The sequence below is a fragment of the Mercurialis annua genome, linkage group LG4 (assembly GCF_937616625.2).
Source record: "Mercurialis annua linkage group LG4, ddMerAnnu1.2, whole genome shotgun sequence".
Lineage (NCBI taxonomy): Eukaryota > Viridiplantae > Streptophyta > Magnoliopsida > Malpighiales > Euphorbiaceae > Mercurialis > Mercurialis annua.
Genome location: NC_065573.1, coordinates 18,807,690 through 18,879,778, shown reverse-complemented (window position 1 = coordinate 18,879,778; position 72,089 = coordinate 18,807,690). Strand labels below are relative to the sequence as shown.

At 32.6% G+C, this 72,089-nt stretch overlaps 4 protein-coding genes across 5 annotated transcripts; 1 reads left to right on the top strand and 3 right to left on the bottom strand.

The window, feature by feature from the left end:
* Window positions 1-33,552: 33,552 nt before the first annotated feature.
* Window positions 33,553-45,734, bottom strand: LOC126679075 (MADS-box transcription factor 23-like). The gene is made up of 8 exons (XM_050374011.2): window positions 45,395-45,734; window positions 43,457-43,535; window positions 41,227-41,291; window positions 40,544-40,643; window positions 34,759-34,800; window positions 34,597-34,638; window positions 34,339-34,508; window positions 33,553-33,799 (listed from the first exon to the last, which is right to left on the bottom strand). The coding sequence occupies exons 1-8, from the start codon at window positions 45,595-45,597 to the stop codon at window positions 33,712-33,714; spliced, it is 789 nt and encodes a 262-aa protein (XP_050229968.1). The 5' UTR covers window positions 45,598-45,734; the 3' UTR covers window positions 33,553-33,711.
* A 9,175-nt stretch (window positions 45,735-54,909) lies between these two features.
* On the top strand, window positions 54,910-62,300 carry LOC126676397 (kinesin-like protein KIN-14L). Its single transcript, XM_050370587.2, has 19 exons — window positions 54,910-55,088; window positions 55,196-55,270; window positions 55,429-55,586; window positions 55,858-56,013; window positions 56,110-56,356; window positions 56,875-56,966; window positions 57,035-57,106; window positions 57,240-57,347; window positions 57,437-57,511; window positions 57,997-58,078; window positions 58,193-58,288; window positions 58,395-58,568; window positions 58,781-58,887; window positions 59,197-59,540; window positions 59,864-60,114; window positions 60,217-60,380; window positions 60,641-61,329; window positions 61,665-61,840; window positions 61,947-62,300. Exons 1-19 carry the CDS (start codon window positions 55,043-55,045, stop codon window positions 62,021-62,023), a joined length of 3,189 nt encoding a protein of 1,062 aa, XP_050226544.1. The 5' UTR covers window positions 54,910-55,042; the 3' UTR covers window positions 62,024-62,300.
* Window positions 62,301-62,658: 358 nt separating this feature from the next.
* Window positions 62,659-66,100, bottom strand: LOC126676398 (pentatricopeptide repeat-containing protein At5g39350-like). Of its 2 annotated transcripts, none has more exons than XM_050370589.2 (2): window positions 63,659-66,100; window positions 62,659-63,559 (listed from the first exon to the last, which is right to left on the bottom strand). In XM_050370589.2, exon 1 carries the CDS (start codon window positions 65,877-65,879, stop codon window positions 64,014-64,016), a length of 1,866 nt encoding a protein of 621 aa, XP_050226546.1. In that variant the 5' UTR covers window positions 65,880-66,100; the 3' UTR covers window positions 62,659-63,559; window positions 63,659-64,013. The 2 variants fall into 2 exon arrangements, with proteins under 2 accessions (XP_050226546.1, XP_050226545.1); XM_050370588.2 differs by having other exon boundaries at window positions 62,659-63,485.
* Window positions 66,101-66,235: 135 nt separating this feature from the next.
* LOC126676399 (xylan glycosyltransferase MUCI21-like) lies at window positions 66,236-69,054 on the bottom strand. The gene is made up of 3 exons (XM_050370590.1): window positions 68,459-69,054; window positions 68,287-68,364; window positions 66,236-67,743 (listed from the first exon to the last, which is right to left on the bottom strand). The coding sequence occupies exons 1-3, from the start codon at window positions 68,670-68,672 to the stop codon at window positions 66,440-66,442; spliced, it is 1,596 nt and encodes a 531-aa protein (XP_050226547.1). The 5' UTR covers window positions 68,673-69,054; the 3' UTR covers window positions 66,236-66,439.
* Window positions 69,055-72,089: the final 3,035 nt, after the last annotated feature.

Below are 72,089 nucleotides of genomic sequence, written 5' to 3'. Positions count from 1 at the left end.
ATTTTATTACTTTAATGTATGCATGTAATAATGCAAACTCACAGACTGTCGTTCCACAATTATTTACGCACGCTAATCCACATTTAGCTCCTCGGCAATTATTCAATCATTGCCCCGTGAATGCCTCGCATTCCGAGATTGACCTTTCGTCAATTCTCTAAACGTTTGTTAATCAAAACGTTTCCCACTAATCATCACGATCGACATCGTGGCCCGTACATACACCACGTATCGGGTTCAATCTTAGGAATCCAATTAAATTCATAATTTGGTCCATTTCTAAACCTTAGGTAAATTTTACCATTTTATCCTTTCGGAAAAATTCCCATATTTTAGAAAATATTATTCGGTCCTTATTAATTTTCCATATTCCAAAATACCCTTATTTCAAAATCCTCTTTTATAAAATACAATATACATATATACATCCTTTAATTAAAATTTCCCAATTTTAATTAAATAAAACATTAATTAGTTTATATCTATCTAATTAATTCTAACCCATTAAAATATAAATCTTTTGGGTCCAAGCCCAAATTAAAATTTTAAAACTTGAAAACTTTTAATTTAATAAATCCAAGGTTCCACTTACCTTTCAAGTCCACCAAAAATCCATTTAGGACATATTAGTCCTTATATTTTCAAATCTTACCTTTTAGTCCCTTTTAACCAATTTTTAAATTATTACTTACCTTTTTAACTTTTTAACTTTGGATCCAAGTTATTTAGGTCAAGTCTAAATAAAAGTCCAAAGTTCTAAGTCCGGGATCTAATTACGGTTTCGGCCCCACTTGGCCCCGGTCCATTTTGGTTCGGTTTCAACCCGACCAAATCTTGGCTCGGTTAAACAGAGACACCGTGCTCCGTTTACCGGCCGGTAGTGGTTCGCCCACCACCACCCCACTCTCTAAACCACCTATACCAAAATTAGTCAATCAATTTCAAATTGAATGAATTTTAATTCTACTAAAATATTTAATCACACTTGATTAAATATTACTATACTAACCACATTCATAAACAATTAAACAATCACACACCATATAGCCATCTATTCGGCCAACATACCAAAACTACCATATATCACAATTTCTAACAATTAAACATTTTCATGGCATGATTATTTACTCAACATTAAATTAAGAAATTTAAAAGTACCATTTATTTTAAATCATAGGTTCATTCGGCTTCAAGCCAAAATTAAGCATTTGAACATTTTAAATCCACATAACCATTTAAACACAATCTCAATCTCATTTAATCACCAAATATCATGCCATCTAAACAATAAAAATCATTTATTTGCATTTTCCATTTATTCGGCCAACTACAATATATATCATTCAAATACATTTTTCAAATATTTGCATCCTAGGCATATACCTACCCCATTTCATGCAATTTACAACCAACACAATTTATCTAACAATTTCCATAATATCAACATGTAAATCACAATACATCATTTAAAATTTCTCAATAATTTTTCTATCATATTCGGCCATAATAAAATTAAATCAATACATGTTACAAATTTCTATCATTAATTTCATTTCAACATAGCATGCAACACAACTTAACATGTATATTTATTACATACAAAAATTACCTAAAATATGCCACAACAATCATAGAAAAATTTCATACATATTTCGGCATTTCAACAAAATATTCACTAACACATTTTACAAATTTCTATCATGCCTCACATTTAAGTTTCTCATCTAAAACAACACATATAACATGAAGATTTCTATAAACCATATAACAATAATCATCAAAGATCACATATATATATTTCGGCAACATCAATAAAATATCAAACAATTTCAATTTAAAACTTTCAATTATTTTTCACATATTTCTAACCCATACATTTCGGTATCTCCTTTTAAATTCTCAAAATTTAATCATTTCATAACTAAACTTGTTTTATTTTCATTTTGATATTTTCGGTTTCTATAAAATTTAAAATACCCAAATTTTACAACATAACCTTAAGAAAAGCTTTATAATTTCCGAAAATATCAACTACCTTTTATTCATTTTAATTTTTAGCTTAAAGAAGCAAAATTTATTATAATCAAACCATACCCATAATTTTGATCATTTTAAAACACATTTCTAAAAGAATCAAACTTTTCAATCATACATAAAATTTTAAATAAGAGAAATATACAAACTTTTCAAGTTCAAAGCTTAGCAATAGCCACCAAAAATATTCGGCCTAGCTTAAATGGATTTTGATCTTGAATTTATTCTTAAGCATGAAAAATACTTTGATTTTTCTTTGAACAACTCTTACCCAAGTTTTTTATCATCTTAGTTAGCTCAAATGTACCATTGCATGTAGGTTTTGATCTTTAAAAATCATATCTTTAGCCAAACCGAAAATTATCTAGGAAAAATAACCACAACCCATTTTAAAATCATGCTAGGTAATTCTTTTTTTTGTAAGAAATTATTCAAGTAGAAAATGGTTTAAAATATTCACACATATAACACCAAGAACACAAGCTACACCATTTAAACTTAAAAAGAGTGTTTAAATACCTTTTTGAATATATAAGGGTTTATACTTGAAGAAGAAAAGAAAATGGAGACTCCTATTTTTGCTAGGGTTCGGCAGAAATGGGAGGAAGAAGAGAGTGATTTTTGCTAACTTTTTCTTTTGAGAGAAGAATTGGAAAGGTTTCCTCTTTTGGGGTTTATTTGATATATTTGGCTTTTAGCTTGGAGGTCAAGACTCTAACTCATTGCATGTGTGACACTTGTACACCCATGTGTCTTTTTCTCTTAATTTTAATTGTCTAGTACAAGACAATAAATCATATAATATCTATTTGCAATCATTAGGCGGTTTTCGAGAAAGATACTAAATCTTTTTCGGAATCCGTTTCCGGTAAATTTTAAGTTCTCGGAAAATCAAATCTCGAACAATTGTATTTGTAATCTATTTTTTTTTTAACGTTTTAATAATTTTAAATCGGTTTTATCATTTAAGACCGAAAATTACAAAAATGCCACCCATGCACTATAAACCGATTTACGTAGCCATGCACACGTAAACATTTAAATAATTAATCACACATCGCAAATAAATCAATCACATGCATTTTAAACACCGAAAATTAATTTCTAAGCCGGTACTCTACCGCCGCTAATTTCCAATTCACCGCATTTTCAAAAATTCCATATTTTGAAAATTAGGGATATTACAATACGGGAACTTCCAGACTACACCGTAGCCGAGTTCACTCTCGTATCGAATTCATATCATATCATATGTATCAAATCATTTCTCAGATGCAAACACACTAGACTGACTCAGTACTGGTGATCACACAACCTATTGACACCCAATAGGTAGCTAGTTTCCTCGGATCGCATACTAGTTCTCGTATATAGAAATTAATAAAACATATAACAATTCAATCAATTATATATAATGCGATGCGTGTAAACAGTATATATATATCTATATAAAATAACTTTAATATATAATACGTGAAAGTAAAATACAACTCACAGTGACCGCTATCCACTTTATAATGAAGTCGATATGATGATATGCTCGTACTAATCCACTTCTACTGACCCCACTGCTCGGTGACGTGTCTTTTTTGATGCTTGTAAAGGATAGAGGCTTGAATTCCGAAGAGATCGACGCAAAAATCGTCCGAAACTGACGCCGAACGGCGAAACGGCGAGCGAACGACGATATCGATCGAAATGAAATGTTAGCTTCTGGATCCTTCTCTGATTCATCATTCATAATCATCTTCTTATATATATTTGGTTAAATCATACCTTCAATCCTTATTTTCTTTATTTGTTACAAATTAACCTTTGAACTTTTCTTTGGTTCGATTTAGTCCATAACTAAATCAATTAACTCTTTAATCATAACTTATACGTATTATTTATATCCGATAAACAATACGAATTCCAATATTAATATTTTCCCGTCAAAACTTATAAATTTCCATTTTTGAGACGTAGTGGCTAAATTACCACTTTAGTCCCTGAACTTCATTTTGTGACTTTTCTTGACATTTTTCCTTTTGATTCCAATTTCAACTTTCCAGCTAGGATATAATATTAAATACTTCATCGTTAACTTCTCGAAACCGACCTACTTAGATTTGTGTTCACTTTAATTTCTCGAAATCCTTTCGATATCGTCACTCCGGCCACCCAGAACTGGACACGTGGTCCAATTAGATAATTAAAATATTTTGGGGTATTACATTCTTCCCCCCTTATAAAAATTCGTCCTCGAATTTTCATAAAATTTGTTGGGACCTTGCAATTGTTCTTATACCTTCCTTGACGTTCATTACTACGCGTCAGTCATAGTTTCTTTCTTTTACTTTAAACCTTAGCTCCCACTTATAGTTGTGACTTCGTATTTGTTGCTAATCGATTATCTATCTTGCTCATAGTAGTTTCTTGTCGTAGCATAGCTGAAAATCTTCTCATTATTACTCTCGTCTCGTCTGTTGCCTTTCTAAAATAGTGTGGCTTTAGGCGTATCGTTGATATTGTAATCTTTTCGTCATCTGCAACTGGTCGTGATCTTCCTTCCGACCACCATTAGCGTCAATTGATCCTCACTTAACACTTTATTAGTTTATTCTACTTGGTAATCCTCATATTGTTATCTATCTCGTTTATCCTCGAATAGTTATCGACGTGTTATTCATATCCTTACTGTCGTATTCATCTTTTTCATACCTTCAATGAGAATTCATCTTATAACGATGAATCTACGATTTTAATCTTGCTGGCATCCCTTCTTGCTACGCTCTACCCTAGGCAAAAATCTTTAATTCCTATTCCTCTTTTCGACCATTCGCCACCTAGTTCCTTTCAGACTACATTTCATCTATCTTAATCGTTGTGTCTTAGCGAAGTTGAATCTGATACATCTTCTACTATTTTCACTTTAATTTTTCCTTTGCTCCTTAAAGCTATCGTGAACTTCACGTCGTTCTGTTGGTCGTAATCCCTCATCCTTTACCATTACCTTAAACGTTCCGCTTCATATTACTTTCGATCGTGTAGCTTGTAAAGTTGCTTTTATTTGCTGATATTACTCGTATTCTTATCCTCGTCACTTTCCTCTAATTGCTACTTCAGAGGTCGTCTCAAGTTTCTTATTGACTTATCGGTCAAAGTTGTCTTTGTTTTACGTCATTATTCCTTATTCACGTTGACCTCATACGTTTCTTATCATTTAACTTTCTTAAAAATCCCTTTTACTGACTAATCTTCGCTTAACTTTATCTTTATCTTTTATCTTTAACTGATTCAGTAGATCCTTAATAACTTATTTACTTCCTTTATCGTCATTCCTTCTTTCTGTATAATCAATTTCCTCTTTTATCTTACACTTCTGTTTCTTACTCTTAATTAGCTTCACGACTTTAGTTTCACTCTTTAAGATACTATCTTAGTACTGATTGTAATAGTTCCTTAGCTTATCCTTATTCTGTCTCTCATCTTCTTCTTGAAGGGTTTTCCGATTGTCCTTAACATTTAGATTGTACTTAACTTTGTGACTCCCAAAATTAGGGAATAATTCCAATTCATTGTCGTCCGATACGCCTTATGCCTCCTTAGTACCTATAACATTGTTCTATTTGTCTTTAAGGACTTGGCTTTTTAGATGTAATTCATTCTTATATGTCCAATAGCAATGAAGTATCGTTTTATCTTTACTTATTGTATCCATTACGTCCTTCTTCCTTTTATAGCAGTTCTATTGCTGCTGTTCTTTTCTGACAATCTTTTTGATATATTTCTAGAATCTTCCACTTCTCTAATCATCTTACTAAATTTCGAGGATACATACGTTTCCTATCACATTTCCTTTCATGTTTTTCACCATCCTTACATTTACCGATATGTATGTCTATACGTGTAGCCTTTCTCTTTATACTAAATTTCTACCACTTAACTTTTCTCCTTTATGTTAACGTAACTGATAGCTCTTAATGCTGATATTGGTAACTTCACTTAATATCAATCATATAACATCATTTATCTTTGATCTCTCTAACTACGAATCTTCACATCTTGCAAAAATCATCTTTTTCATCGTCCGTATCCTTTCTCTTTCTATTTCTGTATCTTCAAACGCTGATATTTTTAAAGTTATATATCTTTTAAATATCACTTGACGTTCATCATTCATATTATCGTCTTCTCGTCCCATATACTTCCAATTTTTTTTCTCTATTATGTTTCTCGTTCGCTATGTTATTTATTTCCGCATAAGGATAACCATTATATTCTTCGTCCTTGCGTATTCTTTACGTTTCTTTCGTCCAACATGACTCTCTGTCATTTTATTCTTGTTCTAACATGAAGATAGGTATTATACCCTTAGACATTGTCGACGCATCGCATCTTAACTGCGTATGCTCTCCGACGATAACCCCTTATTCACATTCTCCTTTAGCTTCATTAGCCTTGTTGCAATTAATTATTAACATGGCTTTATTCTGCTATTGGGGTTTATTTTACAATTTTATTCTTATTTATTAAGAATATTTTATTATCCGTCGCAGAGTTTCATATCTGAGTTCACTTACTAAACAAAAGATTTCAAAATATTCTTTGGCTGGCCATCTCTTTTAAATCACTTTTCATAAATCGTTTGAAATCATTGGTACAATTGTAGCTCAGAGTGATGACACCTCTCATCACCAAAGAGTTGCTCGAAATCGCATTTTTCTTCATCATTGTAAAGATATGATGCATGATCTAATGTTTGAAAATCACTCTTTTATGCATTTCTATCATGATTATGCAATGTCATATGCGATGTCTGAGCACAATTGTACTTTGAAAAATCTTAAAACAACTTCATACTTGTCGCAAAACGTGAGTTTACTTCAGATTATACACTCTGCGACTATTACAAATTTCTTTGTTTTTATTGGGTACATTATAAATTTTTGTATTGCTGTCACTTTTTGTCATTTTACTGACTGTTTCTCTGTCACATCACTTCTTTCTCCATACCTCGAATAACTCAATCCAATTTAAAATTTTCTATTGCTGTAATCACCACATCCACTTCTTCGACACACTGTATTATGTCATATACCAATGCAGGTACTGATGTTTCGCATCAATTCCCTTTTCATTAGTATAACTTTTCCTTTACAGCTTCTAGAACGTAATATAGGAATTACGTTTAGACAAATGTATTATGTGTAGCTCATTATGTTATCATTCTTGTAAATTATGTTTATATTTTCTTTTATTCGGCACATGTTTGTCAATGTCGCTTCCTATAGGCTCTAGCTATCTGAGGTATCGCTCTATAGGCATAATCTAATACTAATATTCCATCATGCAATGCAGCAATTATACACAGTAATGCAGACATCTTAGCACAGATACACAAAACATATAAATCACTAATACCTGGGGGTGCCTGAGGTGGATCGTTAGGTTCCCTAATGACTACACCTGAGTGTCGGCCCCTCACTTGTCTACCAGAGCTGCTTCCACCTCTAAACACAAAGTGGGGGTTGGTCCTGATCCTAGTGGATGTGCTAACGTAATCTGGATGGAACTCACGCCTAAAATAGAAGGGTCGTACTGGATCGCCCGCCCATTCATGCTCAGTTTCGATCCTACGGGCCATCGTAGTGAGCGTGCCAAAATGTTCACCTACGTGTTCATATAACTCACTAAACTCAGGTCCTAAGCCTCTAACGTGCCTACGGTTGATGGTTTTATTACCTTCATCCAGATCAGGAAATCCCTCAACCATTCGTAGAAAATTAGTAGAATACATTCCTACTGTTAACATTCCTCGAGAGAAGGAGCGCATCTGTCTCCTAACTTGGTCTAGAGCTATCTGTGCCTGACCATTTGCTATACCTGCATCTTCTCTCAAGTCGCGGTATCTTTGTACCCTAGACCAGAAATGCTCACTTCTATACTGTTCAACGTCTGACTCTTCTAACAGTTCTTCTTCTTCATACTCTTCCTCTTGAGGATCTTCTTCTTCTGCCTCTTCTTCTAATTCCTCTTCTGGATCCTCCTCAGGATCCTCCTCCGGATCTTCCTCAGGATCCTCTTCCAGATCTTCCTCCGGTTCCTCCTTATCTTCTTCACTATATTCTATTTCTGGCGAGTGTACTCTACCTCTATTGCCAGAAGAACTGCCAATTTTTGACACAGACATAAAGCCATTCTGATAAATTTCTGGCGATCTCCTATTATCTGCGTGGAATCCGTTCTGATGGACCCCAGATGGTTCGCCTATTTCATTGTGAAAACCATTCTGAAATATAGGAGGCACTTCCTCCCGTTCTTCCTCAGCATGTGACTGAGCTCCGTTCTGCCCAGACATGATGAAAAGAACAATTTCAAACATAAACAACCATCTGAGCCAATCTCCCAACGCAATTCCCTTATCAACTTATAATATGCTATAAATACTTGGCATTTAATCCAACTGCACGTAATTCGCAAGCAGATAATCATTTACTATCTCTTAACGTAAGCAATAAATATTTAGTTGCCTCAGCCGTCGTATATACATATACTAATCACTTACTAGCTTAGTAGCACTTATTCGCGTGCGTTCTATAACGTATCACTGATGCACATATCACATAATGCAGACAACTAAGGTCCGACTCTCTGCTGCAGTAGTTCCTAGGTTTACTTACTTGACAGAGTAACCCAAATCAAATAGACACTCTGGCATAACTGGCAGTGGTAGCTGGACCAACTGCTCTCAAACAAGCACCGAAACAAACTTGCAGTGGTAACTGGACCAACTGCTCTGATACCAACATTGTCACGACCCAAATTATTGAGCCGCAACCGGCGCTAGGGAACGGGAGTGGTAGCTCCAGAACCCGTAGCAAGCCTCAAATCACTAATAATTTTTCGCAAATAATAAACAATTAATATTAAACAACGGAAGCAATACATTTATATATAACATATAATCATATATGTACACAAACTATTCAAAACCTCGCGGGCTCTTGTTACCGTACCCTGTACGAACTGGCCTCGCGGTGCTATATACATCAGTTAGTGTCTCACAACATCTCACCGGCATCTAGAGCCGTGGATCACATATAAAATACGTAGCCTATCAAAAATATAAACAAGACAGCACGTAATATATACAACCAAAATGAACTGCTGTCTAGGCTACTATTTGTCGATACAGGACTACTACTGCAGCATTCACAGAAGTCAGAAACTATACATACACAGCTGACTTCTGGACTTCAAAATTGGCCTCTAGCTAGGTCCACAAACTAAGCACCTGAAAGACATCAAAGGTGAGGGGTCAGTATTTGGGAAAATACTGAGTGAGTTGACATTTACTAACAGTATTAATGTAGAAACATAGCATCGCATCTCAAGAAAACAATAATATAAAACATATAAACATGTATTTGATCCGTACGAAACTAATATCCTAGCATGCGACACATTTCTCGAATAATCATATATCATTCAACCCAATCGTAAATCTCAAGCTGTGAGTCCAACTCACTGGTGGGCCCAGCCCACTAGATACGGGAACTTCCAGACTACACCGTAGCCGAGTTCACTCTCGTATCGAATTCATATCATATCATATGTATCCAATCATTTCTCAGATGCAAACACACTAGACTGACTCAGTACTGGTGATCACACAACCTATTGACACCCAATAGGTAGCTAGTTTCCTCGGATCGCATACTAGTTCTCGTATATAGAAATTAATAAAACATATAACAATTCAATCAATTATATATAATGCGATGCGTGTAAACAGTATATATATATCTATATAAAATAACTTTAATATATAATACGTGAAAGTAAAATACAACTCACAGTGACCGCTATCCACTTTATAATGAAGTCGATATGATGATATGCTCGTACTAATCCACTTCTACTGACCCCACTGCTCGGTGACGTGTCTTTTTTGATGCTTGTAAGGGATAGAGGCTTGAATTCCGAAGAGATCGACGCAAAAATCGTCCGAAACTGACGCCGAACGGCGAAACGGCGAGCGAACGACGATATCGATCGAAATGAAATGTTAGCTTCTGGATCCTTCTCTGATTCATCATTCATAATCATCTTCTTATATATATTTTGTTAAATCATACCTTCAATCCTTATTTTCTTTATTTGTTACAAATTAACCTTTGAACTTTTCTTTTGTTCGATTTAGTCCATAAGTAAATCAATTAACTCTTTAATCATAACTTATACGTACTATTTATATCCGATAAACAATACGAATTCCAATATTAATATTTTCCCGTCAAAACTTATAAATTTCCATTTTTGAGACGTAGTGACTAAATTACCACTTTAGTCCCTGAACTTCATTTTGTGACTTTTCTTGACATTTTTCCTTTTGATTCCAATTTCAACTTTCCAGCTAGGATATAATATTAAATACTTCATCGTTAACTTCTCGAAACCGACCTACTTAGATTTGCGTTCACTTTAATTTCTCGAAATCCTTTCGATATCGTCACTCCGGCCAGCCAGAACTGGACACGTGGTCCAATTATATAATTAAAATATTTTGGGCTATTACATTTTAGATGTACGCATCTCTCTAAGAATAGGTCGCTAAACCACCATCAAAAGGCACATGCGAACCCCAAAAGCTATCCTATGATAAACAAAAAGTCTAAAGAATTCACAGTCAACTATCCAACTGACAAGTGAAATGTATGAGTGGTATCCATTCGCCGCTCCATTAGCGCGCGCAACGAAGCATTGTCACACACCCTCGTCATGGTAAATAAAGCATGAGCAAGATGATCAAAGCATGTGGCATCTACCCGAGACTGAGCAACATAGAGCAAATAACTGTATTAGGTACGCATAAATTATATTATTAGTAAAATATTACAATCCCGATAAATTATATTATCCAAATTATATTTTAATTAAATTTTCTGACATTTTACATTTTTCGGAGAATTTCTGAAATCTCCTTAAATAATCAAACTGTTGTCTTTTTTATTTTAATATCGCAATTCCAATAAATTTTCTATGTCCAGTTTAATATTAAATTTAAGTTTTCAGGTTAAAAATATATCATATGTGACAAAAATGACTTTTTAAAATTTTAGGGTTTTACAATTCGTCTAAGACGGACCCATACAATAGGTTTTCCTGAGGCAAACCCGAATGTGTTTGGGTTCGTTTGAGGCGAACCTATCTGATGGATTTTCCAGAGAAAAATCCAGACGCGTCTGGGTTCGTCTCAGGCGAACCCATACACATTTGGGTTCACTTCAAACCAGTGTTTTAAAAACCGGACCGGACTGGCCGGTTCGACCGGTTAAACCGGGAACCGGCCACCAGTCCGGTTTTGTACATCCCCAGAATCGGAAATCCGGTCCAACCGTTTTGGACCGGACAAAACCGGTTGAACCGGACAAAACCGGCTGAACCGGACAAAATCATTGAGCCGGAACCGGATAAAACCGGCCGGTTCAACTATCAATATAATTATTTGTTTCTTTATTTAATGTTTCCATACTAAAATCAATAAAATCAATTAAATAATCTATTACTTATTTGAATCATTCCACATTTGGTAAAAACAAAATATGATTGATGATTTTAATTATTAATTGAATTAAAAATGGAAATTTTTCAATAATTAAACCAAATCAATTGTTTGTTTCCATGTTAATTAGATTCATATTTAAGTCATATATAAATTGGAGTAATGTAATTTTGGAAATAAGTTGACTATAATTATATTCAATTCATAATTTCATATATGATAGATTGAGCAATATAATTTTAGAAAGATAATTATATTTGGTAATTTTTCATTAATTAATAGTAACAAGTTGCCTTTTATGATTTAAATTTACAATTAATGGCCAATATATTTATTTATTAAGGAAGTCATATATTCCATTTACTAATTTAGCCAATCAAATTAAGAATACTTTTAAAATACAACAATATTAGATTCATTGGAAATAAAATATAACATGGTGTTTTTTTAATAATTTAATAAATTAAAATATCAAATATTTTTTAGTAGTCATAATTAAATCATAATAAATAATATTAATTACTAATTGAGATTAAAGGAGTAAGTTTTCAATATCTATATATAATAGGTTGTGTGTTTCCATGTTTGTTAGAATCAAATAATTAAATTTTATTTAAGGAATGACAATATATGAGGATTTTGAAATGGTAAGTTAAAAACTTGAATAGCATATCTAAATAAAATTTTACTAATTAAATAATTCTAACACAATACTTTTTTTATATAATTTAGTATTATTTTTAAATAAATATTAATTTTTATACAAAATTATGTTTACCGGTTCGACCGGCGATTGAACCGGTCGAACCGGTTGAACCGTTAACCGATGGCTGCACCGGTTCGGTTTTTAAAACACTTCTTCAAGCGTGTGGATTCGCCTAAACAAGTTATGGGTTAGCCTTAGGAAACATCCGATGACCGGAGCTTAGTCTTTTTTTATAAAACGACGTCATTTTAGATAAGGCGTATTTTTGTCTTTTTGGAAATGAAATTGGCTAATAATCACCCATGGAGCCTAACTCTAGACCTTCCTTACAGTAAACCCACTAAATTTTAAAAACAATCAATAAACCCCCTAAGCTATGTGGCGCGCTCACCATGGTCCTTTCATCCAAAAAATCTGTTAACTCTCTAAAAAGGGATGCGCTTTCACAAAAAACAATTAATGGCGGCGCCACCTTCGCTAAAACCTCATCAAAAACCCAAAATACCCTAAAATTCAATCAATAAAATCAAACTCAACCAAACTCAACCTAATCAAACCTAATCACTCAATTGCTAACCACTATCCACTGTTTTTCGGCCGCCTCCACTCACCTTCACCACCGTTTTCGGACTGATGCATGTATTTTATATATCATTTGTTTTAGGTGTAAATTGTGTCATTGTTTTGTTTGAAGATTTAACGCTTGCAAAGGTATTTGTTTTGTAGGATATTACATTTGGAGGAAAGTAGACATTTAAAGATAAAAAACGAGGAGTTCGGACCGGGTAGATTGCAGCGTTTAGGAGAAGTAACAATTTCTTGCCGGGGAAACCATTCCTGCCGGTCGGAAGGAAGCTGTTGCCCGGAAGGAAGAGCTGATGTAGCAACTTCCTGCCGGGCAAGGCACATTCCTACCGGGCGGCATGACCTCTCTCCCCGGCAGGAATTTCTGACGAATTGGTTTTATTCCAAATTCTAATTCTAAACAGATTCTTACCTCAACTTGAATTCCGATTGTAATAGACTATTAGGACTTCTCTTATATATAGAATCAACTCAAGACTACGTAATCATCTAGGTTTTCATTGTTTTTCTAGTTTACAAACAATTTAAGTTTATAGTTAATTTCTTCTAGTTCTTAAGAATTATCTTTGAAAATTTAAAACTTTAAAGCTTTGATTCGAAGACGTGTATTCAAAATATTTTCAGGTTTTATTTCAAGTACACATGATGAAAGTCATATAACAAGAACAACTATATAATCTTTCAAAATTTAAATTAATAAACAATAAGCAACAACCCAATACAAGCAATAAAAATTAACCAAAAATAAAAAAATCTAGACATAAATCTCACAAAATTAACTTAACGATGAACGTTGGATGTGGTACTTCGATATATTTTTTTTCGGTTTGACATACGATCCGCTAGATCCATTGAAATCTAGTGTTTTTTGATCTTCAATAAGATTTTTAAAAAGTTAGATCTACAACCTCCCAATTTCTTAGATCTACAAAACATTGAACCTAAAATCTGAACAAGTACTAACGAGTTTTTAGAGATCTATAAAATCGAATTAAAAAAAAGTATAAAAGACCATAATTTTATTCAAACAAGATGAAAATCAAACTGAAAAAAACTTTTTTAAAAAAAAATTATTGAAATAAATAGTAGATCTATAATAAAGGAAACTATGGGTAGAGAGAAGAATATAAAGATAAAGAAAAGAAGAGTTTTTTCTAAAAAAAAAGGGAGAGAATTTTTAAGAGAGATAGGGAGTTGTGATTGAGACTTAAATAAGTTGCAATAAGATCAATCTTTGATTGAGACTTGAATAATATTGTATTTATTTATGTTTGTGTGGATTTGTGATGAAGGCAATGCAGCATCATGTTAATGGAAGGCCATTTTGTCCCCATTTATTTGGAAAGGTTAATGACTTTCATAAAACTACTTTTTCTATTATTTTTATTTTTCAACGAAGATATTGATATTTCATTGTCAAGGTTTACTAAATTTTTAATTTAACATTATAATTTATATACTCCCTCTCTCCCAATAGAATTGTCCACTTTGAGAAATTTTTTTGTCCCAAAACTCTTGTCCACTTTTAAAAAGTAACTAACTTGTACATTTAATTTTCCTATATTACCTCTATTTAAAATTCACTAATGGATAAAGTGAAAATAAATTGCATGTGGACCCTATATTAAATAGGAATATTATAAAAAAAGTAAGTAAAATTTTATAAAACTTACACACAATAATTGTTTTTCTTAAACTGTGTGATAAAGCAAAGTGGACAACTCTATTGAGACGGAAGGAATAGCATTTTGTAATCTAGAAATAAACTTGTGAATTATAATGTATTAATATTAAAAAAATTAAATATTTGTTATTTTATTAATTTTGACAAAAAAATATTTTATTAATAAAAATAAATTTTAAATTTATAAATTTAATTATAATTGCATCAAATAAATTAATTACTATCATGTGACAGTCATTATTTTATGTTTGTTCTTTTTCTTAATTAGATGAATTTTTACTTTACTAAGGTACTGATGGATACCGAATTCTACCTTAATTATAATGGAGTCGAGTTATAGAAGATTCAGTCTCGGGTGATACCGGACTCCCATCAGAAAAACAATACATATAAGGAAGACAGCCGAATCCATAGGATTCGCCAGTATATCATTCAACAATACGAAGACCGAATTCCTTAGGACTCGGCCAATGTGCGTCGATCCTAGGATTCGGATAGATCACCAGATCTACTACATAATCTCGAAGTACCTTTCTATTTGGATACAAACTCCAACTTAGGAAGATGAGCTCTAACTTAGGAAGACAAGACTATTTAGGAAGACGTTTGTAAATAGGACTCATGTCTGAATAAGGTAAATCACGCTAAATCATGGCTAATCCTACAAAGTAGGATTCACTTTCCTACTACAACACTGCTAGGTATGCAATCATCTACTATAAAAGGAGCATGAGGTATGCCTAAAAACCCAATTACATTCATATACTCAAAACACTGCTTAAACCTCTAAACTGACTTTAGCATCGGAGAGTTAATCGGACAACCACCGTCCGGTTAGCTTCTATCCTGTTTTGCAGGTACATTCACCTATTCTGAAGGGAGACTCCATCAGGTACTATTTTATGTCTTTCATCAAGAGTAAAATTATGGAGTATTTAATTTAATTTATCAATAAAAATGGTAAATATCGATTTTTAAAAAAAGTAATTAGACCAAAATTTATCCACTCATATATAATTATGAAATCATTTAATATTTGGACGGTTCCAAATCCAAACCTTCCAAGTTCTGACTCATTGGTAACCATAACAAAAAATATACTCCTATGCATTTTCTTTCCCTTTCATTCAATGTACATTATGTCAGCTTCATTTTTATTAAAAGTATTTCTCGATACATTATATTGACGAACAAATCGAACAAATGGTATGATTGAAAATGAAAATAATGAAAAATTCTAAAATACTGAAAATGAAATAATATAAACAAACAGAAATAAAAAAAAAAATCAGCGGTGCCTAATATCTTATAAAGATCATTATTGTCAAATTTTTGGAGTATCGGTTTCAGACTTTAAAATTTTGTTTCAAGATTGTTCCATTCCATTAGTACCGTTTTCAATAAATTTATCTTGATATTTTTTATGAATTATTTATCTCGATTAATCAAGAAATTTTAAGTTGACATCTGAACAAATGCTAAATAAACTCGATCCAACCAAAGATCCAACTTACAATTAACACAAATTGACCTCATCAAAACAACACAAACTAAACTAGTCAAAGCACACTGAAAATAATTAAATCTTTAATACGGGGCTAATAATCACCCATGGCCCCTCAATTTTAGGGGTACAGGCGCTAAACCCCCTGATGTTTAAAAACGGGCGCTAAACCCCCTAAGCTTTGTGTCGGCGCTCACCATGGCCCTTTTGGACGAAAATACCCTTTGTGCCGTCTTTTATTTGGCGGCTGTCTTTAATAAAAAAAAAAAAATTTGACTGACACCATGTGCCAGTTGACACGTCATCAAAAGACAAAAAAACTAAAAATACCCAAAACACCCCTAAATATAATATCTGATAAAAAAAAACTCAACCCAAAATCCAACCGCCTGTTCTAACCCAAACCACCCCAACCCAACCACCTCCGCCACATCACTGCCGGAAAATTTTCCGGTCATCTTCTTCAAGTGAAAGATGACCGGAAAAAATTTTCCGGTCATCCGGGAACAGATCCAGGCAAGGATCTGTTCCAAGAACAGCAGCAAGGATCTGTTCTTGGAACAGATCCTTGCCGGATCTGTTCTAAGAACAGATCCGGGGATCTGTTCTTAGAACAGATCCCGTCGGATCTGTTCCAAGAACAGATCCCGTCGCGGATCTGTGAACAGATCCGGCGCGGATCTGTTCTTGGAACATATCCGGCAAGGATCTGTTTCAAGAACAGATCCTTGCTTAGGGATGACCGGAAAATTTTTCCGGTCATTTTCCGCTCGGAGAAGATGACCGGAAAAATTTTCCGGCGGTGGTAGGGTGGCGGCGGTGGTTGGGTGGGAGTGCTGGTTGGGTTGGTTGTTGTGGTTAATCAAATGGTTAGATTAGATTGGGTTGGTTTGTTTTTTTTTTGTCTTTTTCTAAATTAAAGTAAGGGTATTTTGGGTGTTTGAAATTTTTAAGGTATATTTCTGACGTGTCAGATTAGATGGCAGTGTCAGTTTTTTTTTTTAAGACTGAGAACTGACTGAAAAAACGGCGACAAGGGTATTTTCTTCATATTTGGAGTTTAGGGGGTTTTATGAGCGCCGACACAAATCTTAGGGGGTTTAGTGCCCGTTTTTAAACATCAGGGGGTTTAGCGCCCGTACCCCTAAAATTGAGGGGTCATGGGTGATTATTAGCCTTAATACGGAGTAATTTAATAGTATGTGTCATGTTTTGAGATATAATACTTCAAAATGCTACATTAATTTCATTTTTTGTAAATTTAATTGAAATTTGAATTATAGTAATTTTATTTAATAATTCTAAATCAATTTCACCATTAACCGTAATTTTGATTTAATTTCACCACTTATACTATTGTTATGTACTTTCAAACTTGACGATGTTACTTAATCGAGTATGAGAATTCCTCTTAGTATTCAGGATATTGAAATTTCCTTCTTCATGTAAGGAAGCTTTTATAGAGAGCTTGCTCTGAATATCTTCCAACAATATATAACGTTGCTAGCAAACGTGTGTTCATTATGATAACATTAATAAAAGATTGCAAATACCATTTGATTAGCAGAGAAAGAGAACGATAAAAAGATATAAAAAGATGGAGGCTAACATTAAAATAGAAAGATTTAAATTTTTTAAAATAATACAAGATGCATTTATATAGACTAAATGAAACTAGATTAAAAAAAGACTATACTACTCTTATATAAGCATGATAACTATTTTAACATCCACCCTAAATTAATGATGCGACAACAATAAGCATCGAGAGTATCGATAAAAAAACAATAGCACGAGTAAGACAGTGATTTGATAAACAAATCTGCAAGCTATAAGGAAAAAGAGACCAAAGGAAAATGTTAGTATGTCATTCTGTAGATTATAGTGGTAATATGACAATCAATCTCAATATGCTAGGTCCTTTCGTAAAAAGCAAATTATGAACAATCTAAATAGCACTCTTATTATTACATTGTAAAAAAGTTGGTCGCTGCAAAGAAACATCATGGGTTTTAAGTCGAGAAAAACACCAAAAACTAATTTTTATGGCATGTATATGACTCAAAAACAGACAATTCAAACATACATAATGATTCAAATACGATGAAATATACAAAAAAATAATTTACGTGATTTAGAGCAGATTGGATCCTTAAAAGTATTGTTATGAATCCTCCGCTCGTTTTCTAATTATCCGGAAGATTAATCCAATGCTTGATTTTCGTGTAGCTGACAAATCTTTAACTGATTGAATTTTTGTTGTGGAATTAATAAACTTTAAAATTTATTTAGTGGCTAAAAATATCAGCAACTAGGTGTAGTTTTTTTGGCTTAATTACTTAAAAGCCACCCATTTTGAACTTTGTTTTTATTTATGCCTTGGCTTAAGAATTTTTTTATTTGTGCCTATGTTTGGGTTTGTATATCTCAACTATACCCCAAAGACAATAAATTAACCTCTTTTTATTTGAAAAAAAAAATTAAAATAATTCTTCATTTTTAACCTATATTTTAATTAGATGTTGATGATATTATTAGTACTAAAAAACCTTCTTCCTCATAAAATTCAACAAATAATAATTAATTTTATTATTTATTTTATATTAATTATCAATAAATTTTTAAAATAAAAATCGTAAAAAAAACACCCTTTAAACAAAACTAAATCAATTTTTTTTAAATCAATTCTTATAGACGGATGAGCAGATCTTCTCTTCCTTCCACTCTTCCTTCTATGGAATGAGGAACATATTTGTTCCTACATGGAAGGAGGACGATCTATTCCAAGAATAGATCTGTTCCTCCTATGGAAGGAGGACGATGCTCCTCCTTCCATAGAACGAGGAACACATCCTCTTTCAACTCTTCCTCCATGAAAGGAGGCGAGGCAGCGGGTTTGAGGAAGTCTGTGGCGGATTTCGACGGAAGTGTTTTATTATTATTAAAATTAAAAATTAATTAATTTTTAGACTTATTTAAATGTTTTTAAAGATGAAGAATCTGTATTTTATTAATAGAAAACGGTAATTGATATAACCCTTCTATTAGTTGTTTTTAATATTTTTAACCTTATTTTAATTAAATCGCCATTTTTTTATTTGGGGTAGAGTTGAGACATAAAAACCCAAATAAGGGTACAATTGAACTTTTTTTGAAACTAATATGTAAATAAAAAAAAGTTCAAAATGGATGGTTTTTATGTAATTAAGTCTAGTCTTTTTGTTTAGTTTTTATTTTTTTGTTATTGATTATTCGCCCTTTTCCAAAACTGCTTAAAAATGCTACTTATAGTCTTTTTAGGTTCTAGGGTTAGGTTTAGAGTTTACTTAGTTAAATAGATTTATTATTAATTATTTTAAGTTAATTGTCGTAATTAATTATATAAAAAGTGGTAAAGTGTCAATTTGGTCTCTGCAAATATCAAAAATAGCTTCTGGGTCACTACTTCTAATTTGTATGTATTTTTCTTTCAATTCGATTAACTGATTTGGGATTACTTCAATTTTGCATGCTTATATGCACAATGTTTTAGATTTTTATGGGTTATTTGCAATTTAATTATAATTAAATCCTTCTGATTTGCCGTTACACGTCCGTATGTCCCTTTAAATTTCTTCACCTAAATAAATTTTTTAAAAAATCATAATTGAACGCTCCAACTTTTCGGCTGTCCAAAAAGAATGTATTTAGGTATAGTAACTTCAGATACCAACATTAATTTCAGCCTTTAACCCCTAGCTAAAATGATAAATGATAAACTTCATACCTTTTTAAGTTTCCATAAAGAACATAATATCTAGCTTAAGTCCTTTGCAAAGAACTTGACAACACGTACCTAATGGATGAAACTACAATATGGCCTTCAGAGAAAGTCAACAATTTCAAATTGAACTCCTATCAAATGAACATAATGTTTCCTAGAAAATTTTAGGATCTTCTCTATTCAGTCTGCATGGAACCATTTCCGATCTGTTAATTCTAAAGTTTCTTGGTGGAAAGTGATTTGGAGCCCAGGTTATATTCTAAAGGCATAATCACTTAAAATTCCCGATCTTTAGATTTTTTTAATTCTATCCCGATGTTGAAAAATTGTCAATTTTACCCAGTTTTCAATTTTTCATTTTCAACCGTATCCCAATTTAGCAATTTTTAACAATTATTTTATTTGAAGGATGAAATCATCCAAATAACTAAATCTAAGGATAATATTATATTCTTTTCTATTTAGAAAAGTACAAAAACATTCTTCATCTTTAAAAACTAGCAAAAAATCTTAATGAAATTAAAATTAATTATAATTTTTAATTAATTTTATAAATAAACTAAAATAATAAATAATAATTTTATTGAGAACTTGTTTGTCTTCCTCATGACGAAACTGTTTCGGATGAAAAATACTCTTGTCAGCATGAACCCTCTCAAACGCAGCTTCCATCCTCAAAGAACTTGCAATATTACCATCAATAGCTGCCCCAAGCAGGCCAGACGCATGAACATTACCATGCAGCTCATAGTTCAACTCGTCTTCTTCATCAACTTCTGCCGTTCGCACACCAGCTCCACATTCGTTCAACGGTGGACATGACCTGCTTAAATCACTCGCTCCACAGCAGTGATACCTAGATCCTCCGCTCCCACAACGACAACCACAACAGACCCCACTGCTTGAATTCTAACCGCATAATCCGTCTCATATTGATGACCTGCGTAAGACTGCTGAACAGAAACACTGTTCACAGCATTATCCCTTACCAAAACAGATACCAAAGCCATTAACTTGCAGAAAGAAGCAGAAGAATAGGATCCAGATTTATCATTCCATACCACAACATCCATTATGTCCAAATGTGGATTTAATTTGTTAAAAGCCTCCTCTAAATCTCTAAACAACAATAATTCGTCCTTTCTTAATCTATGCCTCCAACGCCACCCTTCATTCCAAACAACGTCAATAGAGGCACGTTTTTTATTAGAAAGATGAAAAAGCCTAGGGAATAAATCCACCGCCGTACCCACTCCTGACCAATTGTCATTCCAAAGAGAAATAGAATACCCCTTCCAACTTTAAAATTCAGGTTAGCAACAAAAGAATCCCAAACAATTTTATAATGACAGCAAGACCTCTTAGTTCCAATCCATATGAACGACATCTTGTTACTTTCTCCGTTCAAAAGAAAATCCCAATCTACCAATTTAGAACTAGAGACAACTTTAAACCAAAGGGAATTATCATTCACATTTCTAATCTTCCAAATCCATTTAAGTAATAAGCTTTGATTTCTAATTTGCAAATTAGAAATACCCAAACCACCTCTAGTGAAGTCCTGACAAATCACCCTCCAAGCAACCTTACTGAGAACACGAGAGCTCACATCTCCTTTCCATAGGAACTGCGTCATATAAGACTCAAGAAGAGTCTGCACCGACTTCAGCATACTGAAAATAGACAAATAATAGACCAGGATGCTAAATATGACAGATTTAATAAGAAGTAACCTTCTTGCAGGAGAAAGAAGAGACCCTTTCCATAAAGCCAATCTGGATTTGAAGCGTTCCACGACATGATCCTAAGATCGATTGAGAGCCTTCCACTGGATAAAAGAAGACCCATATACTTAATCGAAAAACATTCCACCTTACAGCCTACTACCTGTGCAGCTGACAAAAGCTCAATCACACTAACATTAATTTCCATAATGAAGCTCTTATGGAAATTAATTGTAAGTCCGGATATCAACTCAAAGCATCTAAGAATCTGAGTCATGTTTTGCAGCTTCTTAATGTCATAAGGAATATATAAATTGATGTCATCTGCAAACTGAAGCAATGAGATAGGATCATGGTTGTCAGAGTAAGAAATCATACGAGTAAAACCCAGCTCCATACAACGAACATGTAAAGCTTTTAGTCCCTCTACAGCAATAACAAAAAGGTAAGGAGAAACAGGGTCTCCCTGTCTAACGCCTCTTTGGAGGCTAATAGGATCAAACAGACTGCCATTCACGAGAACTGCTGTAGTATTCGAAGAGAAACAACATGCCATCCAATCCAGCAATTTCTTAGAGAACTTCATACCTCTCATAACCGAGAGCAAGTTATCCCACTCTATACAGTGAAAAGCCTTTTGAAAGTCCAACTTAATTGTTACAACCCAAATTTATGAGTCGTGACCGGCGCTAGGTAATGGGAGTGGTAGCTCCGAAATCTCTAGCAAGCCTAAGAACCTGTGTAAATTTTTCGCAAATCAAATCATATTTCATATATCAAAATACATGTGACCTCATTTTACAAAAACCAACAGAGTGAAAATGCGTTATACAAATACATAAACAAAAACATCTAGACTACCTCGGACCGCTAGAATGAACAACTTATTTCACTTCTTGTGCAAATGATTTCCGAGAATTTAAACTTCGGAAGCTTGACTCTCCAAATCATAATTTACTCTTCCTAAAAAATGAGAGGAACAACGGGGTCAGTATAAAACTGAGTGAATTCACCAAATTACATGCAATATCACATAAAAGGTTTAAACCGTTGAAAAACCATGCATTATATAGAAAATTCTCTTTTCAATTCATATTGGGTATATTCTTTTCTTAACTTCATATTTGTTTCTTGTTATAATTTGATGTTTCCTTTTTCTCATTTCGTTACATTAGTTTTCGACCAAATTCTAAATCTTAATTTTTATCATCATGATTCTAAATCGAATTAAATTCTTGACAAGTCTCTTGTGACTTGATCCTTATGGTTGGGTCCCGAGATAGTTCAACCGAGTTAATCCCAACCATATGGTACAATCCTGAGATAATTCAACCGAGTTAACTAGTACCATTTCTCAATCCAAACGATCGATCGATATGAGTCCCGGGATAATTCAACAGAGTTAACTCCTTAGGCACGGGTCCGGAGATAATTCAACCGAGTGTAACCTCATGTCTATATTCGGACTCTACACCCTGCAGGTCTTTTGAACTTAACATTCGATTCATATAGTTTCTATTGTCGTTTAATAGAAAAGTTTGTTCGTATTGTTTCTTGAGCTTGCTTCGTATTGATTCTTGAATTTGTTTTATATTGATTTCTCGACGTATTATGCGGGCTTTTTATTTTCTTACGAGTCCCGATGACTATTATCGAGAATGGATGAGATATAGAACCCGAGATAGTTCTACCGAGTTCAATCTCGTATCTCGGTTCTTATTATTGGGTGTACCGTAGTACAATTCTCGTTTTATGTTTATTAATTGATTCTGTATTTTACATTTTGTTGTATTGATCCTTTATAGACCATGACATGCACATTACAATTTACAAGAACACAACTATAACACATGCACGTATGAGCTTTCATTATAATTAATAGTACGTATAGGAACGTACTATGTTTCCTTACTTGTATATTATTCGATATTACGTATTATGCTTGGTTTATCCTTTATCGATATTTGATTAATAGTACATATAGGAATGTAGTATATATTTCTCGTATATTATTTGATATTTGACTTCGTATCATGTTGTTTTACCCTTCCCTGGTACTTTAACATTTGTGTTCTTTTCATATAACCATGTTATTATTTAAACAACATAATTCAATACGCAACTGTTTTTAAAACATAAGTACGTAATACATTTTAAAACATACATTTCAAATATATAAATATTCAAATAACCTGTTGTTTCAAAATACGTGGCTTTATGAATATTGACGAGTAATTTAAAGTGTACTCATCACTTGCTATCCAAATACTTCAAACTAGCAAAGCGTTAACCTCGGTCTTTACGTTTCGAGCTTTGTCTGTAATCGCTTCTTCGGGTCTACACAAATTTGATAACACTATGAATTAATAAAATTTCTAAGTATAACTAATTTATCAAGAAGCTGTTTTTCTAGTCTACTTCGGCTAACAAAACTCTTATCTAAAAATAGTCTGACCCCTAAACAAAATTGGCATTCTTAAATTTCAGAATGTCGCCTACAGCTTTTGTTCAGGTCTCGGACTGAAACTAGCACCCGAAGGTGTCGGAAAATAATTCGGAAGTTGGTTCCCTGAATCTAGCATTTTGGGGCTGCATACACAGTCCACTAGGGCTGCTACTTTGGGCCTTAATACCGAGCACGTATAAAGAAAATTTTCCAAAACAAACTTGACGTACTCGAACTTCATATTCATATCTACAACTTCCATGAAGACTTCGACTAGTTTCGATGTCTCGATAATCCGTAATGATTTTTCAAAGTTGACTACTTAACTAAGTTAAAATCAATTTTTTCTAACTTTCTTATTTTGACTCAACTTTGAACTCCAATATCTTTTAATCCGTCTTAATAAGCCTATGATTATTTATCAAAAATTGATCTATACAACATCATGTATATATTCCAATCATCTCGGAGTTAAAATTATTATAAATCGAGGTTTGTTTTTATATGCGAAGTGACCATCACAGTCAACCACTTAATATTTTCAGATTTCACATTTCTATCATGCCACCTATTTTAATCATTATAGCCATTTCAATTTATCAAAATCATAATCTGATTGTCGCGTTTTACTCTTGGTATATTCATCACGACCTATCATTCAAACTTTCTCGAAACCAAACTCTCGAAGCCATTTAATTTTTAAGTAGAAATTTGACTCCTAAGTTAGTTGGGACTCATTTTCTTCAGTCCCCTTCTTCGCCTTCTTCAACTCTGCTCGCATAGTAGAGTTGTCCTTCATCAATGAAGGCCCTCTCTGTTCCGGCAAGCAGAGCCTCCATCTGCTTCGTAGAGCAGATGGAGTCTACTCTCATGAGCAGACGGTTCTGCTCATGGAGCAGAGCGCAGTTCTGCTCATTGTGAGCAGGACGTGGCTCCTTGATGACCTACTCGATGAGCTCCTTCGATGTATGAGCGAATCCTAATAAAATTCATTAATCACAACTCTTAATTCCTCACCCAAACACAATCATCAAGCATAAATTTCTGCAATTCATTTAAAACAGAAAATTTATCCAACTAACTCAGCAAATACCCATTACATTTTTTAATCGAATTGAAATCTAAAGATTATACCTTGTTCCTTGGTGTGTTAGCTTTGTATTCAAATTTGAATCGCTTAAAACGGTAGTCAGATCATCATGTTATGATGACTGCCGTGGTGATGGTGCAAAGTGAGGATGATGACCGTGATGCTTTGGCAGTTTGGAGATGAAGAAGGGTTTCTCTTTGATTTTCTTCTCTGACTTGTGAGTTTACTAGAGAAAATGGATAAGTGAGGGGAATATGTCCTTGTTTGATGGATCTAGTGGGGAAAGAGTGCATATTAATGCTTGAACATAACACCTCATAACACTTAATCCTTATTCCCTTAATTCTTTCAATTAAATACGAAATCATTTTCGTAAATAAATGGAACCTTGACTATTTGTTTTTGTTTATCGATAAATAATGAATTTGTTTTGTATTATTTATGTATTCATGTCAAATAACTAATAATATTCATTCTTAGCTCTTAAATTTCATTTTAGGAACTTTATCGTAAAATTTAGTAGATCGGGACTTACCATTTATTTTATTTTTATTTATTGGTTTTCTTTAGTCTTATTAAATTCCAATTTATCGAATAATAATTTTTGCTTAAATTATTATTTGTCGATATTTTTTTGATAGACCCGCTTCGGTCTAGATCCTTATTATCTGATTCTTAGTTTGATATTCTCGTTCTTAACCTTTACGACTATGTCTCGTTGTACTTTACTTTATACCTTAAATTTTGAGTTATTACATTAATCACAAGCAACTTTTCCTTTTTTTCTAGATGCTGGGTGAACAAACACATGAGCAATCATAGAACACTCTTGGATACTTCTGCCTTTAAGGAAAGCGTGTTCATTTTCTGAAATCACCTTAGGAAGAAGCGGCGCCAATCATCTGGAAAGCGTCTTCGAGAGCAGTTTTAAGAAACCATTCACCAAACTGACAGGTCGGTAATCTTTAATATTAGAGGATCCTGCAACATTAGGAACCAATACCATAAATGAAGCGTAAATACCCTTGGGAAGGACATTGAAGCAATAAAAATTTGAAAAGAATTCGACAAACGCATCCTTCATAAATGGCCACACTCTCTTGTAGAAGTAGAAGTTAAAACCGCCAGGACCTGAAGCTTTCCTTTCTCGATAATAACAAACAGCGGCAAATATCTCATTTTCAGCAAAAGGCCGAACTAAAGAGACGGCTTCATCTTCAGTCAGGCTCCCAAAATTCAAACCTGCAATATCATAATGGCATTTTTCTCCTCTGCTGTATAACTTTTTATAGAATTCTCTGACTTGAAATCTAATATCTTTAGGTTTAGAATAGGTGAAATACTCCATTTGAATCGAAGAAATATAGTTATTTCTGAAGTGAACAGAGGCCATGTTGTGGTAAAATTTAGTGTTCTTATCTCCTGCAACATACCATTTGACTCTGGATTTCGGAATCCACATAGACTCTAATAGCTTCTCCGCTGTCCACATCTCTTCTCTAAGCTTAGCCAACTCACGTTCCTCACCTTCTGACATCAGCCCCGAGTCCCCTGCAATATCTCTGACCATAATATTATCCGATAGAACTCGGATTTTCTTTGTTTGGTCCCCAAACACATCAGAATTCCAACCCTTAATAAGGAGTCTATACTCCTTTAATCTCCGAATGATATTAGAGGAATGCGAACAAACCTCAACCTAACTATTTCTTGCAAAAACCTCGAAGTCGTCATGCTCCCACCATGCATCGATAAATCTAAACGGTTTAGGACCCCAATCTATTCTGTTAGCTGCCACGTTGCTAGCATAAATCATCCTCTCAGCCGCCACGCTGCTAATATAAATCAAAATGTGTCTGCAAGGGATAGAGTCAAACGTAAAATCTAGGACAATACATCTTAAACCCTTAGAAATAGAAACATTACGAGCATAATAGAATTCCACGTAAGTAAAATACTACCCAAAGCCCCAATGGAAAGGATAAAATCAAACTTGAAATCCAAGTTCGGCCAAAATTTATTAACAAGAAATTCGTCCACAACCTCCTTTTTAGACTCCAATAAACCAATAAATGAAAGTTTATTGGACAAAATCATGTTTCTAATAATTTTATGTTTTCTCGAAAAAGAAAGCCCGCCTCGACAATTCCACGAAACATAATGACAAAGACATAGTAGCTGGAAAAAACCTTAAAAAGGAAAAAATGTTACTGTCGATTGACTGAATGAACCAATTTATTTGCCAACTTTGGAACCGTTTCTGATCTTGATTTACTATCAAAAATCTCCAAATCATGTCCCATTTTCCATGTCTTTGAAGCTTATTTTATGCAGTAGTTGAACTATCTTAAACTAACAACATCTTGTTCAAGCGGCACATGTTGCTGATATCCGTATTTGAAAGCTCCCTTTCATCTTCCATTTGTCCGTCATAACAATTCTCAATAGCACCTAGGATATTAATTTTCATCATGGGTCTGCGAGCCGATTTAGACTTAGAAGCAGATTTCTCATGCAGTTGAAATTGCGTCAAAACATCACATTCGTCCAGTTGATTACCTTCCATCTGATCACCTTCCTGTGCACTCGGCCCCAAACTATTTTCTACACACCTCTGAGTCGAAGCTAACATGTCAATAATCAGCTCACATTGTTGATCCACAACAAGATCCTTTGGCGCCATGGGGATACTGTTCGCAGTGGTAACCCCATCTATAGTAATATCTTCACCTATCATCGCAAGAGATTTTTCAGATAAGTGAAGGTAGGGATCCTTTCTTAAATCTGGATTCTCAGCTTAAAAGCTCGCTCTCATTAGCCCCCTAAGAAGTTGATCATCAAATATCTTCGGCTCTAAAATGAATCTGGAACACCCGTATTAAACAAGCTCAGAAGATTAGCACCCATAAGTGAGGAATACAACCCCTCCTCTGAACTTTCCTTTTTGTATTTCTACATCAGATTCGTTAGATATCAAAGATAGACCAGGTTCCTCAAACTCCACCGGATCACAAGTTTTAGAGACAAAAACTGTGAACCTCTCCTCACCAATTAACAAATTTATGGAATGTTTGATGAAACTGCAAGTAGTTGAGACTAAAACCCTTCCTGAATCTAGCCGATAACATTTCCCTACCCTGATGAACAGAGACTGCTTCCCCTAACAAGTCACCTACTGCCATAAAAGTCTTTGAACTCCAAGCTGAAAGAGGAATTCCCGCAACTGACACCCATACTAGTCGAAGAAACGAGTTATTGTGTGCCCAAACAAAAGACTGGAATTTTTTGAAAGAGATGGCCCTGTATTCAAAATGAAATCCTCAGCATTGATGATTTTCTTGAACGTTAGAAGAACCATATTCCCACCAACGAGAGAAACGTTCTCAACCTTAATTTTTTTATGAACCAGAAATAGTTTCATTTTTAGAATGTCCTGAATATCATTAACCCTTCCGGCAATTGGTCGAACCATCCAATCCATTGTTTCTGAAGCTAAATAACTGTCTGAAACAAACACAGTTAGAGGTAATTCCTTCTCCACAATCTTCGATACATTAGAATTCTCCAACTGTTTCAATTCCCCAAACAAAACCTCCTTATAAGAATAACCATTTCTGAATGAAGCGGATGTAATGATCCTTGGTGAAGCCCTCTTCTTTTCAGTCCGTTGAGTTGGAATCTAATTCTTGTTCGAAAACCTAAAAACATAAGCCCTAAGTCTAAACTTTCCGATAGCCGCCATATTCAACTGTCTAAGAATCCAATCCAAGGGTTTATCAGAGTCCGGTCTGAAGAACCCAAAACTACAGTTATGCTTATAGAGTTTTGTTGTCAACGAAACTCTGCCAACGACACAAAAATTGGCAAAAACCTATCCCTAAATCTCCATGTTTTTAGGAAGTTTTCAAAATAAATCAGTCTCTGACTTGCTTCAATAATGCCCTCACGTGCATGGGAGTTGCATGGATTTCCTTGAATTGTTCCTGGGATGATAACCTTCAAAGGATTATAGGATGCGATGTTGTTGGGTGGCTGCGTCTGAGTCTTAAGCAGAGTTGGATGGGAGCTAATGACAGCGGTGGTCGTTAGGACGTGCTGCCTTTGGCGGTTGGAGCTAGGGTTCTACCTGTCTTGAGCCATCGCAATTTTTGAATAAAGTTTCTTTCTTAGCCAATTTTAGTTTAGATCTAAAAATTATTTTCTACCCTAACATCTTAATTGGAATTAGATCTGATCTAATCAAAATTAAGAGTAGTTTTTTTTTTCATTTTTGGAAATGAAATTGTTTTTTGCGGTGCAAGCGACTTGGATCTCTAAAACAATTAGAGTCACTGTCTTACGATGGATTTTACCAAGTATAGGTATATTTCGCGTCAATATCGATGATGTCTTTAATGTTCAAGAGAAGAGATTTATCATAAAAGATGTGATCAGAGACTTTAACAATGAAGTTATAGTTGCTAGTTGTAGCAGTCGTGCGATTAAAGTTAATATTATCATGCCAAACGAAGCTAATCTAATTCCTTTTATTTTAAAAGTTGTAATGGATATTTTCAACAACTTTTTTTTGTAATATTATCAGTTTGATAGCACATTTAGCGTAATTGAGATGTATAAATGCTGTTTTAATTATCATAAAAAATCTCATATAATATCTGCCTATTTTAGTTTATCTAATTGGTTAGGGCGCGTCCTTTCGATTATCAAATTCTATGTATTGGCTGATCAATCAGCTTTTAATTATTAGAACTTTTTATTTCAAAAAAAAACCTTAATTCTAAAGGTAATTTTACCAAATAATTACTTTAAATATACAAATCATTTTATTAAATATAAATACATATTCTTTTGAATATTAAATAAATAAAATTATCTGTAAATTATTGGACTCGTGAATTTAATAAAACAATATTAGATTCAAATTGAATCAAACAGTAAATATATCAGATTCCTAAGGGTTTTTTTTATTACAAAGATGCTATATATAAAAATTAACTTTGTATTGATAAATCCTTCCCTTTCTCTCCACTGTGCCATCCATCCCAGAAAAAAGAAGATAAAAATTGACAAATACCCTAGATGTGTGAAAATATTGTAAATTTTACTAGAGCAAAAATCAAAGTTGAATAATGCAGTTACCAAATTTCAAATTGCACAAATATCAATTTTAATATAGAAAATACGGTTTGCATGAATTAGGAAATCAATTGTTATGATTTTTAATATCTCCTACAAATGGGCAAACTAACATATTGAGAATATATTTTTAAGAATCATCAAGATCCATAAAGAGAAATAATATTGCATTTAACAAACTTTCCATATATTATGGAATTTTAATGATTCTTTAAAAACGTACCACCATTCTACAAATAGCAAATCAGAAACTCATTCAGAAATCAAAAAAATTCAACAAAGATGATAATCAAGAAATTATCAAATCAAAAAGGTTAGTGTTCTTAAAATCATATTTGATTATGTACTTAACTGAATAGGAAGCTTTTTCTGGAAATGATGTGTTTTAATTGGTGAATTACATGTGAATCAATGATTTGAAAGACACGATGATTTTTGTAGATATGATTCGGAATTAAATAAAAAACTATGAACATCTGAAATTATGTGATGAAATTTGGATTTGGAAGCTTGTATGATGAACATAAAAAAGGCATTGTTAAAGCAATTTCGTGCATAATTTATTTAAAAAATAATGCAATCTATATCATATTAGTAAACTGCTGTTGTAAGTTTGTAATACTCACTAACAGAAAATATGAAATTTGTATGTATAATAGCAACAGCTAACTAATAGTTAACTGAAGGTTAACCTACATTAAAATTAACAAATTTTATATATTATCAATGCAGAAATGACCACCATTAAAGGTTGTTATTTCCTATGACGGATTTTGGGATGAAGATCTTAACTAATCAAATTTTAAGATCAAGGGAATTTTAATTAAAGACGATGCGGATTTCCAAGAATCAAAAAATCTCAAACTTACATATATAGAAAAGATTTCCAAGAATCTTCAAGAATCATTAATTACAATAACAATTTATTTAAATGTAATTCTCATATATAACGGCAAATACATAATTATTCAAATACATGATTCTTCAAAAATAATACCAATTTATTAAAAGCAGCTGTAATTATATCTTCAAAAAAAACGATTTGAATTTTTTTTTAATAATAAATTTTTACTAATAGTTAACTAATGGTTAACTATTATGAAAATTAATAATTTTTTTTTTATAAATGCAGGAAGATCTTTATGTGGATATTGGGGTTACTTTCAGTTAACTAATAGTATACTACTACTAATTAAAAATATCAATTTGTTTTTAATAACTTTATATTTGGTTGAAAAATAAAGTTAACATGAAGTTAACATGCAGTTAACTAGTATTTTATTATTTTGTAATCCATTCTCATGTTATCTATAAATTTAATACTTCAAAGGTTTCTTTATGAGGACATTGGATTTACTTTTAGTTAACTATTAGTATACTACTACTCATTAAAAAACATAAATTTGTTTTTAATAACTTAACATTCGGTTGAAAAATAAAATTAACATGCAGTTAACTGGTTGGACATTATTAGTTAATTTAAAATTTATTAATAGTACACATATAGTGCATATAATTTACACACAACACATTAAACCTAAAAAGTTCACTAACTGGTAACCAAAATATAATATATGTTTGATAATAAATGTTTTCATAACAAAAAGAAAAAGAAAAAAAAAGACTAGCCTAAAATCAGTGACACAATTACAACTGTTTTCATTTAATAAAACAAAATTAAACCTAAATCTTCCAATCTGTCAATACATCTAATCCTTCTGCCCCCATTCAGTTTTGGTTTCGGTTCCATCTCCTCATCGCTGTCAATGTTGCTAGTATGCTAGTATGCTTCATTTTTCTGTAAAAAAAAATACTGGTTAACTGTCAGTTTACACATAGTTAATCACTGCATATAATTAGATCTCTTGCCAACATTCACCTGATAAAGATTACGGCGCACAATAATTAATTACAGCAGGTATACACAGTAAAATTCAATAATTAATTACAATCACAAACCTTAAACCCTCCAGTTTGAGAATAATCATTCTCAATGATTTGAACTGCAGATGAATAAACATAAGTCTTAAAAGCCTTTCTGCCTTTAACTGTATCATTTTTATAATCAAAACTCATTAGTCATTACCTAATTAAATTGAGCACATATCAGTCTGAATAAATGAAAAATAGAACTGACCAGAAGATGATAATGATGACGAAGAGAGTCTAGAAGGTGAATTAGAGAGAGATTAAGAGAGAAAAGAAAAACCCAGCTTTAGATTGAGTCTAAAACCTAAACCCATGATTTAGTTTGTTTTATTATAGTTTTTAAGCAGAAAAAAGGAAGAAGAAATGGAAAAGAAGAGTCCATGAAAATGTTGCTGGAGTTTGATAATGAGTAAAAAAAAGAAAAGTGAATGGAATTGGTGTATGTAATTGAAAGTGAAAAGATTTGGTAAGTGGGATGTGGAGTTATTTCCGGCGAGATTCTCTGAATAATCTATTTGAAATGGCAACATGCAAAATGAACAAGGGAGATGGAGGTTACCATTTCAGTTAATGGCTTTTTTTCTAATTTGAAAAGTATATTATTGCTAATCAAAATCATATAATCCAAAAAATATAAATGGTAATCGTAAAGTCCAAACTGATATTTGGAATCGTAATTTTCTCATTAAAACTACCTAAGCCCGTATGTAGGCTAATTATCTCAAAAAAGAATTTTTCCATTTACTTTGTTTAAGGCCACCGCCGATTAATATTTTAATCGGCGGTGGTCCCGTTTCTTTTCTAAATGTCTTTAATTTTTATTTTTTGTTTTTATTATTTTATGTATTTGTTTGTTTACCTAGTTGTTCTTATATCTCCTTCTATGGAGTTTATATTTCTCTTTATGGAAGTTGTATTGCCCTTAATGGGTTTTGATGTTTCCTTTGTGGATCTTATTATGAGGTATAGATCGGAATCGTTTATAGTAAAAAATTAAAAATTGAGCAAATCAAGATTGAAGCTGTTATAAATGCAGATTGTGTTCTTGATCAAGTGTTTCTTTGAATCCAATGTCCAATTAGAGATCAATTGCTTGCAGAAGACATTGTGATACATGATCATCAATTTACAATTTGCAATTTTCAACTTTATGGTTATATCATCGGAAATTTTATTCAATTTTTGTAGAAAGAGAAGTGCAACTTTTGATTGTTATTTGTTTGTTAATATATTCGATCATATAAGCAATAAAATTCTCTCTTTCTTCTAAAAAAAAGTTTACTTTGTAGGAGAAAATTAGAGAAAGGCATCATGTAAATCAGTAATTGAATTATTATGACCAATTTCATGCTTCATGTGTAAAAAAACCCTACATGAACAAAATTAAACTGCCTAGAAAAATTAATCCACCACACTAAAGATTTATTTTTTAAGAAATTATGTCTGTGATTTACTCAACTTTCTAAGGATGATAGATAAACTAAACTACAAAAAAAAAAGGTTTCACTCCTTAAAGGAGGATCAAGTTCACTATCAATTATAGTTCCTATAAATCTAAAATCATTGAGAAGCTACTTGACTCCCAGAATCATTGCTGGTATGTTCTATCTTTGGTGCTTTCCTCTTCCGATTAAGATCATAAGGCAATCTGCATTCATTTTCATAAAAAACTACCAAAATTAATTAAGACGAGAAAGAATATTTAACTCGGTACCCAAAAATTGACCTGCAATTAGGGGTGTATATTCGGTTCAAATCAAACCGAATTAGTTATGTAAAAAATTTAAATGCTTTGTACCGAACCAAATAAGTCGGGTTTTGTCGGTTTTTAGTTTGCTTTGCTTTCGATTTGATTTGTTCGAAAAACTAAACTGATCTTTTTACCACTAAAATAGAAGGGAAAAGAAAATCGAAATTTCATATCTAATAATAATTCATCGAATCGGTTTAGTTAAGTGTTTTTGTTTCGATTTTCCACAACCCTACCTGCAATACTTAGTTAAGTGTTTTTGTTTCGATTTTCCACAACCCTACCTGCAATACTTTGTGACAAGTAAAATATGCTACAAGACCTAAATGAATTTAGTTTAATTTTATAATTGATGCAACCTAGCCAATTTCAATTATAATATTTTTGGCAATATAATATCTATAATTAATTTTCAAATTCATAAAATGTATCATTACCCCAAGTGCAAGGAGGTTTCCGACAGATCATCAACATCATCATGAACTTGCTCTTGCTGTTCATAACAATCAGCTTTAGTGCTTGACATGAAAAATTTTCTTTCTGAAGGATTAATTAATTCAGGGCGTAGAAGTGACTTGGATCTTGAAATTCTTTGAAGCTCCTCAACCTATACACATTCAAATAAAATGTCATAACATTTTATCACATATTAATGGTCTAATTGGATTAATTAAAATTAAGTTGCGGTTAATTACTTGTTTTCGTAGCCCTTCGTTCTCTCGGATCGCCTTCTCTTCCTGATGATCAACACAAAAAATTAGATTTAAGTACTTAAATATTAATAAAGGAAGGATATTAATATAAAATGAATTTTATATGCTGTGTTGCCACAGTGCCCTATTAGTTTATACAGTTACCTGGAATCTGGATTGTCTAAGTTTCTCGGAATGAAGTTGTTCCTGCAAGAATTAGTAGTATCCTCAAGTTAATGAATTATTTTTACCAAATATTAGTTAAGAATGAACCATAATCTGCAAATACTTGTGACTCGATTTTTTGTTGTTGTTAATGATCTCAATTCTCAAATTTACATTTTTATGTCAAATAATGGTCCAAAATTTCTAACATTTAGTCACTGAAATAATTTTTCAAAGCAGACACGTTTTAAATGTAAATTAAATTAAATTTACGTAAAATGTCTTTAAAAAACATTCACCTTTTAGCCTCTTTCATTTATACTAGTTTCGCATTACGTGCTATGCACGTGGCTCGTAACGTAATAATTAATATTAAATTAGTTAAGAATTTTTGTAAAAGTAAATATAATATATTCGGTTATAAATTTTTAAGATAGAAATTTAAATAATAATATATTGATCAAATACAGTATTTTAATTTTGTAGTTCAATCAAACTAAAAGATAGGTATCCTACTAATTTGGAGATAATTTAGTTATTTTTTACATACTAAAAACTAAATTGGAGATGATTTAGCTATCTATTCTAATTAGGACTTTAATTACAATAGTGATTAATTAAATAACTAATTAGTTAATAACTATAAACCCTTTATTTAGTAGTAAACTGGAAAGGATTATTCAATAAATTTGTCTGTCCCCCCCTCCATCCGTACTTTTATATATAGTATAGATAGATATAGCTAGATAGATAGATGATGCCTTGTAAAATCATCAATTTTGTTCAAATATGCACCTTTCACTTTTAATTGTATTCAATTTTGTTAAATTTGACTCTTTTCCACTTAAAAAAGAATCATTATGAATGACTTATTTGAATTTTTTTTCACTCGAAAATTTAAAATGAATGACTTATTGAACTGTTTTCGAATAAAAAAGATGTTAATTTTGTATTTATGGGAACAATAAAAATAAAAAGTGCATATTTGAACAAAATTGATAATTTTATAAAATCATGATATAATTAAAAGTTTTAGTGGCAAAAAAAATCCAAATCTTTACGACCTGTTGAAAATTTAAACCAAACATTTTAATTTTTATAATAATAACCAAATTGCATTTTTTTTTGCAATAATAGCCAAATTGCACTTTTTATATGAATTGTTTTGAAAGAGTTGAAAAGTTGAAAAGTTTTGAAAGAGTTGAAAAGTTCCGAAGTTAATGAAGTTTTGAAAGAAAATGTTCAAGTAGAGGAGATGCTGAAGGTTGATGGTGGGGAAAATATGGATAAAATGGAAAAAGAGGAAAGTAGAGTTCCAGATCTGAAGAATGAACAACCCAAGAAATGGAGTGCTTTGTTTGATAATAGATCCAGAAGTGAGTCGAGTGAGCTGAAATTTATCCCTCCAGCAATGAAGGATGGGAATAAATTTGTTAGTTTTAATTCAAAAGATGTCTCAAAGGATGAAGAGAAATGGAAATATGCAGTATTAGGGTGTGTGTATGGTATGTATCCAAAATTTGAGAGACTCAATGCTTTTGTTAAAAACAGATGGACAAAATCTGGTCTGCAGAATGTAACCAGAATCAATGCCTCTATGTTCTTATTTGAGTTCAGATCTGAAGAAGATTGTAGTGAAATCCTAGGGTCTGGTCCTTATACGTTTGACCAGAAACCACTTTAGAATGTCCATGGATCCTAATGAAATAAGATCAGTTCCAATATGGATTCAATTACCAGGTCTTCCTTGGGAGTTTTGGAACACAGAGATGTTGAGTAAGATTGGAAGCTATTGTGGTACACCCCTGTATTGTGACCAGTTCACCATAAGTAAGACCAGACTGGGATATGAGTCCTTGTGGAAATGGATGCTACTGGTCCTTTTCCTGATATGGTGGAGATGCAAGATGAAGTTGGTAATGTTTTTAAGCAGAGAATTACATATGAATGGAAACCTCTTATTTGTGAAAAGTGCTGCAGAATGGGGCATTCCAAAAGTACCTGTAGAGTGACACGAGATACTAAGAAAGCTTTAGCTGGGAAGGGTAATCAAGTTCAAGAGGAGAATGAGAAGGTGGCTGATGCTATTGTTGATAAGATTGTTGAGCAAGTAGAACCAGTGCCAGTTTTAGCAGGAACTGAGGAAAATGATGGTTCAAAAATAGAAGGGGAAAGTTCAGCAGGGAAAAAGGGAGTGATTCAGAAGAGTCCAGAGAAGCATAAGGTATCTAATTCTTTTAGTGCTTTAGTTGATAGTATTGCACTTGAAGAGAAAGTTGATGATAAATGTAGTAAGTGGAAGACTGTATCTGGCAAAAGTGGAAGTAAGGCTAGGCTGAACTCCAGGATGCTAGACATTGATAGATGATAGGTTCATGGAATATCAGGGGTATTAATCACCCCAATAAGAAATCAGAGATGGTTTCCTTGATTTGCAAGAATAAATTAAAATTTATGAGTATTACTGAAACTAGAGTTAATTCTACTAAGTATGATAAAGTGTGGAATAGTATGAAGTCTAGGCTTCCTGGATGGGGTATTATTGATAATTATAGTTGCTCTTCTATGGGGAGAATTTGGGTTATCTATAATAAGTTGGAGATTGAAGTTGTTCCTATTACAGTGCATAATCAGTTCATTCATTGCAAGATTATCAATGAAGGGGATTTGATTTTTTGTACTGTGGTGTATGGCTCCTATGTAGCTAGTGATGGAGGTGAATTATGGAAGATTTTCTGGATTGCAGCCAGGGTATGATGGGTAAGTGGATCATTATTGGAGATTTTAACTCTATGATGAGTAATATGGACAGAGTAGGGGGGAATGAGGTTGATATGCAGGCTTCTGATGAGTTTAAAAGTTGGGTGAGTGCTGCAAACATTATTGAGCTCAAAAATATTGGTAACCACTATACTTGGACCAATAATCAATATGGCTAGGATAGAATTTGGAGGAAAATAGATTGGTGCTTTATTAATAGTATCTGGATGGATAAGTGGCCTAAGTCTTTTTATGTAGCTAATTCTCCTAGTATTTTTGATCATAGCCCTCTTCTGGTTAGTTCTGGAACCAGAATTGAGAACATAATGGTGAGCTTTAAATTCTTCAATGTGTGGTGTGATCATGACCAGTTCATGAACATTGTTGAAAGAACTTGGGGTAATAGAGTTTTGGGTGTTCCTATGTTCCAAATCTATCAAAAGTTAAAGCTGTTGAGGAAAGAGATAAAAGTTTTGAATAAAGAAAACTTTAGTGAGATCAAAGTTAGAATTGACAATACCAGAGAGATGGTTTCTAAGCTGCAAGCTGATCTGCAGGATGACGCTTACAATAAAGATTTACAGGATGAAGAGAGAGCAGTTAGTAGCTACTTCTTTAAGCTTCTTAGTTGGGAGGAAAGTATTGCTAGGTAAAAATCTAGGATGTTGTGGATTGGCCTAGGGGATCAAAATACTAAATATTTTCACAGATGTATCAAGCAGAGGGAAGCCAAGAAGAAAATGATTATCTTAAAAGCTGCTGATGGGTCAATTATTGAAGATAGAGAGCAGATTAAAGAAAATATCCGGAGGCATTATAAAAGCTTTTTAGGTGCTACAGAGCCCAATAGAAGTAATGCAAACCCTGATGTGTTTGATGAGGGATATGTATTGAATGAAGATGATAGGATGATCCTCAATGCTGAAGTGTATGAGGAGGAGATTAAAACTGCTCTATTTGATATCAATGGAGACAAAGCCCCAGGCCCTGATGTCTACAATAGTGTCTTTTTCAAAAGAAGTTGGGGAATCATTGGAAAAGACATCTGTCATGCTAGTTTAGAGTTCTTCAGAACAGGTATTATGCTTAAGCAAACTAATGCTACTACTATCTCTTTGATTCCTAAAGTTAGGTCCCCTATGTGTATTGGTGATTACAGACCTATTTCTTGCTGTAATGTCATCTATAAAACCATTTCAAAGTTTTGTCTAACAGGCGTAGTAACATTCTGAATAAAATTGTTAGCAATAGTCAATCTGCCTCTATCCCAGGTAGGAAAATTGCTGATAATATCCTTTTGGCTCATGAGCTTGTTAGGAATTATCATAGAGAGAAGGGTAACTCCTGTGCTCTGACAGTTGACCTCCAAAAAGCTTATGATACTGTAGCTTGGGATTATATAAAGGAAGTCCTGATAGTGTTTAGATTCCCTAGAAAGTTTATAAAGTTAGTTATGTCCTGCATTAAAACAGCTATGTTTTCTATAAATATCAATGGTGAGCTAGTAGGGTATTTTGCTGGTGGGAGGGGTCTTAAACAGGGGACCCTATATCTCCCCTAATCTTTGTCCTTGTTATGGATTACTTGTCTAGATCTCTGATTAAGAATACAAAAAATGGGACTGGTTTTAAATATCACAAGAGCTGCAGGAAGATTAACTTGTGTCATCTTGCTTTTGCTGATGACTTATTTTTATTCTGTAATGGGGATCTTGACTCTGTGAAGATTCTGAAGAACTCCACGATGGATTTTGCTAAAACCTCTGGTCTGAATCCAAACCATCAAAAAGCTTTGTGTATTTTGATAGCTCTGATGTTAATGTCATGACTGAGATCATTAATTGTTTGGGCTTTAAAGAAGGAGTGTTGCCTGTGAATTATCTTGGTCTGCCTCTAGTGTCCACTAAATTAAACAAAGAGATATGTAATGGTCTCATTAGTAAGATTACTAAAAGAATTAGTTCCTGGTCTGCTAAATGCTTATCCTATGGTGGTAGATTGCAGTTAATTAACTCTGTGCTGATAAGTATGCATGTTTATTGGTGTACTACCTTTTTGCTTCCTAAATCTGTAATTAAAGGGGTTGAAGACTGTTGTAGAAAGTTCCTTTGGCATGGGAGTGATTCTGATAAGAAAGGTAGTTTGGTGAATTGGAAAGAAGTGTGTTATAGCAAGTGTAGTGGTGGTTTGGGTATCAAAGTTGTTTATCTCTGAAATGTACCAGCTATTACTAAATATATTTGGAATTTAGTCTCCTGGAAACCTTCTATATGGGCAACCTGGGTCATTGACAACAAGCTGAAGCTCTCAAGCTTCTAGGGGATTTCTAAACCTCTGGATAACTCTTGGAGTTGGAGAAGCATCCTCAAGATCAGGGCCTTAGTTGCTGCTCAGTTTGATTACAAGCTTGGTAATGGTGAGAAGTTCTTTTTTTGGAGTGACCCTTGGCCAAATGGAACTCCTATTACTGAGAGATATCCTAGTATAGTGATAAAAGATTCTGAGATTCATTAATCAGCAAAAGTTGATAGCTTATCGAAGAACGGTAATTGGTGTTTCCCAGACCCTATTGATGAGTGCACTCTTAATGCCTGAGATTATATCAAGTCAAACTATAGAGCGGAAATAGAAGTGGAAGATGAGGTAAAGTGGAAAGCTAGCAAGAATGGAGATTTTTCAATCAATAGTCTGTGGAAGAAGTTAAAGCCAGAGCAAGATAGAGTGATTTGCAGTAACCTGATTTGGTTTCGTTCGTAATGTAACTAGGCATGCTTTTATTTTATGGCTTGCAATGAAGGATAAATTGATGACTAGAGATAAGCTTAAAGCTTGGAAAGTGCTGGATTCAGATGCCTGTTGTTTTTGTAATGCTCACAGTGAGAATGTTAAGCATCTGTTCTTTGATTGCATTTACTCAGTTGAGATTTGGAAAGAAGTTCTTAGATTCATGAATATCAGAAGAAATGTTACGCCTTGGAGAAGAGAGGTTGACTTCTTTATCGGAACAGTAAATATTTTGGACTGACCTTTTTATCTTTGACAGAAAGTAGTCCTTCACTTAATTTCTTTTCCAAGTGCTGAAGCTCTTTCAATTTCAACCCATCAAGTTGTTGACCACTCATTTGCCTATATAGTAAAAAAAATGATAGATTTTTAACCAAACTATTCCGATTAAATACATTATGGTTCATTGAACTTTTAAATTATTATAAAAAAAATACTAATATCATTTATTTCAAAGTCATTAAACTTTAATTTATATTTCGGAAAGGGTTTTTCGATCTAATTTTACTGACAAGCTCATAAATGTTTACCCTGTCACCAATTTCATCACACGCCATGTAAACTAATATCCATTTTAAAATAAAATGTATAATTTTGTAACCTTTTAGAATTTATATTCAAATTGAAATAGTACATGTACAGTGAGCTATTTTTTAAGCAATACTATTTAATGAAATATATGTTACATGACATATGACTAGATTGCTAATATGGCAAATATTTTTAGTTTAGATGGCTATATCAGTAAAATTAAATCGAAAAAAATATTTTTAAAATTAAAATTAAAATATGGTGATTTTGGAAAAATAAATTGATGTTTAGTATTCCTTTTGAAATAGCTCAAAATTTTAGTAACCTCTAAAATATTTGAACCCAACTACTCTATAAATTTGAAATTGAGATGAGATTATGTTTGATGACTTACAAGCATGTCATTCTTAGTCTTGAGACTTCATCTTTCAATGCACTAACTTCTGCAGATTCTGATGGCTGTTTCACGAATGATTGAAATTAAAATTAGTATAATTTTTTTAACAAATTTATCATACAACCGATTTTCCAGAATCGTGAATAGCGCTAGAAAACAAGAATTGTTGCTCCGGAAGTCATAAAAATAATGAAAGAATGCTAACGGATCCATTAAAAGATTTGAAATTGAAAGAATTTTGAAAAACTAAGAGAATTCGTTACCTACACGTAGGTTTGGCAATTCGTGTTTGCGGGTCATAAACGGGTCGGACCCGTTTAGAGACGAACACGATTAGCCTAAACACGAACACGACACGATTATAAATCGGTTTTTATATATAAAACCCAAACACAACACGAATATTACACGGGTTACACGACATGACACGTATAAACACGTTTATCTAAACGTGTTAACGAATCAACCCGTTTAAAGTCACAAGTTTAAACTCATTTAATTATTTAACCACTTTTAAATTTTATTAAATATAATACTAAAATAATTATAACTATATTTTGAGATAAATACTATTTTAATTATATATAATATTAAAAAATTAATTAAAATTTAGAATTAAATAACATTTAAATTATAAAATAAATAATATTTAATTGAAACTAGTTAACCGTGTTTAAACGTTTAAACGGGTTAGGCGTGTTAACCCATTTAAACACGAAAAATCCATTTACATCAAATCCAAACCCGTTTAACTTCGTGTTGTGTCGTATCATTTCATCATGTCGTGTCGTATCATTTCATCGTGTCGTGTCTAAAATTCCCATGTCTACCTACGACGAGTCATTTATGGACTTCTCTCACAATAACTCCACTATCCTTAAGTTATATAATGAACAAAGGATCACTTTACCCCCTCAACTTGGCATAAAGTATCAAAAACGTTAAAATTAGCAAAAAAAGGATCACTTTTACCATGAATTTGGTAAAATCGGGTCAAAACCCCCCTCCCCACTCTCACCAAAGGGAGTGAGATACACTCTCCAGTTTTGATGATGGTTTTTTTTCCATGGTGGTTTTTGATGGAAAAATGTTTAAAATGGTCCTAATTTGTTTTAATATTTTAAATTAATATCTAATAATTTAAAAAAACAATTTAATCCTTTCAATTTAAAAATTTATATAACAAATTAACCTTCCAATTTTGAATTTTTAACAAAAAATTAATTTTTTTTAATTTAATTTATATAAATATTCATAATTTTATAAAATCAAAAACCATAAAAAAATATCTTTTATACACGACAAAACAATTTATCCGGCGAAATCAAAAATCAACCCCTCGAAGAAGATCCGGTGAATCTGTTCATCACAAAATCGATGAACAGACCCAGGGTCTCTTCATCACTTTCATTAAGAAAGTGATGAACGGATGGGGTCTGGTCATCACTTTCTTAATGAAAGTGATGATCAGAAATAGATCTGTTCATTTGGCGAGCTCCTCGCCAAAATGAAGAGCAGATCTGCTCCTTGTTTTGGCGAGGAGCGGAGCTGCTGCTCCCTTCTCCTGTGAGGAGGCTCTTTTTCCTCATTCGAGTTGAAAAAAAAAATATTTTTTTTGAAAAAAGGTGTAAAAAAGCTCCTAGATTGATTAGAATTTAATTATGATTAATTAGAGTAAATTATAATTAATTAAAAAATCACTCTTCAATTAAGGTGTCACGTCACTATAAGGAGGATTTTGTGTCGGTTTTGCCAAATCCATGGTAAAAGTTATCCGGTTTTATAGTTTTGGACTTTTTAATATTTTGTGCCAAGTTGAGAGGATAAAGTGATCCTTCGTTTGTTATATATTTAAAGAATTGTGAGTCATAATTTGTCAAATTAGACTAAATGGGATTAAAGTTATATATTTTTTTATTTCAAATAAAAATTAGTCAAAATTTCTATGACTTTATTAAATTACAATATTAAACTAATTTTCAGAAGAATTAATCAGTTTTGCAATGACAAACAAAGGATTAATTTTGGTATAATGTGGCTCAAAGTTGAAATCAAAAGCTAACCTCAAGTTGTTCTTCCTCTATACTACAAATCCATGTAGAATTCAGTAATTTAAAGATGAAAGAATTGTCAATATATATTGATATCAATATTTTATGTAATTAATTTACATGAATAATATAGGAGAATAAATAATATTGTTTTAGTTAAAAAAAAAAAAGCTTACCTCTATTATGTGGCGAGGAAGATGTTTAGTGCATTCAGAATCCAGACCATTATTGTATCTTGAGAGTGTGTGATCCATGCTGTATAAAATTATTAATTTAGTACTACTCTATAAGATAATGAAATTTTAAGGGCTAATAATCACCCATGGCCCCTGACCTTTTGAGGTCTCATTACAAAACCTCATAATATTTAAAAATGATCATAAAATGCCCTGATTTTTGTGGCAGCTCTCACAAAAGCCCATAAATTCCAAATATGACCAAAATATTTCTGGTGCCGTCTTTTCAGTCAACAGTCATTCCTAAAAAAAACTGATAGTGCCACATCAACTGTCATATAAGCAAAATACCCTAAAAATTTCAAACACCCAAAATACCCTTAATTTTAATCTATAGAAAAACAAAAAAATCAAACCAACCCAATCTAATCTAAAGCACTCGATTAACCCAACAACCTACCCAACCATCACCACCATCCAACCACCGCCACCATCCCGTCAGAAAATTTTCCGGTCGTCTTCTCCGAGTTAATAATGACCGAAAAAATTTCCGGTCATCCAAAAAGATGGATTTGTTCTTGAGGAACAGATCTACCATGGAAACATAAACAGACAAGAAAACCGGCAAAGAAAACCGGCAAAGAAACGGACATCGGAAAACAACTTTTTCCAAAATACAGGAAACAAAAACGTGGGAGAAACACATAAATAATAAAAATATAAGAATATTTTTATAATTACTAAAAATAATAAAATTATATATATATATATATATATATATATATATATATATATATTAAAATTTACTTATAAAATATATTTTTATATAAATAAATTACTATTAAATTATAAAATTAGTCATTTAAATATAAGAATAATTAGGTTTTTTGTGTTTGGAAAGAAGAGTTTTTGTTTGTTTATTGTGATTAATGTGAATAATAAAATTTGTTGGTATATATATATATATATATATATATATATATATATATATATATATATATATTAATTAGAACTCTTTTAAAAAAATATTTATAAGTGATCAAGATTTATTTTTAGGAAATATTCAACTTTTTTTATTTATAGAAGCAGCCCCAACACGCTTTCGAAGGGTTTTTGAGAGTTTTGAAAACAAAAACATTTATAAAACGGGAAAATGCACCTTCGTCGAGGTTTCCGTGCATCAGCTATCACCCATGAATTTATATTATAATAATTATTATTTTTCTTGAATATCAAAGATTACTATTTTTCTTAATATTTTATTCCCTTCCTTGTCAGTTATCTAACATATAGGAAGCAAACATTGATATTTTTTCAAATTTAAAAATAAAACCATCACTTGAATATGATATATAGTACTTAACCCAAAATATTAAATTATTCAAATAAAATTTACAAAAAAAAAGTAATATATTTATTATTTCATTATATTTTTTGTGAAATTCTAAATAAAAGTAGAGATATTCTGAAAAAAGAATTATCCTAAAAAACACGCAAGACACATAGTTAGCCCAAAATGCTAACCCTTTAATTATATTGGAAAGTTTGTTATATCCTACCATAATTAGAATTCTACAATAATGAGAATTTCTTAATCATCAGTTATCTTTCCATGAAAAACAAACCCTAAAACTGATTATTTTAAACCTAATCCTATCTTAAAACCTGTCACTAATTTTATGAAACTTCCATGGTCCTTACAATTTTAACTTCTTATTGACTCGATTTCTATGATACATTATGAACCCTAACTACCACAGATGCTAATTAAACCAATTCAATCACACAAAAGAACTCGAATTCAAAAAATTAAACTAGTAACACCATTTTTTATACGGAGATAAAAAAAACATAATTAAAATTGAGAATCGAGGTTGCAAATTCGAGATTTCTCGAATAATGAAGCGAAATAAAAGGCGAGAAAATAGAAAAAAATACCTAGAGCTGGAGAATTCATAAAGCTTTCCTGTGCTAGAAAAAACAATAACAGCAACTTCAGCATCGCAAAGAACCGATAATTCTTTCGCCTTTTTCAGTAATCCCGTTCGTCTTTTAGAGAATGTAACTTGTCTGCTATTCAAATTTTCTATTCTTTTTATCTCTATTTTCCCTCTCCCCATTTTTCTTTTCTCTTCTGTCATCCTTTTTTTACTTTCTTGCAAATCAAGCTATCCTCTAAAATAATAATAATAAAATAAAAATGTTGCAAAATCTATGTATTTGAGATTGAAAGAAAAAATATCATGTTAATAAAAAAGAAGGGAAGAAGAAAGGAAAAAGTAGTGAATAGATGTATAAATAGGTTAATTTATATATATATGTATATATTATATTTATATGAAATAAGTATGTAGACACATATGTGTATTAAATTGATAAGGATTCTTTAGGTTTAAAGAAGGAAAGTATGACTAGAATTAGGATATGTGACAGATAGGATACTAAATCTAGCTATTTATCCATAATAGGGAGTTTTATTTACTTGGGGAGTGGGATCTTTTTGCCTCTTTTGGTACTTTTTATAAGGTATTGTTTGCGTAAATTACATGAATTTTTTTTAAAGAATGCAAAAACAGTTTTTAGTCTGAATATATATAGTTTCGTAACGTTTTCAAAACCCATATATATATATATATATATATAAAAACAATGTAACATTTAAAAAATATTCTTACATATACAGGATAGGATTTAAAATATAATTTAACCTGTATATACATGCTAAATTTTTATTAATTAAAAATACTTAAAGTACATTTCAGTCATTTAACGAGTATCATATACGTTTGACAAAAAATATAGAGCCACTGTAGATTAAAAAAATAATATTTATTTTGATAATGTAAAATAAATAGTTTATTGGGTTCTCAATTTTTCTCTACATAAAGCAAAGAATATTATAGTTTTGAATCAAAAAAATCAGTTATGCTTTTTTTTGAGAAAAAAAATGGTTGATACCAAACTAATGATTGCCAAAAATGAAGAGATAACTTGCCAAAGAAAGTACTATTGATAGGTAAAGCTTAAAATGGAAGTGTATTTCTCTTTCTTTCTAATTGTTGAATTAAAATGGAAAATATATTCTAAATATACTTGCCAAGTTTGTTTCTCACTATTTTTTGTTTGAATACATTTCAGAAATCTTCTTTTTAGGCTTGTTTCTTCAACTCTATATATTTCAGTTACTAATTTGATACATTTTAGAACATTCTACTTTAGAATATTTCATTTTGAAGTTAAATTAGTCAAATGATTCAACTATAATTGTGTATGTTCGTTCCTGCTTTTTCATTTTTATTTTATCATCAAAACTATCTAGAAGGATATGAATAGGGTAGTGATTTTTGCACTCCACAAATTAATAATTGCACTCTACTTTCACCTTTTTAATTTATAAATAATTTTGTTACCGATGAAAACACGTTTTATATCAACCATAATGATGGATCGAGTCTTATGAGGATTCGGCCGAAAAAGCCTACTTCAGAATTCGACCTGAAATAAACCGGTGACACGTATCGGCACGGCCGAATCCTAAGAGATTCGCCTGCCTTAGAGAACACTTGTACGGACTTTGCTTAATCAATACATTGGCCGAATTCTCTTAGGAGTCGGCTAAACCTCAAAAGACCGACCTTTGGTAATACAATCATGTCGAGGGGCTAATCCGAAATCAACTACTATGCGATAATTAATGAGAGAATCTGAAAGATAAGATTTTCTAGATATATCAAGAGATATTTTCCTAAACGAGAATGAAGACCAAAATAGGAAGACGTCCCTATTCAGGATTCCTCCCCGAATAAGAAAAGAGATAAGATCACGCTAAGAAGTAAGAATCCCTTTCCTACTTCGAAACCTATTCCTTAAAGGAATCTGAGGTAGCGGAAGTCACAATAAAGAACAAGATAATATAAGAGTTGTTGATTAACAAACAATGCCAGCAATTAACTTCTACAACCTATTGATTCAATAATACGAATACTAGGAATTAGGTATCAAACGTTTGTTGGTTCACATAATACCAAAATTTGAAAAATAAACAATCACGTCTCAAAATATCCAAAACTGACGTTCAATAATTTATAAGGTTGTTTAAATATTAAAACAAAATAAAAACCTTGAACTGAGTGTAAAGAAAAATGAAATGAAGTCTAAAAAACTGCCAAAATCACAAAAACGTCATTTTGAAGGCGCATATGATGGAATTCGGCCCCAAAGTGACGTAGGCCATGAGCAAGGCTGATGGGTATCGATCGTTGGTCCATTTCCAATAAATTTAGGCTCAGGAACCGCCCAAATCGCACACCTCCAACTTGCCACTACGCCACATTGCGCTCTCTTTTCTCCACGAGCTCAAAACCTGTTTCCGCAACCGCATCATAATCCCTTTCCTTATAGGACTCGAACAGGTCAAATCTCACTACTACAAAAGGAGCTCAGTTACGCCATTACGCAACACATTCAAAATACTATTTTTTTCAGCTTCAAGTCTAAACTGACTTAAGAATCAGAGAGTTAATCGAACAAACCGCCATCCGATTAACCATCTACCTTGTTTTGCGGGTCATATCCGTCAATTGGAGTTCATAATCTATCAATTGGGTTTGTGGGAAAATTTTGAAACTTTAGTGAAGGAGCTTTTCTGCGAACCGAAATAACTCTATTGATCAGAATGATTCATGATGGAACTGACCATGCAGTCTAATCTTTAGCGGGATCCATGCATCTTGTCATGAGCCAAACGCAAACAATCAACATGATAGCAAGTAAGTATCACCAGTAGAAAAAACAGACGACAAAGAAAGTTGTACTACTAACCTTGCAAGCGGTAACCTTTAGCAAGGAAGATTTTGAATACACCAAAAAACCGCATAATAATGCACTAGTGGTAACAATGATCATGGATAATTGGAACATGAAGCGAATTAGTAGAAGAAACAAGCGCTATAAATCTAATGACTCGAGAGGCTTACGAATGTCTGGGAAGAAAATCCACAAAATTAAATAAAGTCACGATCCAACTTACAGGATTCAGAGGACCACCCATCTTCCCATTAGGAGCAAAATCCCTGATGATGAAAATTGGAAGAGACAAAAAAGATCAAGAAATAGCGACATTATTCCACGTAGTGGATATCAACCTCCCCTACAACACGATTATGGGGAGACCTTTTCTCTACGAATCGGCGGCTATGACCAGCATAAAAGCGCTCACCATGAAAATACCAACAGGTAAAAGAACTATAACTATAAAAGGAAACCATGAAATTGCCCAACAATGCTACGAGAAGTCAGTTTTCAAATTGTTCGAGACCTTTCCTATTGAAGAAATACTAAACCATGATATCGGAGAAAAAGACTACATGCCAAAGAGCCCAACGGTTAAACTAGAGCTAAATGTAAAAAATGAAGTAGACCTAGGAGCAACAATAGTCCCGGAAGTCAAAGAAACAATTATCATCATCCTAAAAAGGAATACCGAGACGTTCGCCTCAAAGGCCTCAGAGATACTGGAATTGATCTGCATATCATTCGAGGACTAATCCATATCAGTTGTGTTGCTCCGCTAAAAGATGACTCCCATTCTTTAATGCCACATATGTATATGTGTTAGCCAAAAAGCCAACTAGTAATAAATCCAGAAATCGGATATCGATCCCACGAGGACAAAAGGTTTAAAGTGAACGAGATATGATCTGGATTTTCAATTTGGAAAGCAAACGAGTAATTAGGTTGTTTAATTAACACTACGAAATCCAAACTAGAAATTAATAAACTAACAAAAAACTAACTTGCAATTCAATAATAAATGAACAGTGGTAAATGATTAAAACAATTAACAACTAGCGTAATTCAATCAATAGAAAGGGTTGGAGGTCAATAATCCAACTAGGTTAAGGCATTATCGGGACTTGGGTTTAGGTTCATAAAACGCGGACCGAGTGTTTCTAAGTCACAACTCCTGCTCTCTCGAGCCTCAAAGAGTCACAAACTACAACTAATCAAGATTAACCTACTCTCGTAGCACTAAACCTAATTAGAGCAATTAGCAATTAATCACAACTCAAAGGCCACCTAATTACTAACCCACTCTCATGATGTCACTAATTAAGCATCTAGTCAATTGATTCCAATTAATAAACTCTCTCTCAAAGTGAGGATTAATCTAACAATATACACTTTAGGTAGCTACTCCTAAGCATGCATTAAGAACATTAACTAAAACAACAAACTAACCCAAACCCTAACCCAAACATACATCTAACTAGGATTCATATCAGCCCCCAACAAAGGGGATTTAGCCACTCATGGCTAAAACAACAATAAAACTAATTAAATGAGCAATAGACATTAAAAGTAAAGATTAGTTATCCGTGTAGCACTAATGAACAAGAACATGAAATAGAGAATATAAATCTTCAATAATAAAACTTCAATCTCAAATAAAAGCTTCAAACATTCAACAATGGAGGAATCTTCAATCCTGAAGATGAAAACTAGTCTAAAAAGAGATAACTAAGAGAATATTCAAAAACTCATAAATGTTGCATACCTTAAAATGAAATAAAGTTGTATTTATAGGTGTTACAAAAGAGGAAACAAAAGACACCCACCAAAAGAGTGTTGGTCCAAAAATAGAAGTGAGCCTTAAGTCTTGTCCTTGTATCAAATTTGAATCCTGAGCCCATTTTTTATGTGGCTCGATTGAGCCATCCACTTATAAGTGAGGGCTCGATCGAGCCCTATGCCTTGAGAAATCCCTGGACACATTTCATCATGGGGCTCGATCGAGCCCCTCTTGGTAAGTGAAGGGCTCAATCGAGCCCTTCCTTATTTCAGCCAAATATCGCTCGTTTTCTTTACTCTTCGACTCGCTTCTTTTCCGATACTTGAATCCTTCCTTCTTTATGCCCAAAACACTTCACATTGCTCCGTTTTCCCTGAAATGCTAACACATACAATAAGCACACAAACATGGGATAAAAGCATGACAATGTATAACGAAAGCATGCGAAATTGACTCTTAAACATAGGTGTATTTTGCACATATCAATATGGACAAAAACTGTAGCCATAGCTTTTGTCATTCTTCAAAAGGGTACATTGAGAACCCTAATCCATAGGTATATTAGCGAATATTATATCTTTCAGGGACTAATCCATGTTCACCTCCTTTAGTATTAGAAGTTAATTGTCAAAAATACAAGAACTCCTAAATTATTAACTCTCTTTTTATCGCGAATGGAATAGAATTGAAACATAAAGATATTCATCCGGACAAGGTTTCAATCCATAACCCTTATTTAATTTTGATATTGGATTGAACGTGCGCCTCGCCGTTTTGATATTAACTGTTTTATTTTTGAATAATATCCCATCCAAGCAAAAAAGGGATTTGATTTCCGTCTCCTCATATTGATCATTCGTTAAACTAATAATTTCATTTTCTTCTTTAGTTAACCTAAGGGGAACTTCCTTAGATACCACCAATGCTTCCTGCCATTGACTAACAATGACAATTCTGTAGACTCAGAGATCAAAACTTGATAGACAAGACAAACGAGACCTACCAATTTATATATCGTTAATAATTTAGATTTATTTATTCTTACATTAGATTTATTAAATAGTTATACTTAATTTCCTTGAATTAATTAATGGCCAAATGAACAAAAAAAAGCCAAAATTTTGAAGAAAATTTCATAAAAGGTCAAACCTTTCTATTTTATCCAATTTGTCCCGAAACGCATAATTTTGTTTCAATAATGTCCAACTACGTGATTTTACTAATTTGGAGCCTACGTGGCGCTGATATGGCATGCCACACATTAGCGCCACATAAGCAAAATTGTATAATTCGACATAATTGAAACGAAATCATGCGTTTCAGGATAAAATTATATAAAATTGAAAGGTTTGGATTTTTGTGAAACTTTCATGAAATGTTTGGAATTTTTTAGTCATTTGGCCTTAAATAATTAATATTAGAAATCTCAAAATTTATATTTTTGTAAGCTAAAACATTCGAGTATTTGTTCTAATCAATAGTTAATTGCTCTATATAAAGTCTTAGAGATTATGGTTTAATTTAGCCTGCATCAAAACTCACATACATTTGTATCACATCATACAACAGTATGCCAAAGAAACACGATCATATATAAATGGACATTTGAACTAGAGCCAAATACAAGCAACCATGCAATCGCAAGATGATTGTATACAAAGCATGGCATATGATTGTACGCTTCTGATGTGATCATATTTTGTCTAAATCTAAAATCTAATTTTGATCGTGCAAGGAATATGATCATATACATTTATATGGCAGCATACAACCATATGTCAAAAGCAACACGATCATATATAAATGGACATTTGAACTATAGTCATATACAAGCAACCATACGATCACAAGATGATCCTATTCAAAGCAGGGCATATAATTGTATGCTTCTGATGTGATCTTATTTTGTCTAAATCTAATTTTGATCGTGCAAGAAATATGATTGTATTCTTAAACCATATGGTACTATATAGCGTACATATATAGTGGTAATTATTGAATTAAGAGAAGAGGTATAACATATCTATTTTGAATTCTAAGTCTTAGGACTTTGAGATATCACTCCATGTGATACACATTAAGGTACTAACTCTTTTGGCTATGTAGAATGACCACGAACAAAATATGAGCTATATTTCTTGCTCAATCTCTTGAAGATTACTTTGTAACATTCAAATCAATGTATATTGTTTGAGAGTCTTATTATTGTTTTCGAAAATAGAATTTTAGTGACATGGGAAGATAAAAATCAAATCTCTATGTAAAGGTGTTTTTTGCGATCCTATAAATAAAATTGATAATAGTTTTGTGTTGATCGACAAACTATTAAGTTTGGTGCGTGCTGGTTAAAAAATATTTCTTTCGTCCTAATAGAGTTGTCTACTTTGCCTTTATCATACAGTTTAAGAAAAAATAATTATTGTTATGTATTTTATAATGTTTTTCTCTATTTTTCTTATTACTCTTGTTTAATGTAGAGTACACTTTCTATTTACCTTATTAGTGGAATTTAAATAGGGGTAGAATATAAAGATTTTGTTTTAAAAAGGCAAAAGGTATAAAAAAAATCCTCGTATTTTTTTATAAAAATAGAGATCAGCCCTTTTACTTTTTTAGGTATAATTAAACCCTCTTTGTTTTGAAATAAAACAAATAACTCCTTTCATCCAACACCTTTAAAAACACTCGTTAATAGCTGACATATCTCTCATAATCATATAGAAAAAAAGTTCAAAAATAATTTTAATGTTTAAAATATTTACCGAAAATATAAGGGGATAAGTGTACCAAAAGTAAACTAAAAGGGTTTATTTGTTCGATTTTAAAATAATGAGGGTTTAATTGTTCAATTTCAAAACACGAGTGCTTAATTGTGTCCAAAAAAGTAAAAAGACTGATCCGTATTTTTGAGAAAAAGTCAAGAATTTTTTTGTACCTTCTGCTTTTTAAAAATGTTACTCTTTGAAAGTGGACAAGAATTTCAGCACAATTTTTTTTCTCAAAGTGGACAACTCTATTGAGACGGAGGGAATACTAATTTTATAGTGATCTTGTGAAATTCTTTTGTAGCCCGTTGAGTTAATAGATTTAAAAATTTCAACATCGATTAAGTAGTTTTGGAATTGAGCCGAATCACCATTTTTCTTTGTGATAATTTTCTGAAATACATATTTTGCTAACTAATTTACAATTTTACCTGCCAAGTTTTGACTTTTTTTATTTACGAAATTACCTTTTTTTTTTAATTTCACAAATACCTTTTTCCGTTTTTAATTTTGGTTTTTCGGTTCGGTCGACCGAACCGACCGATTGCATAACCCTATTTTTCAGTTTTTAATAATTTATTTTTTTTATAGATTTTTTATGGATTTTTTTTATTTTTGTATAATGTAACAAAAGTGTAAATATAGTGTTTTTATGGTGTTTTTGTAGTGTAAGATTAATGTATATATATTGTTTTTAAGTGTATTTATTGCATTTTGTAGTGTTTTTTATGGTCTATACCATGAAACACTGCAAATACACTATAAACACTGCAAATACACCATAAACACTGCAAATACACCATAAACATTGTAAATACACCATAGATATACTAAAAAATGGCAGAAATACACTAAATACACCAAAAATACACTAAAACGTAAAAATATTATAAGATTACTACAAATGCACCATAAATCAATTTGTTATTTACAAAATCAGTTGCAATAAACAAATCTATGAATAAAAGAAGATAAAATAAATAATTATATTAATAATAGAACGATATTATAAAAAAAATTATAGATCTACAATAATTTATTTACAAAATATTTAAATTATTTCAAAAAATTAAAAAAATTACACAAATCTAAAAACGAGTCGAGAAATTCATATCGCGAACGGAAGAGACGAACGGACTAGCGCGAACGGAAAAGACGAACAAAAAAATGACCGAAAACGACAAGAAATTCATCGGAAGACGAACGGAAGCGCGACTGGAAAGACGAATGGAAAAAAATCGGAGGAGACAAACTGAAAATCAAATGAAAAAAAGAAGAAAAAAAGAAAAGAAAAGAGAACTTTGAGAGAGAAAAGAGAGAAAAAAAAGTGGTTATGTAACAGTTTAACCTAAAATGAGATAAGCCTTCTTTATATAATGGATATTTTTGATAAATAAATTAGAAAAATAGGTAGCGTAAAAAATAAAAAAAAAATGTGCCAAAATGGTATAAATACTTTGCCAAAAACAGGTATTTGGAAAATAATCCCCTTTTGTTTCAAACACATTTTGAACTTTACAATTTCAAATATAAACTATCATATCTTTATTAGTGGCATGGTAATAGATATTTCGTTGTCCATGTTAACATTTTCTATTAGAAAATTATAATTAAATAATGTACAAAATAATAATGCATAAATTTTAAACATTAATATAAAGCTAAAACTCTTAACATTTTATAAATTTAAATATTAATGATATAATATTAATTTAAAATTCTCTTATCTTAAACATAAATAATGTAAAAAAATTAATTAAATATAAATTAAATTTAAGATGGAGAAAATAATTGCAAAGTAATTACAAGTGTGAAATATTTACACATCCGATTCCAAACTTATAAAAGAAGAAAAACAAGTTCACTTTGGGTAAATCCATAAATTTTGAGATCTATAAAGATTACAATCCCTCCTATAAATGGAAAATCACAATTTCAAAGACAAAAAAATCATCAAATCTCTAATCAAAAATAAAAATAAAAACACTCAAAAGTTAAACATGCTCGAATATGAACAGTCAGATTGAACTTTAAACGTGTCAAATTAAACGGCCATGATCCTCTTCAAAGACCCTACACATTTGAATTCAAAAATTAGCCTCTAAAAAAGTTAACGTTACAATTCAATAGCCATAGATTCAGACCCAAACCAAAAGGTCAAAAAAAAAAAATCAAGAAAATTTACCAGTTTTTCACTTGATTCTCTCATCCCTTTCTGGGTTTTGTTCCTCAGACTCTTTTTAGGGTTTGATGGTTACTAAGTTTGAGAACAGAGACCAATACAAGGAAACAAAAAGTATGCTCATTTATTTTTGATATTGAATAAAAGTTTACAAATTTATTGCTTTAGAATATTTATTAAGGTTTTTTCTTATGTGGGTTTTTTAATTTCTATGTTTTTAGTTTGTTGTTTGATGGAGAATTATGAAAGAACTGAGTTTCATGATATATTGGCTTCAAGAAAAGCTGAAGATGCAGGTCTGTTATTTTGTTTCTTGTTTCTTGAAATTTTATTTGTTTGGTTACTGAGAAAATTTCAATTCTTTTTTCTTTTCAAGATTTTGTAAAAGCTTTGGTCTATTGTATGCCATTGTGGGTTTATGGTAATTTGATGGATTGATTATTAAATTTTGTAGCTTGGAGACGGTTCCATGCTGCTGAGTGGCTTGAAAGCTTTGTTGGTCCATTAGGGTTTTCGAGCCATCCGTCGGAGAAAGAGTTTGTTTCTCGCTTGAGAAATGGATTGATTCTTTGTAATGCCATTAACAAGGTTCACCCTGGAGCAGTGCCCAAGGTAGTTAATTACATTGCAATGTTTGTATTCTATCTTGTAGTTTTCTTTTGGTTGATAATTGGAGAGGGGAGCGCTTGTGGGAGGAATAGAACCCACGATCTTAGCAGAATGCTGCCCGGTGTTTATAGCATTTGAGCTATAGCTCATTGGTTATCTTGTAATTAATTAACAAGAGTTCGTTGTGTGTTGATTTGAGCAAGAACCGAATATTATTTTGGGTATTGAGTGTTTCTCTATGTTTGAATTGTCTGATTTTGGGAATTGTTTGAAGGTTGTGGAGAATCAAGCGCCTTTGCAATCGTTAAATAGAGAATCTCATTCTCAGCCATTACCAGCAGCCTATCAGTATTTTGAGAATGTAAAGAACTTTCTAATGGCTGTTGAAGAGTTGAAGCTGCCTGCCTTTGAAGCTTCTGATCTTGAGAGGGTAATTGCATACACTATGTTCATTACTGCTTTAACTTATGTGCTGCCAATGGTATAATGTGGCTGAATGAGTTTATGGTTTGTTTTTGTTCAAAAGGATATATTGGAGGCAGGTTCCGTAGCTAAGGTGGTTGACTGCGTATTGGCACTTAAATCGTATCATGAGTGCAAACAAATGAATGGTGGGAATGGGTTTTATAGGCCCACCAGATCTCCAATAGTTTTCCCCCCCTCCAATGGGAACAATTCTCGACCCATCTCGTCGGAATCTTGTAGACGCTTGGATATGTCCGCAGCAACTGAGAAAAACCCTCCTGCAGATGTTGACATTCAGAAACTTGCTGGTACAAATGCTTCTTTTTTTGGTTTTGAACTAAGTACCTATATTGCATGTAATGTAAATTTGTCGAGCCCTACGCTTATGATAACTCCGAAAATCTGTATTATTAACCTATTTGTAAAAATTAAAATTTCGCCTTTTCTTATTTTTGGCGTTTTTCGTTTTCATGCTTCATAGCTGAGTAAGTGCTTCTCATTTATACATATTAATTGGTTTTTTGGTTGGAATCTTGGTTTTTGCCGGTGCACTTTCTGTTGACAACTGAGTGAAATTTGCTGGCCAGTTAGTGAGAATGCTGCATGTTTACAAACTGTGTAAAACTAGATATCTATATGACTTGATGATTGTGAAATAGTAATCCAGTTGTTTAGTGACAAATTAGGAACTATTTGTGTGGCTTTGTTTGAATATAAAATGAGAATCAAACTAGTAATGCAGAATGCTAACCCCTTCAATTTTACCTTTGTTGTTGTATTAAAGCAAGTTCTTGCAGAAAACTAAACTATTAATTTGATGTTGTAGATGAAGTTGTCAAGCTACTTGCTGGACATGTGGATGATACAAAGGAAAACATTAATGGGAACCTTCGAATGTCTTTCCATGATGCTAATACGGTATTTAGCTGCATAATACATTTTCTTTAATTCTATTCGGTCTTATAAATGATTCTTTTGGAAAATAGGATCTCGAGAAGTTATTAACCAAGATCATGTCAACTTGTTTGGAGGATAAACTTCAGAATCCTTTCTCTGAGGTAAGTTGAATTGCTTACTTGAACTGGGAAAATAGTTGTCCTATTAACCTTTCTATTACTAGTATTCAGGCTACATAATTTTTTTTTCAAAAATTTGAACACATTTTGGGATGTTTTAATTTTCTTTTTTCAGAAACAGTTGAAAGTAATGTTCAAGGATTTAATAAAAGAAAGAAGTATCTCACCTGATCATTCGGCATCAGTGCCTTTTGATGATTCAGCTGAACCTGGAGGTTCCAAGGTCTGTTACTCCTTTTTTTTTCTATTTGGTGTTGCATCATTAACCTTTTAGTTAGAGATTATAATCTGCCCCTCATACATGTTTTGCAGTGTGGCCGGGCTTGCTCCAGCAAGGGAAACTGCAAGCACAGGCATTTATTTCAACTGCAAGAAAAGGAACTTATGGTTAGTGGTTTGCAGCCTCAAATTTTAGTTTTAGAGGATTAAAAGGTTATATTGTAGCTTATTGTTTGGGTTTCCGATGAAGAATGATAAGTTCTAGAAACCTTTTCCTCTTTTGGTCTATTTCTTGATGTTAGCAGAGTTAAATTAAAGAGTTGAATCAAACTATGTTGCACAAAAACTTTTCGAGTTTTGTATTACGGAATTTCATTAAGTTTCTGGAAGCGCTTGTGAAACTTCTGAATTTTATTCTTATAACCTACTCTTGTAAAACAAATTCGTTTCATCGTTTTCTATTTCAAACATATTCCATTTTGTGCAACATCGACTTCAAGAGATGCTGCAAAGTGTGAAAGGCATTGCGTTTGTGAACTCTTTCAAAACTGTTTATTACTTTATTTTAGTAGGAATATCCCCAAGAGATGACAATCTGTTTAGATTTGCTATACTCGTTATTTAAATGCTGCTTGGTTATATTCATCTTTCAGGATCTGAAATCCCTGTTGATGAAAACAAAAATTGAGTTTGAAGACTTGCAGTCTCACTTTCAGGCTGATTTGAAGAATCTTGGTAAGTTGCTCTTACAATGTAATTAAGATAATGATCAGTATTTTATGTTAATTCTTTTAACATAAATAAGAATCTCAAAAGTTTTAAAATGCTTGCATTTATCTATGGCTTCAGGATTTCAAGTACAGGAGATGTCTACTGCTGCACTTGGATATCACAGGGTATTGAAAGAAAACAGGAACTTATACAACATGGTCCAGGACTTGAAAGGTAGATTGTTGCCAATAATCTTGTATCATTTTCTGTAAGATTTCTGTTGCTGTTGAACTTAAAATGTTCACATTATTACTGTCATTCTGATTATGATTTTTCTCAGGTAATATTCGAGTATACTGCAGAATTAGGCCAGCCACTGCTGGTGAAAGAAACAGTGTAGTAGATTTTGTTGGAGAAGACGGTTCTCTAGTGATCTTGGATCCATTGAAGCCCAGAAAAGAGGGCAAGAAAATGTTCCAATTTAACCGAGTATTTGGCCCTAGTTCCACTCAAGGTACTAAACATTACTGATGTAATTTTGATTGGCAAGTTGAAAGCATTGTGAGCTTATGTTTTTGAGATTCTTATAAGGATATGTTATAAATATAAAATGTCAGAATTTTAGAAACGTTTTCGGAAATAGAATACACTGATTGGCAGATTTGATCATTGTAAATTCAAGAGTACTTGCTAACTTGTCATTTATGGCTTATTGCCTTTTCTCAGATGATGTATACAAGGACACCCAACCCTTGATTAGGTCTGTCATGGATGGCTACAATGTCTGCATTTTTGCCTATGGTCAAACTGGATCTGGCAAAACATATACCATGGTATTTTTCTTAACAATTCAGCAGATAGCATTTGGTTTCAAGTTATTTGTGGTAGTGGGTCGAATTAAACGGATAACTGAACTGAACCGATATTATCGTTAGTTCAGTTTGACATTATATAAAAAAGAACTCAGTTTTAAGATTCGGTTTGGTTTTCGAAGTACAAAAATGTCAGTTCACTTTTGATACAACCACACTGAACCTACTGATTCGGTTGTAAATTCAGTTTGACTTGGTTCGATTTGAATTGTATGCACACCCCTATGCGGGATAACAGTTTGAAGTCTGATATGGATCGCATGTTTGCAGAGTGGTCCATCAGGTGGATCGACTAAAGATATGGGGATTAATTTTCTGGCTCTGAATGACCTCTTTCAGATGTCCAAGAAAAGAAAGGACATTATAAGTTATGATATAAATGTGCAAATGGTGGAAATATATAATGAACAAGTAAGGGACCTTCTTGTAGAGGATCCGTCAGCTACTAAATTAGAGATTCGAAGCTGCAGTGCTGAGAATGGGTTGAGTCTTCCAGATGCTAAAATGTACCCTGTAAACTCCACTTCTGATGTGCTAAATCTCATGAAACTTGGTGAGGTCAATCGTGTTGTCAGTTCCACTGCACTCAACAACCGAAGCAGCAGATCCCACAGGTCTTTTTTTTTTTGAAACCGTTATATGATCTATAGATTTCTGGATGATCTGTTATTGCATTTTGTTAAAGAAAAGTCGGAAAAAAAAAACAATTTGTAGTTTTATCGCACGGAAACAGAATGCACTGAAGTGGGAAATGCTGAAAGTAAACAGGGTTAAATAATAATATATTGGAGTTTCAGCATAGCATTCAACATGTTTCTGTGCAACATAAGTTACCAAAAATAATCAAACAGCTCCATTTGTAAGGTATTTAATGTATATTCCGAGTCCATAAGCTAATTTCACAAAATTGATTTGGTGATTTGATTTCTTTCTGCAGTATCTTGACCGTTCATGTGCATGGAAAGGACACTTCTGGAAACACCATTCGTAGTTGCCTGCATTTGGTAGACCTTGCAGGAAGTGAAAGGGTAGATAAATCTGAAGTTACAGGCGATAGGCTGAAAGAGGCACTGCATATTAATAAGTCTCTTTCTTGTCTTGGAGATGTGATTGCAGCTTTGGCCCAAAGGAATTCTCATGTTCCGTACAGAAACAGCAAACTTACACTTCTCCTTCAAGACTCCCTAGGTTAAAATATGCAAATAACTAACTACATTTGTTCTTACTGACTTGGTATATGTTCATCTTCCAGTTTGCTAACAAGTTTATATCTGGAAATTTAAACTTCAGGTGGACATGCGAAAACACTGATGTTTGCTCATATGAGTCCCGAAGGAGACTCTTTTGGAGAAACTATCAGTACTTTGAAGTTTGCTCAGAGGGTATCCACTGTTGAACTCGGTGCTGCTCGTGCAAATAAAGAAAGCAGTGAGATTATGCAACTCAAGGAACAGGTAAAAGTTTAAATCTGAGTTGTTCATTGTTAGTAGGGTGTGTGCATTCCGAACTGTTGATTTTTCTGATTTGGTTCGGTCTTTACCAAAATTCAAGTGAAATATTGTTACTTTTAAAATAGAATCGAACCAAAAACTGATTATTTATTATGTCAAATCAAACCGAACTGAATTTATTGGTTCAGTTTGGTTCAGTTTTTGCACAAATCTAATTGTTATTCATGACAATTGACAAGTTTATCAAACAATTTGGTATGCAGGTTGAAACCCTTAAGAAGGCATTGGCAACAAGCAAAGAAGAGCAGAACACACAGTTCAATAGAATGAAGGAACCAAGATCTCCGTCAAAAGCAATGATGGAGCGAACTCCTCCACGCCTGCGGAGACTAAGCATTGAGAATGGAAGTGAGATGAAGTCTAAAACAGTGAATCCCTTAGATAGGAAGGGATTAAAAACACCTTCTGTACCAGCTCGTTCCCGAAGATTAAGTTTGGAAGGTCCAAAATACGGCAAGAAAGATACTTCTAAGATAGCTACAGATGATACAAGTAAGCACCTATTCTATGAGCCAGTCATTACACTGCAGAAATATGGTCAATCTCAAGATCAGGAAGCAGCAGCGTCAAAGACATATGGCTATTCTAGTAATGGAAGATCCACGATGGAAGTCTATCGTCTCAATGCTCCTAGAAGTCCTACTAGCTCTTCTTATCAAAAGCAAATGGCTAAAACAGACACTAGTTCGCAAATTCCACTTCTTAAGCTGCCAGTGACACCTGAACCACAAATACAAGTGAGAAATGAGGTTCAAATAGTGAAGCAAAATGATTTTGGTCTTCCTACAGATTTTCAAGCAACTAATTTGACCAGTAGTGCCCATGGAAAAGAGTCTCAAATAAGAAAATCATTGCGAACCATTGGAAAACTGATCAATGGTTCTGAGAAAAGGTATGTGTAGACTCTGACAACTTTTTGTTTTTTTGGTGCACATTAAATCTTTGTAAATATTATGTAGTATTCAACTATGTTGCATAGAAACTTCTCGACTTATATGTTTTCGCATTTTGTTTCCGTTTCTCGAAACACTTTTGGAACTATGAAACTCTACATTTATTACCTATTCTTATAGAAAATACCATTTTTGGTTTTTGGTTTTGGTGTTTTACGTTTCCGAGTTCCCGTTTTCATGCTACATGTGCAGGACTATGGTAGAGTTAGGAAAGTAATATATTGTTTTACAGACATGTTTCCTAGTGTGTGACTATCTGGCTGTCAAAATACAGGAACCAGCAGCATTCAAAGGAAGTAGAACCTATGAATTGCGCAAGCAATAAAAACAGTGATTCACCTCTTACAGCTAATGGGAGGACAATAAGGAGGCAATCACTAACTGGAGTATATGAATTGGGGTCAGATAGATCACGTCGATCTTCTCTTGGAGGGAAGGCTATGGATTCTGGTAAGTGTATACCCGACTGAAGCATGGTATAGCATAAATTACGGAAATGTGTCTAATTCATCCATCTTATTTCTGTAATATTTTGTTTCATGTTTCGCCAACGCAGATGATTCTAGACGAAACGCGAGGACTCCTCCTCCTGTCCATTATTCATCATCAAAGACAACTAAGCGATGGCATTAACTCAAACTAAGAGAAGAATACTTGGATGATGCTTTGACTTGAAGCATTTTGATAGACCCTGTTCAATCATTCATCAAGCAACAGAACAATGAGTTTTGACACTAATGTTGCTTTGGCCTAATTTAGGAATAAATACGGAGTTTAGCGATAGATTTAGCGAGAATGTCATTGCATTTTTGTACATAGTAGGAGATATAACTGATGTGCTTAGTGCTTTACTTCAAAGCCTAGTTTTTGGCATATTGAAATGATTTATTCAATCACATCAGAATATGAAGTAGAGGTGCGCATTGCCAGACTTAGATATCATATCAGGGCTTTAATTTTGGCTCTGCGTTCATAGAATTTGCATTAATCTATAGAGACTAGTTGAATAATTCTTTAATTTGTTAGTCTGAATCGGTTCGATTCGGTTTTGGAAGCAACAAACTTAAATTCACTTATAGTACAGAACAATAAGATGATAAATGGATAAAATAACATTTCATTGGTAATAATAAATTAACCATAGAAACACTGATGTAGATAAAAACTTGTTCGGTTTCTCTTTCGTTTAGTAATGTACCAAGCAACATGAGTCAATTACATCAAAACTAACATACACAAAACAATGAAGAGCATACTGGAATCAAAGATTAAACAAAGAATTAATAGCAGCTGCACCAAACATCTTTATTCACACAAGGGAAATTTATTCGATTCTGCTTACATGTATATTGAACAATAAATGCTAAATCTCTACAAACAGATACATTCCATTTCTTTCAATAGCGAACGGAGACGAAAACTGCAATTCATGCACAAATGGACAGTACTAGTGAACAATTCTCTTGATGTCTTGAAAGGACATACTTATAAACTGATTCTTTTCAGCCTCCCTTATGGAATGAATTTTGACATCCATATGCTTGGTTCTTCCATGTTGAACTAGATTTTGGGCTATAGCCAAGGCTGATTTATCGTCATCAAACAAATCAATACGCTCGTTTTTGGACATGACCCAAATCTGCAAGAATGTTTCTCACTCAAATTGCTTGATTTTCTGTAGCTGCAACTGATACATACCCGGTTTTTGCAGTTGACTGAGCCGCAATATCTTGCTTTCTGGCATTCCAAACATTACATCTCCAGTTTCTTAAGAGAAAACATATTCTCAGGTGTTTCTCAAATCATCAATGGCATAACAATTAATTTCACAACTTGAGACCTTGTGTAGAAGATGCCTAGATCAGTTGTGGCCTCATTCTCATTCTTGAGTTTGTATGCTCTGTGTTCACTCCCAACAAGTTCGAAACTTTCAAAAAATGCTGATTTTATGTCATAATGATAGACCTTCCAACCCATTTGACCTGCTAGAGCTAACAGAACCTTCATAGTATCATATCTTATAACTCCAACAACTTGAGCATAACCCTTCACAATAAGTCCGGCCTTGTGTTTGAAGAAGAACCATCTGAAATCCCTGTTGAAGAACACACGGAGAGGTATTAACATCAAAATCAGCAACAACTCTGTCAGTTTTTACAACAAATGAATCTGCAAACACCAAAAAAACACCCTCTAAAGCAAACCCAAAAACAGAGAAAATTAGAAGTTATAATATGAAAAAGTCTGAGAAGATAAAGAGAGACTTACAACAACAGAGAGATAGAAGCAACAGAGAAGAGAAAGAAATAAGAGAAACAAGTTTAGGCCTTTTTCTCTTGTATCCTATGTAGCACGGACGACGGAAAACGGAACACTTTGGATACGGACACAGAGAAACGGTGTTTTTTTAATGTTTCCTATGGAAAAAAATGAAGTTTCGTGTCTAAAGCATCTAAGTGTCCAATATATTTCTAGAATGGAATGAGTGAAGTGCCCGTACTATCTAGCTTGTATCCACTTCATAAAAATCAGCAGAAGCTCCAATTTCATCCCCAAAATACTCATTCTGCAACAGATAAGAACAAGGAGCAAGTCTTTAAAGTCGACCAGTTATAACGATTCCTCAGTTTCCAATTTCAATCAAACTTTTCCCGGATGGCTTGATCAGTCCTTTCCCTTCCATTTTCTTTCTCACCCTTACTGCATCTTCCCACATTCCACCTCTAGCATATATATTTGATAACGTCACATAATGGCCTGCACATTTGGGTTCCAAGCAGATTAGCTGTTCTGCAGCCAGAATTCCAAAATCAACATTTTGATAGGCTTGACAGGAAGCTAGCAGAGCCCCCCAAATGGACTTATCAGGATGTAGAGGCATTTTGCCAATAAAACTGATGGCCTCTTCAAACCGACCAGCACGTGCTAGCAAGTCAACAATGCAAGAATAATGTTCCATTCTGGGCGTTAATGCATAGTTTTCAGTAATACTGTGAAAGAGCTCGAGGCCCTCGTCCACAAAACCTGAATGACTACAAGCGGATAACGCACAAGTGAGTGTCGTAGAATCAGGGCAAATACCTGACGAAATCATCACTCGCAGAAGTTTAAGTGCAGCCTGACCGTGCCCATGCATTCCATATCCTCCAATCATTGTGTTCCATGAAACTATATCTTTGGTGGCCATGCTAGAAAATATCGAGTATGCCGATCTTACACAGCCACACTTGCAATACATGTGTATAACTGCATTCCAAACTGTGACTACAGAACTGAGACTGCTGCTTTTCCTAATATAAGCATGTATTTGGTTCCCAAATTGTAAACAGCACACTGGCAAAATGGTGGAGATTGTTGTTTGATTGGCCTTAAGGCCCTTTTTTAGCATTTCGCTAAAACATTCAATTGCCGGTTTCTCCAGCTCTAATTCAACAAAACCAAGAATCATAGCATTCCAAGTCACTACATCAGTTTTGTCCATCACTTCAAACACTTTTGCAGCATCCTGAATTCTACCAAATTTAGCATACATTGTGAGCAAAGCAGCACCTGCTGAACTGTAAAAAGTACTGTTTGTTTTCGCTTTTATCCCATAACCGTGTACTTCTTTCCCGCTCCTCAAAGCACCAAGGTGACGGCAAGAGATGATGACACTACACAGACAATCTAAATCAGGAGAGACAACACCTCTAGTAACCATATCTCGAAATACTTTCAACGACATTTCTTCCTCTCCACGCTTAGAATAACCCGATATGAAAGTGGTCCAGGAAATAATATTAGGCTGCTCAATCTGTTTAAAAACCTCCCAAGCTTCATCAAAACGCCCCAATCTACAGTAAGCATTCATCAAAGTATTCCAAGTGACAACATCAGCTTCCAAACCATCCGATCTCAAACAACCTAAAAGCGCCACAGCGGACTCTAACAAGCCGTTAGAAACACACCCCAAAATCATGGAATTCCAAGAAAACAAATCCCTCTCCTTCATTTCCTCAAAAACCAACCTACCACTCCTAACATCCCCACATTTCACATACATATCAATTAAAGAATTACAAACTTGCAAATGAAACTCAAACCCACACACAATAACATCCTTATGAATCCAAATTCCCCCCTCCAACCACGACAATTGCGCGCATGCTCTCAACACTTTCGGAAACACATAGTTATCAGGAAAAACGCAGCTAAATTTCATCAACCCATAATTTTGTATACATTTCTCATACATTCCATGCCTCAAGTAAAGGCTATAAAGCGAGGTCCAGGCGTATACATTTGGTTGAGGTATTTTATCGAACAGTTTATGTGCAGAGATAAAATCGTCAGAATCTGCATAGAGTTGGATGAGTTTGGTGAGTGTAATGGGTTGGTTAAGTGAGGCAGATACTGTGATTTGTTGGTGAATTTGTTGGGCTTGGTTTAATGATTTTGATATTTTTAGCAGATTGATGAGAGTGTTTTTGTTTGTTTGGCATAAGCTCATTTGCTTAAGAAGATTATAAATTTTTTGAATTTTTTAGGGTAGTTTTGTAATAGCCCTATATATTATGTATGCTCAACTTGTGAAGCAAATTTAGAAATGTAGATTAAGGTAAAGGCTTGGTGAAAAAAATCAGCAACCGGGTTGTAATTTCCGTCTAATAATATGATAGTCTATCTCGATATGCTTGGCACACTCACAAAAGAACATGATTGTGAAGCTTGAGTTGTTTGACTGATCTGCAAATCATCTGATAAATAAGAAATTTAAAAAATCTATACAGTGTGTTGGTTCAGTTCGGTTTGAAATTGTGTTGGTTCAGTTCGAAAAAGCTTTAAGAATGCATCGATATTGTTGCGTATAGAAACTTGCTCGGAGTTCTTTCATCGGGTATTAATAACACACACACGGAGTTCTTTCATCAGGTATCTTATTCACATTAGGGAAGCTTATTGTATTCTACTTACATGTATATTGTACAATGACTCCACTAACATCTACAAACAGACCTTATACATCAATGGTAAGGTCAAGAACTAGACATATTTGTACTTCCGCGTGTACTAATGCGAACGGAGACGAAAACTGTCATTCGTGTTTCTGATGGAGTATCGATAAGCACGAACTAACCGCTTTTGGAATCTTCCAAGGTTTAATATCACATTTTGACTATCAAGATAGATTGTTTTTGTATATTCCCATCCCTTATTGGCTATGCTTGGAGGGTCTTGTAGAACAGGATCATTTCTATCATATTTGTCATACAATGAGCTCTCCGTAGGCGCAATTTGATAGCCGATATACTTCAAACCGAGCTTTCTAGCAGGCTCTCCGTAGTATGCATCTGCTGCCCATTCTGTTCCAAGAGGAATCACTTGAATAAACACAGAACCAGGTTTCATAAACAGAAAGTGAGTCATGGCAGCACCATGAACACCAATCATAACGTCACTTGAATTAAGTGCCCAATAAATCCTGGCTAGCTCAGTCGTCGGGCCAGGCTTCAAAACTTCAACTCTGAATCCAATTTTTTCAGCCATCTTCACTAACAAATCTTCATTAGTTATAGCTCTTGAAGCATTTCTAGATACGATAACCAATTTCGGTCTTCTCTTCAACTTCAATTCTTGCACGTCCTCTTTAAACTCTAGCAAAGTTTCTGATGAAGGGGGTAAAGCAAGTACTTTCTGTTTCGGTTTCTTTTGAGCTACTTCCCGTTCGGTTTCCGCCCGAATCAAACTTTTAATCCGAGGCCGATAAGCTTTATCTAGAAGATTATGAAAATCAACAATGCTTTTGTTCCCACTCACTAAAGAAGGATCCATAGCAAGTTCATCATGGATTCTAAGACCAACAATCGCTTCAGGGAAGCAATGAATTCTCTTGTCCGTACTAAAATCAATAGCAGGATAATCCGAAAGATGCGAAAGAATATCTCCATACTTCATTATCCACCAAGTATGATACTCAAGAATGACAAACACAACCTTCTTTTTAAAATGTTGGGATGTAATATACAAAGGCAAAATCCCATCGTTAAATTCGTGATAAACATTGCCCGTATAGCCTCCAGTCGAAAAGAACACAGCCGGAACTTCATGTTTCACATCACATCGATGGTCTATCGCAGATTTTTCTTGCTTCGAAACGAGGTCTAATTGATCAATTGTGTCCATTACACTCTTTTCCCATTTTCTAGTATATGGTTTGATCTTTTCGTGTTGAAATTCATCACTATCTCCAATCAAAGTACTGATATTTCTTGAAGTATAAAGAAAAACCGAAGAAGAGACAGAGTGTGTTCTTACATCCCCTTTCATTACACAAACATCCGAACGAATACTTCTCCTGTCACAGCACATGGTTCCTGAATAATTCACCATGAAAAAACAAAGAGCAAAAATAAGACATTGAAAGTTCTTTGTAGAATAAAGAGTCACACATGTGATTTAAAGTCAGTAACTTTCAGCACTTTAACCTATAACTCAAGAATCCAAGATTCCTATGTAAGCAAAACATCCAAACAAATGAAAGGGAAAACTCAGTTTTTTTAAACTTTATAGCTTTAACCGGTTACTCATGGAGCTAAGAAAACACTAAAAAGTCTGTATTTAACAGCTTTACAGTCTGGTTAATACTATTTGATTTAAACTAATAAAACAGATATAAAAAAAACTATAAATATGCCGGGCGGGCGGCACGGACACTTTATTCAATCAACGCGTCCTGTTTCGAAATCGTGTCGGACACGAAACTTTATTTTTACATACAAAACCTTAAAATAACAACGTTTTGCCGTGTTTCGAAATCGTGTCGGACACGAAACTTTATTTTTACATACAAAACCTTAAAATAACAACGTTTTGCCGTGTCCGTGCTATCTAGTAATTATGCAAGAAGAAAAACTAACCATTAGAGATTGAAGAACACAAGGAAGCATTAACATCAAAACCAGCAACAACTCCATCAGATTCAACAACAAATGAATCTGCAAACACCAAAAGAACACCACCCATTAAAACAAACCCAAAAACACAGAAAAACACAAATCAAAACATAAAAAAAAACAGAGATAAACTTACACAAGAGAGATATAGGAGAAGATGAGCAAAACAAATGAGGAGCCAAAATAAGACAACAACACAGAAGAGACAGAATCAGCAGAGAAACAAGCTTAGGCCTTTTCCTCTTGTAATAACCAGAACTAGCCCAAACCAAACCAAATGCTTCCATATCTTCTTCTTGAGCATGATATTCACCTTTTTTCAACAGATTATAACGATGGTAATGCACCATTTTCTTTACCAAACCAAATTTTTAATGTTTTTAAGTGAACCCAGCTAGCAAAACTAGAGGAAAAAACCTTTTTTTAATTTTTTTTTTACAGTTCTTATTTGGTTATGTGATGAAAAGGTTGTGTTTTGAATAAGCAAGTGACCAAGAAGAAGAAAAAGACGGAATTTTTTTGTGATGTAGTAAGAAGTTATGAAGAAATGAAGAGATAGAGAGAGAAAGAAAAAAAGAGTGGTTTATGTAGAGAGAGAAGCAAGTGAGGCTTTGGTTCTTGGAAGGTGTTTTTGTGAGTTTGCAAAGCTCTGTTTTCCTACTTTTCACACTCATATGCAAGAAATGGTTGGTTGTATAAAGAGAAAAAGAATGAAGAATTGTTCAAATAAAGAAAATAAAGGTGGCTGAAACAATGGAGGCTTAAAATGAAAAAATATGGAGTATATTACGATGGCCAAATTATTTAAAAAAAACCCACTTTGTAACATTTTTTCGTTTATACCCAGATCTAAAAAAAAGTTCATTTGTATTCTTTTTTTAATTTTTCATTTTCATCTCTAACCTAAAGAGCTAATTTGACCTCTTTTTATTTGAAAAATATTCAAAATGATTATTTATATTTAGCTTATATTCTAATTAAACATTAATATTATTAATCATTTATAATGTTTTCATCCTTTAATTAATTTAATTATCAAAAAAATTAAATTTTAGGGAAGAGATGAAAACAAAAAATCAAAAAAATGATACAAATGAACTTTTTCCTACGTGAGGGTATAAACGAAAAAATGTTATAAGGTGGGTTTTTTTGAGTAATTAGGCCTATTACAATTGATGTGCATCTTAATATATTTTTAGGTCTCAAAATTAAATTCGAAGTAAGTTTAATTTCTTCCACAAACGTTTTCTGTTCTCCCATTATTAAAAAAATATTTTTATATTTTTTATTTTCAAAACTAATTTTATTTGTATGAGGCAAATTTCAGTTTGTAAATTTTAAACAGTTGCATATATGAGTATAATTTAAATTTTATATTTTATTTAAAATAGAAGAACATCTTACCATCATAAAATTTACATATTAATATATTAATAAAATAATATCATTAATATAATTAATTAATTACTCTTTTATATTTAATAACATATTATATTATTATTAACTCTTTATACAGATTACACGACAAATTATGCATTATTTAAAATAATTATTTTTTATTCTAAAATAATACATAATTTATAATAGATTAATTAATTATTTTATTGTATGTAATAGTAATTCTATATTATTTATATTTAAATATTTTATATTTTTCTTTCTCCAATACACTTTTGATTTTATTATCATTAATAAAAGTATGTATAATAATTTTATAGTTTTGGTCTAAAAAGTAAAATATTGTTTAAATGTGGAAGTAATAATTAGGATTTGAAAATACAAAAAGTTGATAAAGAAATGATAGTCAAATAAAGACATACATTAATAGCGTGTAAAATAGAAATTGGAAAGCTGTTAGTTATCTGGTTGCTTGGATGATGGCTGTATTTGCAACCGATGACTCGTTGGTTTGTTCACAAAAAAACAAATAAGTGATAGATAAAGCCTACTCTTCAGCCCCAATCAACTTCTATATTTTTTTGATTTAAGCTACTAAACTCTACTTTTTTTATGTTTGACTCTTTTTAGCTTTACATTCACTTATTAAATCCTAAACAAAATTAACATAAATTATATTTGAACCCTTGAAATTTTTGTTTTGTTTAATTTAACCCTTCAATTCAAAATTAGTGACTTTAAATTCCTAACTCTATATTTTGGTCGAATAGAAGTATAAATATATTTTTCACAAGAAATGTAAACTTAATTTAAGGCAAAAATCCATTAAATATATTGATTTTATTAAAATAACTGATTTTTTTATAAGATAGTGTAGTAATGTGTAGTAGTGTATTAATTCAAAGGTATATAATACTACAATTGATATTTTAGTTCTATAAAAATACAAGAACATCTTAAATGTTTATAAAACTATAAAAATTATATTGCTTATATTAATTCGGTTTGATTAATTCAAAAAAATTAAATTTAAATTCAAACTGAATTGAATTAATAAATTTTATAAAAAATCAATTAACATCGAATCAATTTTGAAGTATGTTTGAATTTCATGCCACATATATTTTTTTATAGGGAAAAGAGCCATTTTTGCCTCTAAAGTTTGACTCAAGGATCCAATAAGCCCTCAACGTTTGGAAATGTTCAAATATGCCCACAACGTCGTAAAAAGAGAACAACGAGACTTCTATTTTGACTTAGAAATGAGACATTGTGAGCCTGATTATTCATTTTTTAAGACATGGGGTATATTTGAACCTTTTCGGATATTGAGAGCTTATTTGTTTTTTTTAGTTCCTTTTCCCCTTTTTTTATATGGGATTCCATGGATTCGATTCCATCAATGCAAAACAAATGGGTATAAAATTGATGACTTTGAATTGGGTATAAAAAAAATGACAGTCTAACACTCAACACACATAGTAACAAGTTTGCCTTATTATATAACATAATTATGTTAGTTAAGAGGAGGTGAATTGGTGGATTAATTTTATAAAAACTTAACCTGTTTAAATTAAGTGATTTTGAAGGAGCAACATCTATAAAAAAATCATCATTTGGAGTAAAAAATATCATGAGTATTCGTAAATTGTGGCAATCACTCATTTTTCAAAATCTTTTAATTTTTCACCTCATAGGTGGAAAAATAATAATGAACTGTATTACAATTTAAATATTCTAAATGTATTCCTATAAATTAAAATTATCCCTAGCTTAGCTTCATTATGGATCTTTTTGTTTAACTGCAAAAGTTATTCCCTTACTCTTTCTACTTCAACTATTGATATATTTTCGTTTTGGATATTTAGATTATATTTTTTCTTCTTTTTCAGAAGTTGATTAATTAGATAAAAAAATTAAAATATTTTTAACTAGATTAGTTTTAGTCAACTGAAATAAAGAGGTTAATTTAACGCTTTGGGGTACAATTGAAACATAAAAGGTCAAATTAGGGTAAAATTGGAGAAATTTCTAGGTCAGAGTATATTTACAAAAGGAGTTAAAGGTGAGGGGGTTTTGAGTGATTAAGCCTAATAATAATAATATATATCTTTTAAAAGTTTAAATATTGAAATAATTTGTGTACATTTTGCGGAGTTATTTTGAATCATTATTTTATAAAAATACATTGAAATGATGAATACACTAATAATTCTATAATCTTAAGCAAAAAAAAAAATTATTTTTTAATATGTATATAAATTAATAACATAAACCTATCAAAGTATTCTAAAATTAGGTGATATTTTAATTGTAGTTAGATTTGCGATTTAGAGAAAGTGAAATTGGGCAGAAGCTAACAGAAAAAT

Bases quoted from the DNA above. Each gene is read 5' to 3' on its own strand.
- LOC126676399 (XM_050370590.1), bottom strand. From the start codon at position 68,672: ATGGTGCATTACCATCGTTATAATCTGTTGAAAAAAGGTGAATATCAT. The intron at 68,365-68,458 runs GTAAGTTTATCT...TGGTGTTTGCAG, and splicing joins TTCTCCTATATCTCTCTTGT to ATTCATTTGTTGTTGAATCT. The intron at 67,744-68,286 runs GTTAGTTTTTCT...TGAATTATTCAG, and splicing joins GTGTTCTTCAATCTCTAATG to GAACCATGTGCTGTGACAGG.
- LOC126676397 (XM_050370587.2), top strand. From the start codon at position 55,043: ATGGTTACTAAGTTTGAGAACAGAGACCAATACAAGGAAACAAAAA. The intron at 55,089-55,195 runs GTATGCTCATTT...CTATGTTTTTAG, and splicing joins CCAATACAAGGAAACAAAAA to TTTGTTGTTTGATGGAGAAT. The intron at 56,357-56,874 runs GTACAAATGCTT...TTGATGTTGTAG, and splicing joins TGACATTCAGAAACTTGCTG to ATGAAGTTGTCAAGCTACTT.
- LOC126676398 (XM_050370589.2), bottom strand. From the start codon at position 65,879: ATGAGCTTATGCCAAACAAACAAAAACACTCTCATCAATCTGCTAAAA.
- LOC126679075 (XM_050374011.2), bottom strand. From the start codon at position 45,597: ATGACAGAAGAGAAAAGAAAAATGGGGAGAGGGAAAATAGAGATAAAA. The intron at 43,536-45,394 runs GTATTTTTTTCT...AATTTTATACAG, and splicing joins TATGAATTCTCCAGCTCTAG to CATGGATCACACACTCTCAA. The intron at 40,644-41,226 runs GTAAGTCATCAA...TTTACTATATAG, and splicing joins AGACTAAGAATGACATGCTT to GCAAATGAGTGGTCAACAAC.